The sequence below is a fragment of the Solanum dulcamara genome, chromosome 7 (genome assembly GCF_947179165.1).
Source record: "Solanum dulcamara chromosome 7, daSolDulc1.2, whole genome shotgun sequence".
Classification (NCBI taxonomy): Eukaryota; Viridiplantae; Streptophyta; class Magnoliopsida; order Solanales; family Solanaceae; genus Solanum; species Solanum dulcamara.
Genome location: NC_077243.1, coordinates 9,780,279 through 9,841,226, shown reverse-complemented (window position 1 = coordinate 9,841,226; position 60,948 = coordinate 9,780,279). Strand labels below are relative to the sequence as shown.

The following is a 60,948-nucleotide window of genomic DNA, read 5'->3' as shown; positions in this document are numbered from 1 at the left end:
ATAAATAAAGAAAGATTACTCAGTAAAACCTCACTAAATTAATATAGGTGAGATCATGAAATATTATTATTTTGTAGATGTATTATTTAATCGATAAATTAATATTTATTAATTTAAAGAGAGTTTTGAGATTTAAAAAAGGTTAATCATGGAGACAAAATTGGAATCCATAAGATTTTTTTTAATGAACTCACTTATGAAAATATCATTTATGAACTTGAGATTATGATTAATGATCTCGATTACCACAATAAAATGGACGCCAATAGCCTGCTGGATTACCCGGGTGAAAATGATACATGTTCAGAAGTTCAGAGCTTAGAAGAAATTGTGGATACCATTGAAAAAAAATAATGTTGATGATGAAGTTGAAGATGATACAATACCGCTGGAACCATTTCCGCGTGAAAAACACTTATCGCATCTAAAACTCTTCACAATTTTATGATCCAGTTCGAACAATCAATACTGAAACTTTGGATGCAATAAGAAAAGTTATAGATGAGCTTCAACTAGATTTCAATTTAAATAAAATACAATAGAATCATATTTCACTAAATTGTCTTAGATATATTTGTAGTTTTGTAGAATTATTAATTTATAATATTAATGGGAACATATATTTATAAAGGGTTCTTATGAAAATATATTATCTTATTATCTTATCGAAATGGGTGATTTTTTCTATTGGTCCAAGTTGGGATCAAATAGAAATATTATCTTAGAGAGATTATTAATTTATTGAATATTAATTTAGTGAGGTTTTACTGTATTTCTCGAAGTCATTTATCTATACTATCTTAAAAGCATTAACTCAAAAACTTAAAAGTTAAATTACCTAAATTTCCTTTATATTAATTGTCTAAATACTTTAATTTTAAAACCTAAAAATAGATATATACTTACATGATATACATATTTACCTTTTTCGAATAGATGCTACCGTTTAGTGACCACCGTTTGGTAGATTGAAGTCAACCAGTTGAAACATGAAAAACACCAAAGAAAGAAATGATCGGGATGAATTACACTATATATTTTAATTAAAGTTATTGCACAATCGAAAGGGATATACAAAAAATTGATAACGAAAATGACTACAATTTGGGAGATGTAGAGTGCTTGAAAAACAAAAGTACTGGGAAGAATTTTTCAACCAACATAAGTTCTTCAAAATAATGATGAATGATTTCAAATAATTATAATTTGGAGATAATTACATTTTAAGTGAGAACTGAGATGCATTTTAAATGATTATAATTTGGAGATAATTACATTTTAAGTGAGTGTGCATTATTTTGAACTTAGCTTTTTCTATTTCAATGCAGCTTGCTGTAATTTGTGAACGTAACCTCTAGAGAATGCTTCATTATCTATGTACATGATCAATATTGACAGAGAAAAAAGATTCATTTATGCAGGTGCAGTTTCTATAAATTGCATATTTTAATGTGTAATAGTTGATTAAATTATAATGTATCTAAAAATTATTTGGCTATAATATTTTTTGAAATGGGTTTACAAATTCTTGTAGTATCATCCTTTAAACATCCTATTGTGAGCATTGTCTCATTATATTATTGATTTTACTGCTATGAATGAATTTATTTTGTGGTAAATACTTAAAATTCACTTAACAAAATATGCACAATAACATTAAGGATAAGTTTTACGTTGTTATTTTTTTGGTTTAATATTGCACCCGAAGTAACTTGTCTTGTACTATTTTAACATGTTACTTGGATTTCTTTCATCACATATTTGGTAATACTCTGATTTTTACTAATTAGAATTAGAGTTATTTCAACATACTAACTAAAAGAAAAGTTATTACCAAGAATATCATATATAAGTAAATAGTAGGTAAGATACATTTAACTATATATTTCTATGTAATAATAAAAAAATAGTAGAAGTAACAAAATGTCACATAAATCTAATTAAACTTTAATTTGTTTGTTCATCTGCATTGTTGGATATCTTTATTTGATTCATTAAAAATGAGTCGGACTAGTCAATATTATCGGTTCAAACGACACCCAATCATCTTGATTTCAATAAAGAAATCATAGTAGTGATTCACGTAAATTTCTAAATTACTTTTTTAGCTCTATAATTATATATTCAAAATTTTACTTTACTTCATAACTTGACAAATATGTGCAACGCACATGTTGAGAAACTAGTATATATATAGCTCATTTTTTGTTCCCTTTTTTTGGTAGTATTTCTTGGAGATGACTTTTACCATTAGAAGGAAGACCTGTATACAATTGCATTCTTAGATCATTTAATCTACACTCACGTGTAAAGAGAAAGAAGGAAAAAGGCAACAAGGCATCAAGCTATACATCAACTCTTTTTCCCTTAAGAAAATAGATACTACTAAAACAATCACTATTTTTTCATTGAAATTTCTCACTAAAAAATTCATGTTCAGTGATTATTTTCACACAAAGAAAAATATTTAGTAAGCTAATTTGATAAGAATAAGATGGATAAATTATATTTTTAATATAAATTTTTCATTAATTTGCGATGAAAAAACCCTAAAAAAAGGAAATACACACATACAAATATAATTGCCCAAACAAAATATATACTAGTACTAGAAGAAATGACACATAGGAAGGCACTTCCTCAGCCCATGGAGTTGGACCACAATTATATTCTTTAATGTCATTGGTGACATCAAATATGCTTCCATGGATGGGAACTACAACGAAGCCAATAAATCCACTGGCACTATCTGTTAGGCTAAGCTGACCCAAATATGTAATTAATAGTATATATTAAGTGACATTATTCGTTATGGATTAAAATCATATAGTTTTTCCCGAAATTCATGTATATCGTTAAGAGTATCCTAACACATTATATAACTTCTTAAGATGATCATAAAACAAAAATAAGAAGATAAGAAGACTTAAAAGAGAAAAAAAAGTATCCTTGGAAACAACAAATTAAAGAGTACCCCAGAAACATCAAATTTTCCACCTCTCACGAAAAGTAAAGTAAACATGATTTGAAAAGAGAGGAAAAATAAAGGAGCACAAAACTAATAAGGGCAGACAATAATAATTAGAAGTAAGAAAGGAAAACTTTCACATAATTACGTGCGTGTGCTATGCAATAAAGCTTCACAAAAAACATCATTACCAAATATTTTTTCTATCTAAATTATCTGTAGTGTTTCTCTTTTGCGCATTCTTAAAAAATATTAATTTAAAGAATTTTAATGATCTTACTCTTATTTATATCATAAAATATAATTTCTCTTCATTTAATATTAATTTACTTTACGTATGCATGTGTCATTATTCTATAATTTACTTTTTATTAATTTTTTAAAAAATAAATATTTTGAGACGGATGGAGTAATCAACGACACCACCTAACTTTTTTTTAATTTTTGGTCTCATCCTGACAATATAGTCTACACAATAGGGATCTGTTGTAATTGGTTGTAGTCAAAAGATCTGTGCACCCTCAATATCCAATATTATTATTATTATTATTTAATAAAAGACAATATCCAATATTAATAATTAAGGGGTAGATAGTGTGTATATATATGGACTTCCATAAGCTTTCATAGAACATAATTATATATACGTGGTTTTCCAATATTGCAGTCCAAAAATTCCAAGTTTTTCTCTAATGAAGGCAACTCTCAAATATTTGGCTGGCATTGCTGGCCCAAGTGGTTATGGTTCTAAAACAACTGCTGAACAGGCCACTAGAGATTTCTCTAATTACTCTAATTCTCAACTCACTGCAATTATCACCGGTAATTACTCTTAAATTATGTTTCTTTTCATCTCAATTTGCCATGTTCTTGACTTTTCGAGACGGTTGTAAGGATAGACAATTTACTTCTGCGTCAGTCAGAGAATTAACTAATAAGCCGGCAATTCAAGAACAAAAGCGAATCTTGATAGGGCAATTATCAGTATTTGCTAATTCGTGCATGTTTGGAAGAATTCTTTAGAAAAACATAATTGTTTCTTTGATATTCTCCCTTTTCTTGAAACTTTTGTTTCTTTCCTTTTAGTTGATGTTGTTATTGTTAGAGAAACTGGGAAATTAAATGGATTTAATTTCTTTCAAGATTTTGGGTGGTTAATTCTTGAATAATCAAATATTGTGAGATGTGTGACTTAAACAATTTAAAATTCATCATGGTTTTGGTCGACATGCATTAACTCTTCTTCTTCTTTTTTTTTGTGGAGAATTTTGAACAAACTTTTATATATACCAAACTTATTAAGGAATATTCTTGGATTTGATTTTTCCAGTATGAGACTTTTGATTTGTCTTGAATTATAGATGTTTTATAAAAAAAATAACGTCTCATAAATGATAAATCCTTAAATAGTTAAATTGTAAAGAGGCATGGAAGAGGGAGTATAATACTTTCTTAGACACTTTTTTTCTTCCAAAAATTAAGAAGCATCTTTTCTTAAATAAACATTGTGTACTTTTCATGGCCCATGTTTCAGTGTTTATTCCTAAGTTTTTTCAGATGTAGGGTATTCAAAATCCATCATACACTATCTAATTTGTACCTCACTTTTTTCAATGTCACACATTTTAAGAAAGTCTTTCAATTAATTTTCCAAAAAAAAAAAAGTAATAGTGAGGGCTAAGGGTTAATTAATTTATTAATTATTCAATTTGTTCTTCTTTTTAGTGGCTCTTTTTGTTTGAAGGAAGATATAGTTTTGTCTCTAGCTATCTACTTAGTTAATTGTTGGTCAGATGTATAAGATTTCCCATCTGGGACAATACTGAATACTAATCATATGCCATGATCTTTAATTAATTAACATAGAAAAGTTCCTACATTTAAAATACTTGAATAACAACCCCCACTACAATTCTTAATATTTTAATCACCATGCATAAGTGCAGGATCCAATATAGAAACCTAATTTAGTAGTATGTCATAAAAAGATTAGACAAATCATCATGACATTAATTAATTTTATTTTTACTTAATTAATTTTTGTAAAAATTACAGGCGCAACATCAGGGATTGGGGCAGAAACAGCAAGAGTACTAGCAAAAAGGGGTGTAAGAATAGTTATACCAGCAAGAGACTTAAAAAAAGCAGAAATTGTGAAGGAATTTATAAAAAAAGAGACTCCCATGGCACAAATTATATTATTAGAGATTGATTTAAGTTCTTTTGCTTCTATTCAAAGATTTTGTGCTGAGTTCTTGTCATTACAACTCCCTCTTCACATTCTCATGTATGTAGTTTATTTATTTAACTTCCTTTTTGTGCCTTTTTTAGAAAAAAATTTAATTAATTTAATAATGATTGGTTTGAATGTTTGTCATGTAGAAATAATGCAGGGAAATTTTCACAGAAATTGGAGTTTTCTGAAGACAAAATTGAGATGACTTTTGCTACAAACTACTTAGGTAACTATCTCTACCCATACTTTGGGACCATATATATTCTTTTTGAGTTCACGGAGTGAAAAACTGCTTTATATTAGGTCGTCTTAGGATAACTATATGTGTATAGTGAAATTAAAAGGAAAAAAAAGTTATTGAATCTATTGGAAACAACCTCTTTACCTTTCAAGGTAGGGGTAGTTCAAAGTACACACCACACTGAGTACGTTGTTGTAAAAGCTTTCGGAAAATAATACGAGTAACATACACCAATCTACAACAGATTAAATTACTATGATAATATAAAAGTTTGTGTAAAAACGATCATAAACGGCGAATGTACTTTTTAAATTAGATACATAGTATAGATATCTACGAGAATAATTGGAGAACTAAAAAATGTAAATAAATATCGAATTCTAAACCCATATATAGTTTCGAAAGTGCAACAAGTTTATTAATAAGAATCCTAAAGGTTTAATCCATTAAATTTTGAATCCGACAGTAATAGCTAGCGCCTAGCTAGTGTATATAATATGAAAGGGGCATTAGAAATAAAAGTTAAACAAAGTAGCTACATACTCGGTTAATCTCTAAAGTTGTATGACACAGAAACAAATCCACTATCCGTTTTACGTCAAACAATATGTAGAGTATGTAACTCTTGATATAACGATAAAAAGCAAGACGTGTAGGTGGATTGACTCATCAAGTTCAAGAAATTAAATGAATGTTATATTGTTTGTCAGGTCATTTTCTATTGACAGAGTTGTTATTAGAGAAAATGGTGGAGACAGCAGAAGTCACTGGGATTCAAGGAAGAATAGTGAATGTTACTTCAGTAGTTCATAATTGGGTTAAAAAAGATCAACTCCGCTTCTCTAAATTGCTCAATCCTAAGAAATAGTAAGTATTATAATCCTCCTACCATTTATCAAATATTTCATCACTTGTTATACAAGATTTTCCAGATCCCTACTTATGAGATTATACTGAGTAAGTTGTTGTCGTCGTTATACAAGAGTCATTACTTATTCTAACTTGGTATATAATGTCTTCCACACAGTTATAATGGTACTCGTGCATATGCTCAGTCAAAATTAGCCAACATTTTACATGCCAAGGAATTGTCAAGACAGCTAAAGGTAATTAATTATATAGTGGAGTACGATACAAAAAACGAGATAGAATCCACAATCAACTTCTTAAAATTGCTTGATTTTTTATTTATTTAGACATTTGAATCAAGAAATGTACCTAATGGAACATTTTTGATGTATGCTGAGAATGTGAACATTGTGCGTTACACTTAAAATAGGTACAACCCTTAGTTCAGGCATGTAACAAAAATTCCAACTAATTAAATTTAAGGGCAGCTTATGTATTCTGCCAATGTAAGATTATTATGTCCAATTAGTTAAGCAATCAAAACATAATCAGTTTTAAAAGTGGTTAGCCCTCTAGTTAAGCAATCAAAACATAGTCAATTAAGGAATAATTTTTTTGTGCGTGGTAATTAGGCAGATCTAATCATGTAAATGGATTTTAATTTGTACTAAGCTGTTTTTCTTAACATCTCAGTTATATCATTGATTAGACAACTCACATATAAATTATATGCCAAAATTCAAAGACATGTAAGAAACTAGGGAATTGGATTTAGAAACATGCCAACTTTATTTGCACTATTAGTACTGTAGACAAAATGTACTCTTTTTCCTTCATTGGTCACCATAAAAAAATTTAAAAAATATTGTATTTTGTCTTTATATAGTTGTATAGTTGCAATACTGAAAATGTAATTACTTGGGATGGAACAGGCAAGAAATGCAAATGTAACTATCAATGCAGTCCATCCTGGAATTGTAAAAACTGGAATTATTAGAGATCACAAAGGCTTTATCACTGGTATGTCTTTTTGTCTTCCCTTTTTCATTTAGCGTAGAAAAATATTTTTTAATTTTTTCATGTTCAAAAATATGGTTCCATGTTTGAAAAATACTAATGGTTTCCACCCTCCTACACACAGTGGCTCCACACACCCCACTTGCCAAAGTTCGTTAATTTGTCACGTTATATTTTCTAAAGGAAATTTCTTTATTTACTTACTAAACATGAGAAAATTTATGAGAAAATCACTTATTTTTCCATGGAAACATTTTCCATTCATACCAAACACTGATAACTATATTTACTGACTTCCATTTTACAAAACATAAACAGATTCTCTCTATTTTATGGCATCAAAGCTTCTAAAGTCAACATCACAGGTTTGTCCATATATATTTGTCTCTTCTACTCTTATTGAATATATCCTTTACCATTACATTCCCCATCTACTTTTTTTTTCAAATAATGAGAAGATAAATCATCCCACTACCCTCCATAAGTACCAACAAAAATTCAAAATTAATAATAATTTATTTTATAGTAAAAAACAATGATGAGGTCAATTTTTGTTTTTTTTTGGGTATGGCAGGGTGCAGCAACCACATGTTATGTAGCATTGAGCCCACAAACAGAAGGGATGAGTGGGAAGTACTTTGCAGACTGTAATGAAAGTCACTCTTCTGTTTTAGCAAATGATGAAACTGAAGCTCATAAACTTTGGAAGGGTACTCGTGTTCTCATCCATAGAAGATTTCTTCCGCATGTAAATTGATTTTTAAAAAAAAATGTTTTGGGAAGAAGGGAGAATGTACATATAAATAAATAGACAATTTTTGCTGTATATCCAAAATATGATGATAGAAGAAAATATGATACAAGTAGTAGTCCCTCCAATTGTTAGCTAACTGATGGAGTACAAATGTTAGTGGAATAATGAAGATTCTTCTTTTAGTGGCCCATTACTCTATATGGGCTACGACACATTTTCACCTTTTCTAGTCAATATCCAAGTACCACAAATTCCCCCTTAATTCTTTGTACGCGGGATATGATACGATTAAATTTGAGATAAAATTTATATCGCATTTGATTGGATGATACAAATTTGTCCTGTGTATTATGTCTCATTTAACTTAGATTTTTTTTTCATCTCACTTCCTGAATGGGATAAATTAGTTCAAAAATTATAATCTCAGGATAGTTAAGTCAGTGAAACAAGCGACCAACATGTATACAACTACCTTAAAAGGGTATCAAATGCATCTCCTTTCTTTTGCATTGTCCACAATTAGACAATCCATCCAATTTTATTACTCCTTCCGTCTCATTTTAGTTGTTATGTTTTCTTTTTGAGAGTCAAACTATATAAACTTTGACTAACATTTTAAGATATATTTTTTTATCATTTTGATATGAAAAAAATTGTAACTTATAGTACTTTTCGTATAGTTTTTGAATATCTAATTTTTTACTTTATAATATTGAGTTAAAGTAATATAATTTAACTTTAAAAATTAGTCAAATTAACTTTTGAAAAGTACAACATGACAACTAAAATGAGACGTATTAGACAATTATTCCTTTTTTTTTAATGGAGCACTGGACATATGTATGCCTATAAATCACAAGGGAGGTTAATTTTAGAGACTTTCCTACACATTTCGCTACTTAACACTAATCCCAATGTTCTAAGTTAAATTAGTTCTGAATATCGAAAGAAATTATTCTTTTTTGAACATACTAAAAAGATAAAATGTGCTGCCTAAATTAAAATAGATGAAGTAATTCCTGTTCCTAAAGTTCATTAGAGATTGCCTTGTCATCAACATTGCAAAGAACAGCAATCCCAAATTGATATTAAAGAGATAATTAACATCACACCGAAAAAGCAAAATCCAGAATATGTGTTGGCTGCACACCTGCAAAAACTGTTCCAATGAAAGTAATTCATATTCCAAAGCCTACCAAACCAAGTCCGATGAAATAAGAGATCAAAGGAAACGTGTAAAAAGAATGCAGAATCTACAATACAAACATTTGATGATACATTACAATGTACAAAAAGAAAAAAGGATCTGTCTTCTGTGGGGAGAAAAAAAGAAAAGTGAAGACCGTAAATAGCTACCAAGCATAATAAAATGACTAACTCGAAAGTCAAATGACGGATCGTGGAGAAAAATCAACAGAGCTTGAAGTCAGCCACGAGAAATGTTTTGCAAAGACAGCAAGGCATTGAACATCTGGTCAGGTATTCATCTGACTTGACTGGTTACTGATCCTAACCTTCACGTAGAAGCAAATCAAGTTTTTGCTTATCACGACTAGAGAACTTGTTGGCTAAGCAGTAAGCAACTTCAAACGAAAAGGTAACTGCATAACCATTATCATCTTTTGACCTGCCAAAAAGTAAATTTTGCTTATTAGAAACCCATGCAGTGTGAGGTACTTGCTCAAAATTAATCCTAATTCAATTTATGCAATGATTGTTGAAACGAAGATATTGCACACCAGGTATTTCCTGCCAAAAGAACACATTCACATGAAAGTATAATGATTGAATTTTTCATGAACAGTCCTGTTCAGAAAATTTAGTCATCCAAAGTTGTAAATTAGAGAATCTTTCCGTAAAAATGCCCTCTGCCTGTGATGTTAGGTCTTTTCCAAGGGGCACACTGAAATCATCTCAGGCATATGCATTTATGCTGGTTTATAGGTGAGTCTATCCAGACAAGACAGTGAGAAAAGGTTATCAAGTACAAAAGCTTGTGAACCTTTTAAACAACCCAGTACATAGACCAACAGGATATAATCAGTCTCAATTATTTATTCATGTTAACCATGATTTTTTCTTGTTTGGCTTGGTATCATCTAACAATAACTTAGCATGTTAATGAGGGATTAAACATTTCTACATTGTATCATAGGAAAGAATGTATTCGACGATATGCTTAAACCTGAAATGTAACAACAACAACAACCCAGTGAAATCCCACAACGTGGGGTCTGGGGAGGGTAAATTGTATGCAGACCTTACACCTACCAAAGTAGGACGGCTGTTTTCGGGAGACCTTCGGCTCAATAAAGCATAAAAAGACGTTAGATAAGGCTAAGAAGTTAAGAGATTAATAAGTTCAAAGCGATATGATAAGGCAAATAACGGGGGCGCTACAAATAAAATAGAGTAATCAAAGTACGGAAAGTAATAGATAATAACAGACATCAGAGAACAAGAAATTATAGTGTGCTAAAACGTCTACTAATACGATAGAATACCGTGATTATATACTAGCCTTCTACCCTAATGTGGGTCCTCCACACCCTCCTATCTAAGGTCATGTCCTCGGTCAGCTGTAGCTGCGCCATGTCCTGTCTAATCACCTCTCCCCAATATTTCTTCGGCCTACCCCTACCTCTTCTGAAACCATCCACGACCAACCTCTCACACCTCCGCACTGGGGCATCTGGGTCTCTCCTCTTCACATGCCCAAACCATCTTAGTCGCATTTCCCGCATCATGTCTTCCACCGAGGCCACTCCTACCTTGTCCCGAATAGCCTCGTTCCTAATTCTCTCGCTCCTGGTATGCCCACACATCCATCTCAACATTCTCATCTCGACAACTTTCATCTTTTGAACGTGGGAGACCTTAACTGGCCAACACTCCCCCCATATAACATAGCCGGTCTAACCACCACTTTGTAGAACTTGTCCTTAAGTTGTGGTGGCACCCTCTTGTCACATAGCACACCGGAAGCGAGCCTCCATTTCATCCACCCTGCCCCAATACGGTGTGTGACATCCTCGTCAATCTCCCCACTGCCTTGCATGATAGACCTAAGGTACTTGAAAAGGCAATGAAATTCCCCAGAATTGCTTATCAAATTTTCTATGCGTCCCCCCTCTTGACAGTTAATGATAAAGTTCCTATTTCAACTTTTATATGCAACATCAGTATCCCACACTTCACTCATCATTAGGAGTGTCAACTTTGACTCATAAAATGGTAACAAGGTCCCACCATATAGCTCCAATCAACTCATCCAAAAGATTGGGTCGACTTGCATTACATTACCAGCAAATTTTACCCAAATTAACCTGTAAGAGAAATTTTCTGCACATAGAAAGAGGAAAAAAAAGAGAGCAGAAAAACATTTTTTTACCACAGGGTAATATCACTTTCTTGCACAATAATTCTTTTGTTATAAACTCAATTGGACAGCACCAAATTCGAAGAAAAAAATGAACAAAAAATTGGTTTTGAGTTGAGTAGGTTGGCCTATGACCCGTTGATCCACTTATCTGGACCCAAGAGTATTTGGGACTGGTTGGGTCAATCGCATGTTCTTTGACTCGACATTGTAACCCGTCAGAACTTGACCAAACATTTCCATATCCATTTGACACCCCTAATTCATCAGATATGCTAACTGGCTTCCTTCAAGCACGTGTGCATTTAATTTTTTTCACCCCTATTCTCTGTAGCAAAAGAATAGGAACTAAACCATAAATATTATTTAAGCATAGGTAAATTTTGAAACTGAACTGAACCTTGCCAGATGGCGGCAAAGTGGAAAATGATGTTGCTCAAGTGTCTACGAGGGTGTGACCATTCAATTTGAGTGTTTCTTTACTGTCCCATTTGCTTTTTCTCTTTCTTCTCCTGGTAACAAGTCCCATATAATTTGAGTTAAATTAGTCAAGTAAAATTTCTATCCACAGCAAGTCTCAAAGATATTAAGAATATTAGAGAGACCACTCAGGGTAAACCGCTACTGGAATTCAACGCTAACATTTCTAAGAAAAGATAATGTCTATATAAAGAACAAGGAAAGAAACACAGAAATCAGTTAGAGCTTGTTGTCCTAGTCCAAGTTCTCAAAATTAATAAATGCTACCTTAAAACGAGGAGAACGACGGAGGGATGATGCAGATCCAGGAGATAGGACTGCTGCCCTACTCCCTTTGGCATGGTCAAGTTTCTTGGAATTTCTGTTATGTTCATCAGATTGATGCTCCTGTTGCTGGGATAAAAACTCACTTCTACTATCAGTTGAATTGAAAGAAACGGGGGCAGACACAGAGATCATGAAAGTGTCTTGATCATGAGATGCTATGTCAGGAAATGTCCCTGGATGCATATGAAACATAAAAATATTCAGAACCATTATACAGCAATCATTGACATTCCCTACATATTTATTAATCTACTTATCTATCTAGAGTATATTTATACACTTGCTCATGATCATAGTTTAGATATAAATAGGTCGATCTTGTAGGAAAATCCAGGTTCTAACAAAAAAAATTAATTTCCTATTTGTGAAACATTTAATTACTTGGATGCATTAACAAAATTATTTTCTTATTTCTACTAATGATTCTAACAAAAAATGCATTCCGGGGTGCAACAAGAGTTTGTTTTCTGAAATGATATCAGAGGGATTTGCATTTATTGTGGAAATTCCTTGCAAGAACATGCAGTACTCAGGGGGCTTGCTAGCAGCCAATACTCTATGATTTCCTGCACAATTAGCAGTATATGGGTCTAGTGTAACCAAATAAAGCTCAGAGGATAACATAACGTAGAAAATGAAACACAGGGCATACCATGTGTTATGGCTGCTTGAAACTTTTCTCTCATAGTCCTGACAAACTTGAACAGTCCATTGCTCGTATTTAACTCTCTGAGCAGCTCTTTTGCATCATTTAGTTGTGGATCACAATCAATCACTAAAAATCCAAGCGAAGCAAAGAATTAAAGTTCAGATCCATTTTCACTTATGTATAGTTGATGAAGGCTCCACACTTACGAGTATATACATCATTCTCATGACGTACAGTAAAAATGTACTCCTTATCCTGATTATTGGCATCAATATTGGTAAATATGAATTTCACTCCTGTGGAAGACAAAGGAAATGAATGCTCAGTGGACAAATTGTATTTCTTTTACTGGAAAAATCCATAATTAATAATTAGAGCCTTTGGCAGGGTTATATTGTTCAGAAAGTGAAGTCTGCTTTTCTAGAATCATAAATGTGTACAGAAGTTGAAGGATAAACATACCATGGCCACATTCAATATGTAATCCGAGCACCTTATTGTACCACACAATAGCCTCTTCTATTTCCTCTCTCTGTTCAGCAGTCTGATTATGCTTTTCTTCGCATGCTTTGAGTTCTTTTACCCAAACAAACAAAAACAGAAGAAGAAATGCACAGATCAACTACCAACAGGATATGGTGTCTCTTGGTAGAAACCGCAGAAACAGTCACAAAAAATAGCAACTTTCACAATGAAGTACAGGGGAGAGTTTGAAAAGGAGGGCACAATTTAAAAAATAAATAAAAATGAAACATTATAACATCCAACATCTAACAGTAGAATACAGCTTGAGGAATTTCAAAGGAAGAAGAGACAAAGAATCACTATTCCTTAATGCCATCTTCCCACCAAATTAGGTGTCTTCATTTGACCAGGCACAATCATTTAAGCTAGCGTTTCTATTTTACTACTACATTAAACTGGAGGTTAATCAACATATAAAGATAAACTACACTTCTGATGAATTTCAAATATAATTGGGTCTCATGTTACTTTAGTTGCTTTGGAGGGTGTAAAGAAGAAAGATGAAAGTCGACAAACACCTCTAATCTGAGACAAGGCCAAGTGATAAGACTAGAGCCTAGGGTCACATAGAACTTCTTGATAAATCTGTTTTTTCTCTCCCCTTCCCTAAAATCAATCCAATGAATTGCTTTGCTTACCACACAGAAAAGTTGGCAAACTGAGGATGTAGAGATTAACTTTTTAGGATAACTTTTGTCTTGAAATTTATTTACTAGCAGCACACAGAAGCAATAAATACTGCAATTGGATTCATGATCGTAAAACCAGTTGGATATAAACATAAATCATTTCAGCAGTCATCTCGTGCTATAACTAAATGGAATATTAGAAAATTGAAATTAAGCATAAATGATTCTTGAAGCATCTCTCTATGCTATTTCTTTCATAGAAAAACTCTACATGAAGCATGTATGACTGTCAAATGCGTGAAAAGAGGGAAAACTTTTGTAGGGATAGATTTTACCATCAGTTTGTTTAGATATTATGGCTGCATATTCATCTTTACTGGCCCTTTGGTTTTTCACAACCACTCTAAGTTCTTCAACTCTATCTTTTGCAGCAGATATTGAGTCTGCTACTGCTATCTGCTTTGCCTCTTTTCGAGTCTTAACTGAAGATGGCATACATGTTAGAATTTTAAAGTAACAACAGAGAAAAATAATAATAATCCAATTTTTATAGAGAAAATGATCATTCAAAATCAGTAGTATACACAAAAAAATAAAGGAGGAGGAGTAATTCAATTTTTTTCCAAGGAAATTAGTAAAACAACAACATAACTAGTGTAATCCCACAAGTGGGCTTGGAGAGGGTAGGACCTCTACCTTTGTAAGGTAGAAAGGCTATTTCTGAAAGACCCTAGGCTCAAAAGGGCAGTGTTCGATGGGATTCCAAGGAAATTAGTAGTATACAGAAATTGTAGGATATTCAGACTGGATATATGTAATTAGTGGCTGAAATTATTCCTCTTAAGTCTTAATTATGAAAAACAAATGAACTTGAGAGTAAGAAGAAGAGATTCTTGGAAAATACTATGGGTGAGAACCAGCAGAATAAGTAAATATAACCTCAAGAATTTTGTAGTGAGTACCATACTGCAGCTACTTTGGATGTGAATCTTCTACACATACTTCCCATTTTCCGTCAACAAAACAAGAAAGCTAGAAACAATAATATCTCGAATAACAGAAACCATGCTACAATAAATCCTTTAAACTTTGGAAGCGCTGTTACTCAGAACTTCAGACTGTCAGTGTTTATTGCCTCTTATTGTCACTACTATAAGGATCTTAAGAGTTTGAAAAACAGTTTATTCGCATACTTAGTACTTAGATCATCACACATGCAAGTTAACTTTTGGAAAAAAAGGCAATGAGAAGTTAACAAGACACTTCAATGAGAATTGAATAACAATCTAACTTCAAAAGTCACAATAACTGTGATATGAAGGCAAGTTCCACTGCCAATAACAGAATGATGCTGTTTTGATCAAGAAGTTTATTGTATACAAAATATTTACTCTCTTCATATCAACAATGTTATAAACCATGACATTCTGTTCTAACTGAAAATAAATTCTTCATAGTTGCCTCTCATCAAAATCTTCCTCTCTTTGGTACAACTGTACATATTGTAGAGCATAACCATCATTTCAGCTATAAGTATGCTTCATTAGAAAATCCACAAGCAAGCATTATATCCATCCTCTTTTCTCAATGTGATAACTATTATGATGAAGCAACAGCAAAATGCACCACCCTCTGAATTCATTATCAGAAATGGCAAGCACCTAGATAAACAATAACGGCTCAAGCTAAGACATGGTATACCCTGAAGGAATTCATACCTAATACCATCCAGCAGTGGCGGATGTAGAGTTCAGTCCGCGAGTTCATCAGAACCCAATACTTCAAATCCGGAACATAAATAAACATGTAAAAAAAATCAACTAAAATTGCAATAAATAGTAGGTCTGAACACATTATTTCAAAAATACAATGGGCTCATTGCTAAGAACTGAAATATTGAACCCATAAAGTTTAAATCTTTAATCTGCCCCTACCATCCAGGGGTTTCACTGTCAACGAAGAATAGAAGCATACATAAAGACCAGTATACCAAAGAATGGAAAAAGAGTGGCACACCTGCAAGTGCTTTCACCAATTTGTCTTCCAACTCCCTCAGCTCAACTTTTAATTTGCCAAGTTTTGCTGCCGAAACCAATCAATTAAATCAAATAATCCAATCAATAAGATCCCATATGAAGAAAAAAATTAATCTTCAAGATATAATTCTTGAGAAATGATGTGTAGGTGAAAACCCTAAGTTTAGAAGACTGGAAATTCGAGTAAATATCGTACAAAAGTCTCAGAATTTAGCATGTGGAGAAAAACATACCGTGGAATTGAAGAGTTTCTTGTGCTTGGACCTTGGTTGAATCGAGGGATTTTTTGAAGGAGCGAGTGGCAGCATCGATTTTCTGCTGCTGAATTGGAATCTCCCTGTCACAAACCAATCTAAGTTCCTCCATTTTCTTCCTCGTAATTTCTCCTACGCTGTTCTTCATCCCAATCTCAAACGCTCTCTGCTTGCTTTTCTTTGTGCAAGTGCGAGTGCTTGTGAGATTTGAACACACAGAGACTATATGCTTAGCCCGCCATTTTCATTTCTATTTTGAAAATAGATGATGGAATACTGTACACTTTTCTATAAAATTTAATCATGATAATAGTTTGTTGTTTTTATGTGCAATATAATATCAAATTGTGTTTAAAGCTTTTGAAAATATTTACTACTGCTTCCACTTTTCTTTTTAGGTTCTACGCGTATCCGATAGTGGCTTCAGATATATTCAAATTATAAGATTTTTTTTTTATATTTAGAACTCAGACTCAAAATGTTAATTAAGGAAGGAGCAATCTTATTATCACATCATTTGATGGTATAGTAAAACCTTGATAAAGTAATAATCTCGCTAAATGAATATTTTTCTCCAATTTCGATTTGGGTCAATTATATTAAGGGAAACTTACATAAATATACAATATTAAGAAAATATTTACCATTTATAGCAATAAAAAAATAATTTCACTGAACACTTATAATACATTTATAATACAGTTTTAATACATATTGCAGAGAACTATTTATAAAACATATATAATACAAGTTTTATAGATGGATAATACATTTATCACATATTTTAATAGACTTATAATACATTACGTTAGTTTTTTACTACACAAACATAATATATATTTTAAAACACTTATAATACATTTATATTGTATGCATAATTCACTTTTAATACAAGTGTAGATTTATCATAATATTGCTATATATTGCTATAAATGGTAATAAATAAAAAATATCGCTAAAATCAGTAATTAATTTTTAAAAAGCACTCAATCAAGTAATTTTTTCTTATATTAAAGTAATATTCTCGCTAAATGCATTAGATGATAATTAAAAATAAAGTATTAAAAGCCCCCCAAAAATATAAGTAATAATTACTAGAATACATCAAAAATTTATATATATTTAATCAGCCATTAATACTAAATTAATAACTATTTAAAAAAAAATATGATTCTATAGTTGATTGTTTTTTTCTTCCCACCAAAATCAAAATTAATCTCATCTAGCTTTTTTCTTTTCTAGTTAACATAAAATCTCTTTATATTCTATATACATGAATACAATCAGAAACATTAAACTTACTAAATTCATTTAGCTTTCTTAGATTTAAACAATAAATATGCAAAGACTACACTATTTAGTTTTCTAGAGTTAAACTTTTCAAATTCTTAATTCAATTTTTTTTCTTTCCTATGGCACATACTGCAAAATACCCTCTAAAACAATAAATATTTATTTATCTATAAATAAATATTTTAAGCATTTATCGATAAACTAATAATCTCGATAAATAAATATTTTTTTCCGATCGAAAGCATATGCATTTATAGAGATTTTACTATACTGCTTCCTCTTTTCAATTTATTTATCATGAAAATGTATATTTGTTATTGTTTTCTTTTTCTTCTGCAACTATTTTTTGAATAAGTTCTCTTTATGAGTTGAGACTCTATTAAAAATAATTCTTCTATCATATAAGTTAAATATAATATATGTATTTTTTTTAATCTTTTTTAAATATACTTATGAAATTATATTGAATATATCATTGTTGTTGCCTTGATAAATAGTTGAAGAAAATTAGTTTTCATTGTTTTGTAAGAAAATGAAAAGTTAGGGTGCTAATGACTAGAAACAAAAGAATAGGGAGCAAATAGTTAAAAGTATATGTCGGGGGTACAAAATACAAAAAACTTGATAGATTAATAGTAGCAGAAATAGAGTACTCAAAGAAAACAACCCTCTTCTTCATTGAATAATAGCTTCAGTTTACTGAGGAATCTGTTGGGAGACTAATAGCTTCTCCTCGATTTGGGGCTCAACGGTATTCTTCTATTATGAGATAAAGACTTGATCTTGCCGTTTATTTTTTTTTATTTTTTTTTGTTGTTGGCGGGCACCAGTAATTCATCTCTCGTTTAATTGAAAGAAGAGATGATACCTTAACAAATTAAAATGTAATATTTCTTGATTTTACCTGTAAATTTTGTGAAAAGAATTAGGTTTGTTTCCTGATAAATGCATAATTGATTGAATGCAAATGTTCTATTCATACCTTCAAATGATTTGAACAGTCCAAGAATGAATTTTGGGGGTTCTTTTTTCAGATTCTTGCTTATTCTGATTGATTGTTTGCTGTTCAAGGACCATAGCCTATTCACACTAGTCTTTTCCTCCGCACACTGCACCCTTTTTTTGTTTACCCCTCCTAGGGAGCTGCCACCCTTTTTGCTCAAAACCTTTGGGTTGAAAGTGAGGGGTTTTTACTATCCTAGCAACTCCCTCTTGTCCGAGCACCACCTCTCTCTTTGTATTCAGCAGTGTAATAACTTTTTTGCCTAACATCTCGACTTTCCCCATGGTATTATTGGGGCAACAAAACATTGCCATGACCACGGCTAGAGACAAGGTGGAACTCCATGTTATTTAGTTTTACTTATGTATAACCTGCATAATATTTTTGTTATGCCTTACCTATTTGAGCTATTTACGAACCAATCTTTTTGGTTCTAAATTTAGTTCTGTGTGCATTCTAAAGAAGAGGTTGCAGCTCATCGTATCCATAAGATGTGCTGATTAATATGTCTTCATCCATGATGCCAAAAACACATGTTTTGTGGTAAAATTTCACGTTTTCAGTTGGGAAACAGAATGCTGTGATCTTGGAAAGGATTGAGACTTTGAACCATTGGCCATTATGCCTCTAATATAACTATTTATTCAGTTACCTCTACTTGAGCCTGGAAACTCATGTATGTATACTGTTACAACTGAAAAACGAAACTAGTTTACATGTTTATAAATGGACTCCATACACGTTTTTGCTTCCAAAGCTGAGTAGTTGATTTTCTGTTTTAAAAAAATATCCTGTAGAATACTGGCTTTCAATTAATATCGTCCATACATGTTTTTGCTTTAATTTTCCCAAATATATTAGGTTATGATAACCGAGTTGACATCTTGTTTGAGAAAAAAACCGATTTGACATCTTTAAAGAAGTGACAGGTGAATGGAGCTCCATTATGGTGTTAAAAGTTCCTAACTTTTTTTGAACCGGTAGGTTTCATAAAAATTCCCAACTTAAGAAATTAGTTAGGAATGAATTATCCATGCTAAACTTGGTTGTTCTTTAAGCTCTTCAATATGTTGACAAATTATCACAAGATCAATAGTTAAGTTGGTTTGGTAAATTGAATTAGGAAATTCCCTTTGCTTCTGTGGTTGGCATTGTCAATGGATTGAGGCTTATTTTACTTTGCAAAAGCCCCATAACCCTAACTGGCTGGGGTCTAGTAGCTGCAATTACTTCTGCATTGTTGTCCATCAATTTAACTTGGTAAGTTCTCCTTTAATCCTAAAATCAAATTATCATAACTTGCAGTATTTCAAAAGGGATGTGAAATGTGTTATGGAATAGTTTTTATGTGACCGTGAATGATTTCTGATTTGTGAATTGAGTTGAGATTACGATGAATTCAGTTGAATTTTTGTTTTGCTGAAAATTGTGTTATTCTATAGTTATGAATTCAAGTATTTACTAGTTTACGTGTTGAAAAATGTAAAACTACATCAAACAAATGTCTTAGTTCAGATGCGTTCGAAGAATTTTGAGGAAATAATTGAAAAACTTATATTGCTATAGATATAATAACATAAAAGCAGGAAATAAAAGGCGTTAACTAACTTACGTTAAAAATATAAGAAAGACAACATATAAACAATGAGATTTTGATTACATCACTACATTACCCATTACACGTATTCATAGAAAAACTCCAATAATAAGTCTTAAGAGCAAACAAATATTTGCCAATATACAATCTTCCATTATAGAATACTGTAAAAATGCAAAAAATGTTTAATTTTTAGATAATTCTTTCTGTGGTAGTACTAAACAAACATAACATTTTTGATTATTGTGATTTACTCTGCAGAACAATCATTAATTCCCGCAGTCGTGTGAACCAGACAGTTATTTAGCAGATTATATTTGAAAACTAGTTCCTAATCTTCTAGAATGCTTTCATCAGCGATTTCTCGATATTCAACTTTCTTACCTTCTTCTTTGCATCTCGCCCAATTCGAAACCTTGCTTCATCATCACGGTTATCACTCCACTCCCTCCAAACCCCCAAAATCCACTTCCTTTCCCAACTATGATGACCCAAATTCATCCCCAAGTTCAACAGGTGCTTCCTCTGACCCTCTAAATCCCGCCATCATGCTGGAAACCCTCTCTTGTTACAACAATGACTGGAGAAGAGCTTTAGAGTTCTTCAATTGGGCCGAGACGCAGTGTGGCTTCTATCACACCAGCCAAACTTGCAACCAGCTTATTGACATTCTGGGCAAGTTCTTTGAATTTGATGCAGCTTGGAATTTGATTGAGAGGATGAAAAGTGTATCCTCCATGCCTGACCACACCACTTTTCGAGTCTTGTTCAAACGTTATGTGTCTGCTCACATGGTAAAAGAAGCAATTGATATGTTTGATAAGGCGGAGGAATTTAATTTAAAAGATGAAGTTTCATTTTCAAATCTAATTGATGCTTTATGTGAGTATAAGCATGTGATAGAGGCCGAGGACTTGTGCTTCCCTAAGAACAAGAATGATGTGAAGTATTCATGTTTTAAGGTGGACACAAAAATATGTAATATGCTTCTTCGTGGGTGGTTCAAGATGAGTTGGTGGGGTAAATGTAGACAGTTTTGGGAAGAGATGGATACAAGGGGTGTGCAGAAGGATCTATATTCGTACTCTATTTACATGGATGTACAGTGCAAGAGTGGAAAGCCATGGAAAGCTGTAAAATTGTACAAAGAAATGAAGAAGAAAGGAATTGGCTTGGATGTAATTGCGTATAACACTGTCATCCGTTCCATTGGGATTTCAGATGGCGTTGATGTTGCAGCTAAGCTCTGTCAAGAGATGATTGAGTTGGGGTGCAAACCAAATGTCTCTACATACAACACACTCATCAAGCTTATGTGTGAAAATGGGAGGTACAAAGAAGCATATAAAGTGCTTAGTCAAATGCCTCACAAGGGTTGCGAGCCTAATGTCATTACATACAACAGCTTCTTTGGTTGCCTTGAAAAGCCGAGAGAGATTCTCAAGTTGTTTGATAGAATGATTGAAAGCGGAGTGCGACCTAGGATGGACACCTATGTTATGCTTATGAGGAAATTCGGAAGATGGGGATTTCTTCGACCGGTCTTTATTCTTTGGGAAAAGATGGAAAAACAGGGGTTGAGTCCAGATGCGTCTGCTTACAATGCATTAATTGATGCCTTGGTGCAAAAGGGTATGGTTGACATGGCACGTAAATATAATGAAGAGATGTTAGCAAAGGGCCTTTCAGCTAAGCCAAGGGTAGAACTGGGGACAAGGTTGACTAGTGCTGACTGTGAAGGTAGCTGATGTTTTATGGTTGCACTTGAGACAGCGCAGTTAAGATGTAAAAAAAACCTTGTTAAACTTCAACTGTTCTTTGTCATCCTTGTGCTTGGTGGCAGCAGGTGATCCGTCTTTTGGATGTGTCTACAAAGTACAGAAGTGATGCCTCATGAATTGGCATTCTTTGAAGATTACCAGTATGCGTTTCAGTCGGCTACATGTTTGTGACTGGATTCCATCAGGTCTTCTGCTTATAAATCTGACAAGCCCTCTATTGACCTCAAGTCATTTTGCACTATGCTGGATGAAAGTTGAAGAAAGAACATGCGAAAACCAAATTAAAATGCTTATTTGACCTTGCCGGAAAGAAAGAATCAAACCGTGGTCTTTATCCTTTGGGATTCTTTTCTATGTATACACCTATCTCAAAAGATGGTGAGTAGTAGCCAAACAGGACTTGTTTCACATCACCTTTGTTGATTGGAACCTTGAAAGTGTTGTATCAATTTCAGCCCCAATGTGAGATTCTATCGTAAAGATAACAATAAGTTTAACTTTTTTTCCTTCAAACAAGAGGTGATCTTTTGATCTCAACAAACTTGTATTGTGGGTGTATTCTAGGTTGTTTGTTACTGATCTGTTTCAAGAAACATGTCCAGCTAGAGTACATGCTATACTTCAAATGAGTGACATCGGACAGGTTAAAGCTTGAAATGTTGTTAGTAAATGCTACTGCTGCTACTTATCAGTAAGCATGACTGTATACGTCAAACCAATGATAGCATGATATGTGTTTTGTGCATTTTCATGAGCTGTACTTCTCAGTTTGATATACATAAAACAAACTTATTAAAAAGAAAACAAAAAAGTAAACACACAAACGAGTTTCAACTTATCGTATATATACATGATTTTTTTAATTACCTGATTATATGGTATAATTTTCGGGCAATTTGACACCCCTTGGCCAAATTGGCCTCTGCCACTGCGATAAATACTACCAAATATTTGCTTTACTTTTTTTAAGTGGCAAATTTTATGATGAAATATGTACAATTTTAGAGAATGGTGGAGAAGTTTTATAGGTAGGAAACAATAAACTTGCCTCTTTTTTTCTTCCTATTTTCCCCTTTGCAATCTTACCCCTCGGCAGTCAAAGTAGATACAACGGAAAGGGATCAAATTTGTTCCTCTACTGTTGAAAAATTAATCATATTTATCCCTTAGTATACTTTTAAAATAAAATTATCCTTGTCATCTGATTTTGAACACATATTTATCCCGTCCCCCAATTATTAATGTTCCTTGTCTCCACCTTTAGTTTGCTATGTGGCGTCCACATGATTTTTTTAATTTAAATTATTTTTACTCGATCCATCATTAAATCTTTCTTAGTTTGTAAAATAAATCCATCCCAAATGTTCCCAAACCTTATTCTTTCCAAGTCGTAGGAAACATCGACTAAGCTAGGGTTTTTTGACGATTCTTTATGTGCTGATCAAGGCTTCAAAATTTGCTCAAAAAAGTAATTTTTTTTATTACTTTATCATGTTTTGCTTCTTAATTTACATGTAACATTACATGTTGGAACGAAGGAATTGAATTCTACAACAATCTAATAGATGCCTTACTAGAAAAAAAAAGTTTTATTAAGGAACACGCTATCTAAAAATTTAACTTTACACGAAGTTAATCAATTTATTTCAACATTAAAAATGCAATTTTATACAACTTTATTTTACTAAGATCTACCACAAAAGTTCGAAGAGTTGTACTGTGGATACCGTCTCCCATAAGTGAAGTATAATTTTTCAGCTATTAAAATTTTATTCTATCGCATATATTTATTCGAACTATATGCTATTACTTGTAACAGAATAGAATTGGAAGTTTGCGAATTTTTGGGATGAATTTATTTTACAAATTGAATCGGGAAAAGATAATTTAAATAGGAAATAAAAATAAAAATTCAGGAGATATTCAAAAATAAATACGTATTTCAAAATTGGATGCAAGGCAATTTAATTAAAGAAAATATAACGAGACGTAAATATGACTAAATATGACTTATTTGTGATAGTAACGGGTTAATCCGACCTTTTTCCATAGATGCAATAACACAAGAGCAGAATAGAGTGCTCTGTGCTTCGTTTACGATTCTTGTTTCACTTTTGCAGTTTGCTGAGGAATTTGGCAGGTGGCTCTATTATCATAATACGCCTAAGGAGGCGAACGACTTCTCCTCGATTTGAGGCACAATGGTATATTCTTTTAATGTCAATAAAGATTCCATCTTGCTGTTGTAGGTTCTTCCATTTGTGCAATTTTTTTGTTTCCCCTTTTCTGTTGTTGGTTTGCACTTGGATTTTGGAGTCGTCGCTAAGTTTAATGAGGATTGAAATTAAATATGTATTGCTACTGTAGCTCGGTCGTGGATATTGAAATCTTCTTTCACTTGCTTTGATACCTTTTGTTAATTCGTAAGCAAAGATGATACCTTTAGTTAAAAACACAATATTTATTGAATTTTACTTTTAGGTTTGTGCTTAATCCTTTTTCAACGACTGTCTTGCTATCTAATATGTTGTGAGCAAGGAACACCAGGAAAAGGTCCTTTTGTTTTCATAATCATGGTGTCCGGTCCAGTTTGTGCGTACCTCGACTAATTCCACAGATACCTGCCATCTCCCGCTAGCAATAGGTACATATCTCTGTCCACCAAGGCTAGAACATATGGAAAAAAATCACCTAATGTATAGTCTCTTGGGATTTGAACTTGAGACCTCATAGTGCTTATCCCACTTCATTGACCATTAGGCCGTACCCTTGGGTGTAGCAAAAAGTCTTTCCCTTTTGCATTGCTATGTATATAATCAAAGGAGTTTGGAATTTCACTGGAGAGTTATCACTTGGGATATATTCATTATCTTTTCTCAAAACATGTTGTGGATGCTCGCCTTGTTGAAATTACATCAACTTTCTCTTCTCCTTAATTGAATAGCCTTATAAATCCATCTTTAGCTCTTGTTTGTAAGAAATTGAATGCCATTTTTTTATGTATGGATCAAATGGCTTCGTGCACCTTTTCCTTATTGGAAGTATTTTAATTTTTGTGTGTCACTTCGTACCCTTGTGGTATCAATGCTAACCGACTAAAATCTAGTCCATGGTTTTAATATTTGTTCCTCTAAAAGTGGATTGCTGTGTAATCTTTTTGTGGTACCAAGAAACGGAAAAAGAAAAATTATCTCCTATTAATATTTATATTTTCTTTCACGGTCTTGATTTTGTTCCTTCTCAAAATCATGTTCATATTGTGCACACAAGGGTGTGACATAGTGGTCAATGAAGTTAGTTGAGAACCATGAGATTTTAGGTTCAATTTTCAACTGAGATAAAAACACTAGGTGATTTCTTTTCATCTGCCTAAGCCTTGATGAATAGAGTTACCTAGTACTTGTACCACTAGGAGGTGGCAGACACCTTATGGAATTAGTCAAGGTGCGCACAAACTTGGCTCGGATACCGCAGTTATCAAAAAGAAAATCATGTTCATATTTCAATGATCTAGATTATTTTCTAATTCTGATGTTGCTGCGCTCAAATAGTTAAATGATTGAATCAAAGCCGTTTTTAAATTTCTTAGATCAACATATATCTTTGGACTTTTATATCCTAGGCACTATCAAGGATCTTCTCCCAGAACACAAACCAATCCCTCCAAGTTGCTTTTTCTCATTGTCATGCCATAGTCCATATGAGGCTATGTCGAGCTTTAACATGCTTAAATGATAATTGAATCTCTCATGATCGTTATTTGATACCCTCATAATCTAACACTTTGGTATTGTGGCTTCACATTCTTTCTTTATCAAAAGATGTTTTTAAGGTGCCCAATATTTTTATCAATTTTCTGGTTAACAATAAATCTCTTTCAACTCTTTTTTCTTTGTTAATTTATTGCTTTGTTGATTGCTTTACATTTTACATCACATTGGTTAGGAGGCCTATCCCACTTAAGAAAATTTGATGAAATGATCCTATCAATTAGATTATGATTTGAATTGTAGGCTGAAGGTATTGGGGCTCATAAATCCTTGCTTCTTATTGAGAGGCTCTTGTTATGTCCTTAGTCTTCAACTAAGCACATGTGAGACATTGAACAACTCGTTTACGTTCTTGCACAACTTTCCCACAATCTCGCTATGCCAAGTCAGCCTAAGACACTAGAAATCACTAAGGGAATGATAGAAAGAACACAAGGGAATTGCAATGGAGATTTGTATTGGAGAAAACTTGAATTATTTGCTTAATGATATTACAAATGAATACACCTCTATTTATACTAGTCACTTAGGGGCTAATATGCAAATAATAATAATTACACAAGTCCTTTCGTATTACAAGTAGGTCCCTTCTCTAGAATTCTCTACATGCCTAGAATACTCTAAGGCCTTTCAAAAATTCTTCCTAAATGTTCTATAAGAATCTAAAGTCTTTCCAAGAGACTTTCCATGGTTCTGGAATCTTCCCACAAATGCTAGCATCTTTCTTATGTGAGCTTCCACATGGCAAAAAGGTGTGCCAAGTGGTGAGCAATAGACCACCCTACGCCCAAAAGCGCAACCATATCCCCAACTCTATTAGCGCCACTTGGAACACCTTTTTGCCATGTGGAAGCTTACATAAGAAAGGTGCTAGCATTTGTGGGAAGATTCTAGAATCATGGAGAGTCTCTTGGAAAGACTCTAAATTCTTATGGAATATCTAGGAAGAATCTTTTATAGACCTTAGAATATTTTAGACATGGAGAGAATTCTAGAAACGGGACCTACTTGTAAATATGAAAGGATTTGTGTAATAATTATTATTTGCATATTAGCCCTAAGTGTGTAGTATAAATACATGGGTATTCATTTGTTAAATCATCAAACAAATAATTCAAGTTCTCTCCAATACAAATCTACTTTACAATTCTCTTTCTATCATTCTCGCGATTCCTAGTCTCTTAGGATAACTTGCCATAGCGAGATCTTGAGCAAGTTATCAAGTGTCGCAAATGCATTTAATTGAAGACTAAAAAAACATGACAACATGGTATCAGAGCAAGGTTGTAATTAAGAGAATAACCACAAAGAAATCAACGCTGCTAACCCTCAAGCCAACGTCAACCAAGATGCCTCTGGCAAGAAAGGCTATAACAAAAAGAGGAATACACCAACAAGAACCAGGAGGTGCCACTTGAGGTTGAGTCTAACAAAGGGCTTACATCCCATGAACTTTTTGCCACTGAGGCGAGCGATGATGATGTGAAAGTCCTCTCTGAAGATGTATCGCTTGGTAGAGAGTGGATTACGAAGGTTAATGCAGGGATGGTCACAGTCGAAATATTTGGCCAATGCTTGGAGAAGGTAGAAGACACTCTAAACGTTCTTGAGGGGCACGCTCTTGAAGAGATAGAGAGCATCTGAAATGACTTGGATGGGCGTACACAGACCAACCATCGCTACGTTAGAGTGTAGACAAATGGAGGCATTGAGCACTATCGATGTCATGATTGCAAAGATGAAGGCACTCGAAGAGCAGGTCAACGCTGGCATGACTGAGACATCCAGAAATGTTGTTGTGATGAGGGAGGCTAAGATTGAACCTCCCAAGCCACCAGTGTTCAAAGGGGTTCGTGATGCATAAGAAATGGAGAACTTTATTTGGCACTTGGAGCATTATTTTCGGCATGGAAAGGTGTGGGATGATGAATCCAAGATCAACACTGTTGTGTTGTACTTGTCAGAGACTGTCATGTTATGGTGGAGACGAAAAGTGGTTGATGCTGAGAGGTTTGTGCGCTATTAGCACTTTTATGCATAGACTACCGGGCGCTTAACAAAGTCACAGTGAAGAACAAGTATCAAATCCCGCTAATAACTGACTTATTTAATAGACTTGGACAACCAAGTACTTTATCAAGTTAGATATTCGTAAAGGCTACTATCAGGTTCACATTGCGGAAGGGGATGAGCCAAAGACAATAAATGTGACGAGATATGGAGCTTTTAAGTGGTTGGTAATATCCTTCTGCTTAACCAACACATCTGCTACATTTTAGGCCCTCATGAACAAGATCTTTTATCCCTATCTTGATCAGTTTGTGGTAGTATACTTAGGTGATATAGCCATCTACAACAACACCTTGGAGGAGAATGTAGAGCACTTAAGGAAGGCTTTCCTTCCGGATCGTAGAAGCATTCGGAACGGGCTCCGCGTTCATTTCGTTGGCAGAAACGATCCATTCCATTCGGGGCTTCGGGGAACCAAAAAATAGATAGACTTGTTCATTGGTCTACGATCCGCTGCAACTTGTCTTTCTTGTGTGGTACCATACCTCATTGAATGATTCTGTTTTTACCGCTCCGTGGGGTAAAAACCGAGGAAAATAAAGAACGTCAAAAAGTACATACATATACTAACTACATTATATACGATATTCTGAAAAAAAAGGATTATACACATACAACGAATCTCTCTCTACCTTCACAAAACTTCTCGCGCCCTTCTCGTAGTTTTGACGAATGATATACTTTATTATTATTAAACTCTAATTATATATAATTATTATGAAAAAAAAATGTAGTAGACTCATAGTGGGCTAATTCATGAATTGAATCAAATGGGGCCTTTTCATTTTCCAAGTCTTGCGGGAGAATGAGCTATATATCAAGAGGGAGAAGTGCGAGTTTGCAAATCAAAGGTACACTTCTTGGGCCATGTCATCAACAATGGCGAGCTACGCATGGACGAGGCTAAGGTACGAGCTCTCCAAGAGTGGGAGGCACCTACAAAGGTAACTGAGTTGAGATCTTTCCTTGGCCTTGTTAACTACTATCACGGGTTCATCAGTGGATATTCAGCCAAGGCAACACCATTAACCGAGTTATTAAAGAAGAACAAGCCATGGGTCTAGACGGAACATTGTCAAAAGGCATTTGAAGGCCATAAGACAGTTGTGACAGAGGAGCCAGTCTTGGCGTTGTCCGACTTTACCAAGACATTCAAGGTACATACATATGCATCTGATTTTGCTATTAGGGGTGTCTTGATTCAGGATAAGCATCCTATAGCATTCGAGAGACACAAATTGAATGAGACAGAACAATGTTACACAGTGCAAGAACGTGAGCAAGTTGTCAAGTGCCGCACGTGCACTTAGTTGAAGACTAAGGTCGTGACACTCTGTTCAGTTACTTTTGTGGGCTGACACTGATAATCGGATTAACTTTCGGTCCATGATGCACAATATAAGATAGTCAACCTCACTGTTTTACTGCTTCTGCCATTTGGCGTATTTCCTAAGGTTATCACTCTTGTACGAGGTCCTCCTAACTTCATATGGATGTCTTTTGTTGACTGCACTTGCTGAAACCCATAATGTTCTACCTCATCAAGCCAGTAAATTCCTGAGCACCTGCCCTAGACTGAATTCAAGAACCAATTTAAACGCTGATCTCCATTTACTCAACAGCCTGAAGCCCCTTCAACATCCCTTCTTGTCTTAATCGTTTATAATCAAACTTATTGTTGATTATGCACACTCTTGGCCATGCCAGATAAGCGTCTATATATGTGGTTGCAAGTGGTCATATCTTCTTTGATTTTCGTGAAGTAGTTGTCATAATATATTCACGGTTTCTGTCTGTGTGCTTTCCAGATTGTTTTTTTGTATTATCCTGGGAAGATGCATGTATTTGTAGTTTATTAAGTTAAAAGAGATTCGCAGAAAACATATCATAGTTTGTAGCACCCCAAGTGTGTGGCCTAGTGGTCAATGAAGTGTTGGTGAGTACAGTTACCTGACACTTGCGCTAGTGGGAGGTAGCAGGTAAACGGTGGATAGTCAAGGTGCGCACAAACTGGCCCGGACACTACTATTATTAAAAAATATTAAAAAGTATATCTTATATACAATGACTAAAAGTTTCATGTAAAAAGATCTCCAGGAGCCATCAGTCAATGAGCATTTTACAAAATTGGCCTGTAATAATAATGCTATACTTTGCTATAATCGAAAAGAATGCTAAAAATTGCCTATTTTAGGAATTATTGCCATGTTTCGGTTGAAAATTTTAATTCAGTGTTACTGTAGTATTGATCTAATCTGTACAAGTTTAACTGTTACTTGAATATTTAGTGCATTCTTTGCATAGTTCTTGCCCAATGTTTGATTTAATTTTGCGCAAACCGATATCTTGCTTTGTGATAGATGACGAGCAATTTATTCCTAGAATCCTTTCATGACAGGAAAATTTTGATCATCGATTTCAACGAACTGATCAGTGGAAGCCTGTCTATTCCTGGTTAGAGACTTTAGACACAGATGAGGTGGTTAAATCAAAAGAAATTATAGACTGGCTTACTGAGAATTCTGATGTGAGAGAACAATTAAATTCAAGGCATTCCCGTTACCATTTGATGCATTACATTAAAAAATGCCACATGAAAATTCTGAAGAGAAAGGAGAAGAAGAAGGTATAATATCTGGTTTATCGGAAGTTGAGTAGGCTTTACTGCATTAATGTTATGTTTCCAGTATGTCAACTTCTTCTTCCTTGAATAAAAGAGGAATTCAGTAATTCGATATGTCTGATCATGCATGCTTTTGTGTCTGCATTGTCAACTTCTAATTCTCTAAGTATCATGCTTTATTCAGCATTAAACCTACTATTGACAATTTGTTCTGTTGGCAGGGACCAGGATTCACCAAAAATGTGTCTGTGTCAGAAGTCAAGAAAAGTGAAGGTGTGAAGAAATTTGTTCCAGTTCAAACTGCAGGTGAATTCTGTTGTTACATAGAATGTAGTGCATAACAAGAGTAAGCACGTTCTAAGTTGTCAGAATAATTAATCACTGCTAGACCTTTTTGTATACAATGAATAATTTTGTGCAAGGGAGAAAAGCTCATATGAATCTAATTCTGTGGTTTCCCGTCATATCTCTGCAGACAAAGAAAACTCATGAATCAGGACCGAGGACTTTGTAATATAGTTGGTCAGTGCTGGAAGAGTATTCCTATAGAATCGGAGATCCTGCTTAATACATGAACCAAACAACATCTTTGAATTACTTAAAAAACAGATCTATCCTAAATGATGAATCTGTGCTTAATTACCTTTGCAACTAGTTTGTACTTCTCCATGTTTGCATATACTCCAAACATCCATCTGCCCATTCTGACATTCATTTTATCACTCTCCATGATCCTTGTTGTTTAAGATATATGCTTAATAATTATTGCCATATTGAACGTCTCCCGCCGTGTCCTCTTGTCAGGAACTGGCTGTAGAATATTAGATTAGATTATTTTCTTTAAATCATAGTTTGCTTTATTTTATGGAAACTACAGTGTTCTTTGAGGACATGTATGATTAGATCTTTAGGTATTGAGAAAAAGTGTTGAATTGATAAAGTATTTCAAGGTGGGAGCTGTGGATGGTTTGGCATTCAGAATCAGAAGTGTTAATTGGTTTTAGGTCTTCTTGAGAGTTCTTTCCCTGCTATGGAGAACGGAAAGACATGGTAAAAGTAGTAAGTCATGGGGGTATGGCCTGTTTAGTCGATGGTTAGGTCGTTGGCAGTGGCAGACCATTGATGTTGTTCCAGACACCTGGAGAATGACTTAAGGTGGATATTGCTTGCTTAGGTGGCGGTTGACTCTTAAGGCACTTTTTTTTTCGGTGTTTAGATTATTTTAATTTTTTTTCTTTTTGGTTTAATTTAGATGCAAATTGCATTTTTGGGTTAGGACATTGCTTTGACCTTGTTAATTGCTATTGATGTTTTGACATAAGAGAGATGGTTGTCGGGATTCTCTTGGAGGGTGGTTACTGAGATATAGTACCGTGTATCTAGCACCTTTTTTCTTGGGGGTGTTGGGCAGAGGGGATGGTGAATAATTGAGCTAGCATTTGATGATGGGATGCTAATGTGCTATTTACTTCTCAGACATGGAGAAACTAACTTGATTTTCACAAATATGGAATGACATGTACCATTTAAGAGAGGGTACCAGCAGGAATGGGTTGTTTCATTATGTATGGGTTGGGGCATGGTGAAAGTTTTGTCCATTTTACAGGTCTACTGATTGTGCATGAATATGCTTATCATTCTTCTCCTGTTGAATATTTTTTGTAACTCACCTAAGGTTGCTTCCTTGAAAATGCCATATTAAGCCTTCTTGCCTTCTCCTTTACCATTTCTCTTGCTGATGGGTTTTATCGACCCAACTTTGTAGACTATAATTTGAGCACTGCCGTACCTAAGGACACTGAACTCTATAAAGCAAAGCAAACAGAAGCTTTGCAGAAATACGAGATGTAAGATAATTATTCCAATCTAAATTCGTTTCATTCAATCTTCAAATATATTTGTTTACTTTGACACAATCTTCCCTCTCATCTTTATGGTTTTTCAGTCTAGTGGAGTTGGAGAAACAACTTTCGATGCACTTGCCAAAGCCTGGAAACATAGGCAATAGAGGAAACTGACCACTGCATGGATTTCAAGTTGATTTTGCATCATCGATTATTTTAAATGCAGAATGATGCAGTTTTGCAGTGTATATAATTTCACGTTCAGTTTTGCTGGTCCGAATGCTTTGTTTCATAAATTCTGCAAAATCTCTACGATTGGCATATAGAAACTAATTCCTTTTGTAATTGTTGGCTTTTGCTCCCCGTTCTCCCCCACTCTCGATGCTCCTGTCCTTGTGAAATATCCTCGACTCTATCTATGGTAATGTAAGAAGTAAATTTATCTTCAATTAGCAAATAGTTTATATGTAATTCTCATTTGTATAAAATAAGTCTTTCTAGTTATGAAGAATGTCTTTAAAATAGTGGAATGAATGGTACTTGTTTCTTGTTCTATGTTAGGTAGGTTTGCTTATAAATAGTGTATGGTACAAGTTTATAAATGAATGTACCAAACATCTCCTGATTGTTCAGAGTCGTACACACTTTATGATATTTTGGGGGCATCTGATAATAACTTTTCCATGATTGGTCTATAAGTAGTATATTTTTTTTATTTTTTTTTTACCCCCCATTTTGGAGGATTTATAGTGTTTCCACACTTCCCCTCCAGTGTGACTCGAACCCAGGACCTATCAGTCGTGGATGGAGGTGCTTAACCAACTGAACAATCCTCACTTGTCTCTATAAGTAGTATATAGTTCATTATAAAGTGCTTTATTCGGTTTTAATGCACAAATTTTTTACGTTTAGTACTAAAAAATCAATGTAAGAAAATGACAGTTTCTCTTGGGGCTATATATTATGTTCGTGGACTTTTTTAAAAAAAAAATTAAATGGTTGAATGTATGACTAAGTTAATTTATCGTAAAAATAGAATTATGGGAACTTGTATGCGTGGAGGAGAAATCATTGTTGTATGAGGAAAGTTGTAAACATGGAGTAGTGAAAAAGAAATAAATTATAAATTAAAGAAAAAGATCATTAGACAAAATTGTTGCTTAATTAATTCAATTATTGTTTCTTTAGAGCCGAAAGTAAAAAAGTTAAGGAGGGCATTAACCTTGGAATTGAACAACATTCCGAGAAGCTAAGCTATTTTAAAAGAGAAAGTATTACATAAATCATTTGGTTTAACAAGTGCAATTAGAAGAAGCAAAGCATACATCAAAGTTGGAGGAAAGCACATTAAAGACCAAAAATAAGTTACATACCAAATGAAAAAGATATGTCCTCTTTTTTTCCTTTAGTCCTTTTCTCTGGTTTTTTATTGCGGATTGGGATTGTTTGCTAGCTAGATCAGATTAAAACAAAATTTTATGAGAACATATCTTTCATATTTGGAGACATGGGGTGAAACGATCTCTTTATCTACTTACTGCATTCCAGAAAGAAAAACGTTTCATGTTGCTCCAATCGAACTCCTATGTCGTCTAGGACATTGTCTGGGTCAAGAGCCATAGTTAGTTGTTGTTTCGGGTGATTTCTTCATCGTTGTTGATATCGGCAAGCCCCATCCAAGTGATGTCTATTGGTTGGTGGTGACAAAGGTGGTTGTAAAGTAAATAAGGGTGGTGCAATTTTAAATTAGATCGATTTATTTTAATAGAAAGAAGAACTAGAATTGATCCTTGGTTGTATTGTTTTTCAACTGTTAGCTGATAAATTTGATGAAATTTTGATAAATATAAAATAGTTAGACGATTTCTAGTTATTTAGTACCTATTCTACAAGAAAGTAGCTAGTATCTATGAATATAATGAATTAATTGAAATGCATGCAAGTTTACTTGTAAACACCTGAAATATATCACATTATCAAGCTTTCATTGATTAGTTCATATATGCATCGTCCAGGGTAATAAGCCATGCAGTAGACTAATATGGGTCAATCTTTGTTGAAAGAAAAAGAAGAGAGGCCAAAGTAAATAAAATTTGGACCATTCTATAGTAATTGAACTTTTCTAATTGGGATTTGTTTTATAATCCCCATCTAATCAAGAACATGCACAATCCTCCCACACAACACACACAAAGACAGAAGGTAGGTTAAAAATTAATTAAGTGAAGACCACCCTTTTCCACCCTAAATACCAACAAAATGAAGAGTTAAATTATTGCTAAAAATTAAAGTAGCACATCAACTATATATACCTTACTTTGATTCATTACTGTTTTTGACTTGATCCTCCAATTATTTTTTTAATTAAAAAATAATTAGTTTATTTGTTCCTCCTTACCTTGCTTCTGAAAAGAAAATACTAAGAGACAATACCTGAATATTGATTTAATTAGCTGAAGAATAAGTTCCGTCTCAATTTATATGATATGGTTTGAGTATTGGACACAAAGTTTACCTACTTATCTTTTCCACATATTTTGTTTTCGATCTAATTAGCTTTCCGACTTTCCCACTTGTTGACTTTAAAAATAAAGAAATAAAAAATTAACAATTTTAATTTCCCATCTATAATTGTTTCAAAACTAATGGTAGTCCAGTTTAAAAGTTGAGACAATCAAACAGACCTTTCCTTTATTCACTGTCGAGAAAATTGAAAATTTCACAAGACATTTTTTTTTATTTAATTAGTGTTTGTTCAAGTTTTTTTTACCTCTTAAAGATTAAAAAAGAAGAAGAAGAAGTTATAATTCTCTATACCAAATCAGACAAACCGAAATTGAACTGAGAAAAATTGAACCATACTAGATCTAATTATGTATGGTTTTGATATATCATTTTTAAAAATCGTATGCATAAACTGAAATATCTAAAAATCATATCAAATCGATGAACGAACATCCTTAGTACATTGTAGTGAACAATTATATATTGTTAAAATAAAAAATAATATTAAAAAACAATTATATATCGGAATACTTATTAATATTTTTAAAAAAATACACGAAAAAGTTAAGTTGGTATGATTTGACTGCTAAACTCGAGGGGAGCATAACACAACGTATTTGAGACATTTAAATTAATTAATTGGATAAAGAGGCTCTCCACTAACTGACAATTTTCAGATATGATTTTGGTGTCAAGGACGTTGCATACAAACATTCCTTGCAACAATCTTTTTGGGTTTCATATACATATATAGAGAGAGCGTGTGTTCGGTATTTATATTAGAATTCACATATTAACAAGAGCTATTTTTGGTAATGAGGCTTCGTAACAAAGAAAAATCATTTTAAAGCTCGAATTCAAGGCCTCTAATTAAAGATAAAAAAATTTAATTATTTTATCACGCAATTCAAATTGGTTTCCACACTAATATCTCTCTACGTACTTTGGTAGTCAAATTTCTCATAAAAATTAATTTTAAATGATGAAGTGGTGATCTAACAAACTCCAATTTTCCAATCATACCCAAAACTTCTAAGGAATTTATGACTAAAGCAACAGAAAAAAAAGTGCTTTATATCGAGCAATGACTATATATTACTAATTAAATACCTAATTGAACGGAAAATGATGTTAGTGCTTCTAATTTTTTTAAATATTAATGTTCTTTCCTGAATGACTTTTTGATTGATAATTTGTTATGGGGCAAAACATACGTTTGGGAGAAGATTCCACGAACCAAGAATGGATTTGCTTAACGAAAGCATCCAATAATCCAACTTAATTAATGAAACTTAATACTCCCTCTATTTCCTTTTACTTGTCAAAAATTTTCTAATTTGATTTTTTTTTACTTGTCAAATTTGACAAATCAAGAAAGTATAATCTTTTTTTACCTATTATACCTTCAATTTATTGAGAGAGTTAATATCTTTGAAATACGTAGAATTTCTTGAAATCTTAAATGATCAATCCATCTATAGACTTAGAGTACCAAAATGTTTTGGAATTTGGATCAACGCTTTAGTGATTAATACGGATAAAATGGTAAACTCATTATATCAATTATTGATTTCTTAATAAGTATGCCAAGGCAAAATTTGACAAGTATAAGGGAAAGGAGGGAGTAAAGTTTAGGAAACGATAAGAAAAACAATTAATGACACTTTCTTGGTCTAAAACTGTAATGTGATTTAGTGGTCTGTTCAACCAAATTGTAAATCTTATCTCAAAATTTAGTTGAACGATTTTAGGCTTTTTTTAGAAAAAAAGAAGAAGAAAAGCTTGCATTTACTTTAAATAATTTATAGAGTTTGAATAATAGGAATTGTCGAGCTCTAATACAGGCCGCTTTCATTTTAATTTAGGGAAAAGAATACTTATATCCCAAAAAGAAAAATATTTATTTTTAAATGTCTTATTATTTTTAAATTTCTTTTTATTTTAAAATGAAATATGATACTGATATGGTATTAATATACCAACAGAGCACCACAGATGATTAAACTTAGTCCTAGATGATATTGATATGACATCAATATATCGATGGAGTATCACATAGAATATATTTTCTATTAATTTAGAGTTTAATAAATAAGATTGTGACTTTAATAATTTTCTCTTAAATGTTTCATTTTCATTTCTTAATAAAAGAGTTCAATCCTATATGATATCAATAAGGTATCAATATAAGACGGAGTATCAAAGAGAATTAAACTTAGTTTTATATGATACCTATATGGTATCAATATACCGATGGAGTATCACAGAAGATTAATCCATAATTTGTATCGTGGGTCCATTAAGAGTAAATAGTTTAAATTCGATCCAATTTGAGTAAATAATTTCACAATTAAATCTATTTTGTGCAGTTTCCTTTTTAATCTAAGGACTCTCTCCGCAGTATGAATTATTTGATTTAATAAACCTGAATGATTAGAAGGAAAAAACCTCAAATAATTTATGCACAATGGTGAAATTAGAAAATCAACTAAAGCAAATGTATCACAAAAGTACAAAAGAACCATATATGAGGTACTTTCTGGGAAGTGCCCTGGATCGATCAAACAAAATGGGGTCCAAATTGGACCATTTTATAGTTTTAATGGAAGATAATGATAGTATATACATATTGTAATTTATTAGTAATAATTAATGTGATATCAACAAAGCATATATGGTAAGATAATATACAAATAAATATTTGAATTTGGCCTTAACTAGCATATAAACACTAAATTTCTGAATGTGCACATTTAGACATCTCAACTTGTCTTCATTGTGTCTGTCTATTGAACACTCCAACTTATAAAGGTATCATTTAGACACCTCCAATATTTATGTCTCACATCAGTATCAGGTGTCCAAGAGACACAATGAGGACGAGTTGAAGGATTTAGTTGTCAGTTGAGATCAAGCTAAAGTATCTAGATGTGCACTGTAAACTTTGAAATTTCTATTAATCAACTACGGTCAAATTTGAGTATATGGATGTATATTATGTCAATTGAGTTATAGCCATGAATAACTTCTTTCAAGGGAGATTTTTATCCCGTCAATATAGTGGGCCAATCTGATACGAATACAAATTAATCGAATCAATAAATTCTGAGTACCATATAATTGAACACACACAAAAGACATATTATATAAATGTGTCTTTTAGTTTGGCCTCGTTTGGTATTATGCTTTTCAATTTTGATTGTGCACAAGTAGACATTTAAATTTGTACAAAATTAAACAAATAGACGCGTACACATCCTATATGACATAATATGCGTTGTACATGACATAATACAAACCAGTTCAAGTGCATCTCACACAAATTTTCATATTAAAACACATTTATCTATTTATTTAAATTTAAATATATATTTGTATTCACCAAAAATTAAAGAATAGAAATATCAAAAACACTCCTACTTCATACTTCCGAAATCCTAGATTCGCTTTTGGTACCGTAAAGGCGTAAACCCATAGAAACATCTCGGCCTGCAGTAATAATGGTGATGGGCTTTTTAAAATGTACTTGCAAGGGTATTTACTTTCTATCTATTCATGTTTCTTGGAAATCATCATACAAGTCTAGAACTTCCACCTATACGTGCATGTGCTACTTTTTAACTCTTTTCCAATGTACAATCATTTTGCGTTTATAAACAAATCTGTTGTCTGGTTCTTAATTTATTAGACTTTGTCATCATGAAATTTAATTTGTAATGAATTTGAAGCTTAAAATTGCCGCAATGGATGAAAAAACTTGACTTGTAGGCTTATTGTGAACAGTTATAGTTGGCTTAATGATTCTTGTCTTTTTTGATCAATCCCTTCATGTAGGCCGACAATTCATTTATATATCTCCAATTAATCATTAAAGTTTAATAATCATGCACATTATAGATGTTAATTGTACAACCCTTAATAGCATTACACCATATTAAAAGGGATATGTAGTGATGATAAATTTTCCTTGCAAAAACATTTGGTCATTACATTCAGAGTTCTTAATTAAAATTTTTGCGATATTTATATAAAATGATAATTATAAATACTGATATTTAATATCGCTTTAATTTTTTTGTTTGTTATAGGGATAATTGTAAGGATGTTAAATTGTTAATTAATTAAATGACTGTTTACATGAAATGATAGAAATATCCAAAACAAAAATTGCCCCCCCCAAAACACACATGATGTGCCTATAGATGTGACACAGCAAATTCCCATAACTTAACAACAATGGATAGTAGGGATATAGTCCCCATCAAAGATTTTAAATATCTTCTTGGGATGGAACCTATTTATATTAATTCCCCCCTATATAAAAACTCATTAATCCACCCTATCTTTCTTTTCCTTTTGTAGTAACACAATTCACCCCACTTATCAAATCATCATCCATATATATATATATTTCTATTTGAAAATAATATAATGAAGAAAATCAAAAATGTCTCTTCCTCTCATTGTACTCATTCCGCATACAAATTTACTGATAAAGACTAATTCAAATTCGACCTTCTGATTAAATTGAAGATAAAAAGATATTAATCAGGCATAGATAAGAAGGTGTGGAGGACATGTAGTAAGGTATAGTAGGCAGAGTGTTGTCTTATTTTTTGAAGGCTTAGTTTTGTTGGTGTTTGTCATTGTGTATATGTATTATTGTAGTTCTTATCTATCATTGTATGTTGTTTACTATATTTTAATTATTGCGCTATTTTATTGTTCTTGTTCCTTTCTTGTAAGCTTTGTATTGCTTCTCTGGTTATGTTTTTTGTTATGTTTAGTTGTTATGTTTTTTTCTTCTTGAATTTGTTGTATTTGAGTTTAGGGTCTTTCAAAAACAATCTTTTTACCTCCTTGAGGTGACGCTTTGATTACGAAGATTACGACGTTCTAAGTTTATGAAAGGCGTCCACTTATGATATTTCATTCAATGAAATACTATCTAGCATGGGGTTCGGCTAGCTGAGAGCATAGCTTAATGTCCAAGGTAAGTTGTGGCGAATTATTACTTATTAGAACTAGTTAATTAATATTATTAATTAATTTTTGTCGTGAAACTTCTTTTTTTCATGCTTTTTCATTGGGGTTTGCTTGTCTTTTCTTCTTCTTCATCTTAGGCTCTTAGCTATAAAAATTCAGAAAAACCCTGTCCAAGAACATGATTAGATTCCTAAATAGACATACTTGTAAGATAGTTTACTCTTAAAATAATTTCATATTGTTGCCTTAGTCACGAGGCAACCAACACGCCACTAAACTACAATATTTCCCCCAAAACGAATCCAAAATTATAATTATGTAAAAGAAAATAATTACGTATTATTAATTTATTATTATGTATTGTACTGGTATTCTTTACTGTAGTCAGCTATCACGCGACACCACGTGATCACTTGTTTACGTTCATTAAAAGAAACAAACAAAAAAAGAAGCCAAAAATGAAATAAAAGAGATCTGTGCAGAAGTCTTTTTTTTTTCTTTTTAAATAAAGGGCGTTTGATTTTGTAGGTTCCTTGCATTAATTAAGTCAAATGGGATTTCTTTACTTCAAAATAATGGTTTTTAACAAAATAGTGGTATTATTATTTTGTGAAATTTACTTTTTTTACCCACCTCATTACAGTCAATTTTGGAATTTCACATGTATTTGTTACAGTAATGAATGCTTCAACTAATAAAGTGGGTGGAATTTTTCAACTCCTCTGCAAAAATTGACACTGCAACTGGCAATTTTTAGATAAAATTTGTAAGAATTTGGTGTAACAGATCTTTTATTAAGTTTGGAGCTTTTTGTAAAGAATATTAGCAGGACTCTGTTAATGTTCGAGCTTTGAAATTGATCTAGATCTAGATCTATAATCCTAGTCTTCCATTTAAATTCACATCTAATTAATTCTCTTCATCCAAATGTAAAAAGAATATTACCATTATTTTTCTTTTTCTTGCAACTTTGAATTGTTCACTCTATTTTATAAAGTAAAAGTAAGGTCTCCGTATAATCCACCATCCTAAGACTTTACTTGTATGAGATTTAAAAGTAAAGTCACATTATTGGTGCATGCATTTGTTCTTTCGGTTGTAACGTTTTTGTTTTCTTGTCCTGGATAAAAGTAAAAACAAAATTGTGGTTTTTATTTCTTCCCTTTTTGCGCAAAAGGTGTCAAATTAAATTGGATGAAAGGAAGAAGTGAGTTCCATTAAACAAGACAAAGAGTGAAGTGATGCCAATAATTCTGTAAATACCAATTGGCTGAAAATGATGGAACTGTCAAATTTTCATATATAATAATGTCCATTAAATTCTGCTACTACTCCACTATAGTATGTAAATGCAACAAAGTGATGCCAAAAGGATTAAAAAAAAGCAGCTCTAAAATATGACAGCACCCAAAAGGTCACATGTTAACTGATAATGAAGTTCAAGGCACCATGTTAAAATAATATTTTTTTAAAAATAAAATAAAATTGAAAGTACCATCTTTGGCATTTTTAAAGAAAGGAAAAAAAGAAGAAGAGTGATCTCCTTTCCCACTTACAAGTTTGATAAACAAATCCGAAAAAACACCCATCTAAAATTCCCCCCCACTCTCTCTTACTGAACAACACATAATGGCCTAGCTGTTGTTGGATCCGGAGATTCTGGCAACTTTTCCATATTTTTATATGTCACCTACATAAAATCCATTAGCCCCCAAGACATGATTTGGTTTTCCTCTCTTTGTCCCTCCTCCCTAGGCTTAAACCTCTACACCAAAACCAAGAACATCAATAACAAAGCTTCCTTTCTCTGCCTAATCTTGAAGTTTGTAGCAGCAGCCACATATTTGTTCTAATGCCTGTTTATCCATGGACCATCCTCTTTTTCCTTTTCTCCTTCTTCCTCTTTACTACCTCCACTGCTCTCAACCCTCAAGGTCAGGCTCTTCTCTCATGGAAGACAAGCCTAAATGGATCATTAGATGTATTGAGTAATTGGGATCCTACTGATGAAACTCCATGTGGCTGGTTTGGTCTTACTTGCAACTTCAATAAGGAAGTCGTTGCATTGGAATTGAAGTATGTGGACTTGCTTGGGATTGTTCCTTCTAATTTTAGTTCATTGTTGTCTTTGAACAAGCTTGTTTTGTCAGGGATTAATCTTACTGGTGTAATTCCAAAAGAGATTGGTATGCTTCAGGGACTCAAGTTCTTGGACTTGAGTGACAATGCATTGACAGGTGAAATTCCAAGTGAAATTTTTCACTTGCCAAAGCTGGAGCAACTTCATATCAATTCTAACCGGCTGGTCGGATCCATCCCAGAGGACATTGGCAACCTCACAAGCTTGGTGTGGTTTATATTCTATGATAATCAGCTTAGTGAAGGAATTCCAAGTAGTATTGGGAATTTGAAAAAGCTGGAGATCATTAGAGGAGGTGGAAACAAGAATCTTGAAGGTCCATTGCCTCAAGAAATTGGCAACTGTACTAATTTGGTCATGTTAGGCTTGGCAGAAACCAGCATTTCTGGCTTTCTACCTTCTTCCCTTGGCCAGCTGAAAAGACTCGAAACACTTGCGGTTTACACCTCCCTAATCTCCGGCCAAATCCCACCAGAGCTCGGGGATTGCTCCGAGCTTCAAAACATCTACCTTTATGAAAATTCACTCACTGGTTCAATCCCAGCTCGGCTTGGAAACCTTAAAAACCTTCAAAACCTCCTTTTATGGCAGAATAATTTGGTTGGAACAATCCCTCCTGAGCTTGGGAACTGTCAACAATTACAAGTCATTGACATTTCAATGAATTCATTAACCGGAAGCATTCCGGAATCATTTGGGAGATTGAATTCACTGCAAGAGTTACAGCTGAGTGTCAATCAGATTTCGGGTCGGATTCCAACACAAATTGGCAACTGCACTGCTCTTACTCACATTGAGCTCGACAACAATGAGATCACTGGTTCCATACCAACGGAATTCGGAAACTTGTCAAACTTAACTTTGCTATTCTTGTGGCAAAATCGTCTTGAAGGGGAAATCCCTTCTTCAATTTCCTCGTGCCATAATCTCGAGGCTGTTGACTTGTCGCAGAATGCATTGACTGGTTCGATTCCTAAAGGGATATTCGACCTTCAGAAGCTGAACAAGCTACTCCTATTGTCTAATAATCTCTCTGGTCCCATTCCACCGGAGATTGGAAACTGTTCATCGCTGATTCGACTTCGGGCAAGTGATAACAAGCTGACTGGATCAGTGCCGCCGGAGATTGGGAAATTGAAGAATTTGAATTTCCTTGATGTCGGATCCAATCACCTCACCGGAATCATTCCACCGGAGATCTCTGGATGCCGAAATCTGACATTTCTAGACTTGCATTCCAACTCAATCAGTGGCAATTTACCGGAGAATTTGAATCAGCTTGGAATCCTCCAGTTCATTGATGTTTCCAATAATATAATTGAAGGCACTTTGAGTCCGAGTTTCGGCTCACTGAGTTCACTCACCAAACTTATTCTGGGTAAAAACAGGTTTTCTGGTCCTATTCCAACTCAACTCGGTTCCTGCATGAAGCTTCAGTTGATTGACTTGAGTGGTAACCAACTCTCCGGCGATATTCCGGCGAGTGTTGGTAAAATCCCTGGTCTGGAAATTGCACTGAACCTCAGCTGGAATCAGCTTTCCGGTGAAATTCCGGCAGAGTTCGCCGCGTTGGACAAGCTTGGAATGCTTGATCTTTCTCACAATAAGCTCTCAGGGGACCTCCATTTTCTCGCGGACCTACAAAATCTTGTGGTTCTGAATGTCTCGCACAACAATTTGTCGGGGCACGTGCCTGACACTTCATTCTTCGCAAAGCTCCCACTCAGTGTACTTACTGGCAATCCAGATCTGTGCTTTCCCGGCAACCAGTGCTCCGCCGATAAGGGTGGCGGTGTCCGTCGTACCAAAGCGGCAAGGGTGGCGATGGCGGTGTTGCTTTGCACCGCTTGTGCTCTCCTTGTGGCAGCTCTCTACATCATCCTCGATGGCAAGATACGGAACCGCAAGGCCCACGATCTAGATGGCGACAATGACGTTGAACTTGGCCCACCATGGGAAGTCACATTGTACCAAAAACTCGACTTATCTATCGCTGACGTCGCAAAATGTTTAACCGTTGGTAACGTCCTCGGCCGTGGTCGGTCCGGAGTTGTGTACAAGGTGAATATTCCGTCAGGATTGACGATCGCCGTGAAAAGATTCCGAGCATCGGAGAAGCACTCAATGTCGGCATTCTCGTCGGAGATTGCCACGCTGGCACGAATTCGACATCGGAACATCGTTAGATTACTTGGTTGGGCAGCAAATAGGAAGACTAAGCTATTGTTCTACGATTATTTACCAAATGGTACATTAGGTGCATTTTTACATGAAGGTTTTGGAGGGTTAATTGAATGGGAAACCAGATTCAAGATTGCATTAGGGGTGGCTGAGGGCTTAGCTTACTTGCACCACGACTGCGTGCCGCCTATCCTCCACCGTGACGTCAAGGCTCAGAACATTTTGTTAGGTGATCGTTACGAGCCATGTTTAGCTGATTTTGGACTTGCTAGACTCATGGAGGAGGAAAATGCTTCAGTTACAGCAAATCCCCAATTTGCTGGATCTTATGGGTATTTTGCCCCAGGTAAATATTTCTCTTCTTCTTAGTTCAAGTTCATTTCTTTCGAAAACCGACTAATTATGATTCACTTATTACTTTAGTTATTAGAGGAATCCTCCTCTAATGCAACTATCTAAGGATTCATACATTACGTAGGGTTCAATATTGTATATATGGAAGAAAGTGGTCTCGCATTATGCTTGATATCAATACAGACTAAGTTAAAGATAAGACACACCCATATTGGTGATAACTATTAGCTAAGGATAGAAAAGAAAAAAATCATAATTAATGTCTATTCTAAGGTAAGAACTGAATGCGAGGGAGCATAAGAGGACAGATATAAAGTACTGCAAACGCAGAGCAAGAAGGAGTATTCAGTTTAAGTTGCTTCCATACGGATGGAATTGTGTCACTATTTTGACAATATATGCATGTGAAGCCATGTGCTAGCTTTAACTATGTGCAAAACCAAGTTTGTCACGACATACTTGGCAGCTACAGTGCTATTTCCCCATCTTTTTGCCTGTGTATGCCCCCCCCCACTAAAGATACTTAGGATGGGGAATAGTCTAAAAAAAACCATAACCAAAGTTAGTGGTCACACTTTCACAGCCAAGCATGGACACATTGCTGCTGTCTCCATACCCCTTTGGCCACTGCTTGTTGTCCGATTGCGATATGTGAAAAAAACCGCCCAACAAATGCCTTTGCTATGTTTTAAAAAACATCAAGATCAAATAGGTGATTAATATCTGGCATGAAAAGGACTAAACTGTGTTCTATTGTTTGTCTCTTGCAGAGTACGCTTGTATGCTAAAGATTACAGAGAAGAGTGATGTTTTTAGCTTCGGAGTCGTGTTGCTAGAAATCATTACTGGGAAAAAGCCAGCCGACCCGTCCTTCCCTGATGACCAACATGTTATACAATGGGTTCGCGACCACCTAAAAAGCAAGAAAGATCCAGTTGACGTAATTGATCCAAGGTTACAAGGACATCCTGATACACAAATTCAGGAAATGCTTCAGGCCCTTGGAATAGCCTTGTTGTGTACTAGTAATCGGGCTGAAGATCGGCCAACAATGAAAGATGTGGTGGCATTACTCAAGGAGATTATCCACGAGCATACAACAGGAAATGAAGCTAAAAAGACATTGAACAACTCCTCAAAAATGTCCGATGCTTCATCATATTCCTACTCATCTTCATCTGTGACTCCAGCCCAGTTGCTACGCCTCCAAGGGTCGTTTAATTGCTCTCTTACTCACTCATCTTCCTCTGTTAGCTATATCACCAGCAACCAATAATAAAGTAGTGATAGTCATGATAGATCTGTTATTCTTTTGAACTAGATAGTATTAGCAACCGTAAAGAGCTAGGTAGAGGAGCCTTCTTGTCAATTTAATTGTTAAGAAAATCAAATCCATTGTACAGCAAAGTCAAAATTTTCTTTATCTTCCTATTTTGCAGTGAAAACTAACACTATCAATTCAAACAGACTTCAAATAAAAACAAAGAGAAACGGAAAATTGCTAGCAGCCATTGATAAGCATTTTGAAGTGATTGACAATACAAAAGTCGGATAATTTAACAGGTTTTCGTAATGATAGAGATATAATTGTGCAGGAGCAAGTATACTGTAACATCCTGTCGAATAAGTTTATTGGCAAACCGTTTACATGTCATGTCCGTTGTGCATGAATGTGAGAAAATGAAGTCCTTATCAATATTTCATTGCACCAAAATGTTTTCTTGCCAAAGTTTATTACCGACTCACTTTACACTTTCAATATCTTTTAAACTTTGTAATGATAGAAAGAGTGAAAAAGAGAGCAAACCACACTATCTCTAGTTGGTGATATATCTCCTATCTTGTAATTGAAGGGCTAACAAATGAGGGTAGTAGAAAACGGTCAATGGTAGATTAATGATTTTCACTATGGAGATTCAAAATATAAAAAAACAAAAGTCAAGACTATATATACCTAAACTTAAAAATTATAACTTCGTTATACAATATATTTTTTTCGATAAATCAAACCTCTAGCTCCGGCCCCAGGGAGCATAGGAAGGTTGGGGCAATGATTGAAAGGGTGACCCTTATAGTGCTATTGTCCAAGAATTAGAATAGAAGAAGATATTTCCAATGCAATCAAGTGAAATGTTCTCATCTACTATAACTTAAGGACCCATTATGTGACAGAGATACATGTACGACACAACTTACAAACATTACCAATTTGGAAGACAAAAACAGAGTTTATGCGGAACCCACAAACTATATGACATTTTTCTCGAATCATTTTTTACTTTAAGAAGTTATTTTTCTGTTATTTGTAGGCAATAATATACAGTTCAAAGATTTGAATAATCAACGGATAATATGAATATTCATACTATTTATGGTTTCAGGAATAATCAAACTTAAACTTTCAAAAAGCAACAACTCAAGAAAAATAACAAGCAAACCATAACATAAATATTTATATTTGAACCATTTTAAAAGAGAAAATAGCCAAATGTACGCGTCACAGCAATTAGGAATTGAGAATCTATATCCCTCTCAATTTTACTTTGTCTTCTTCTTCATAGAAACTTTAGTTGAACATCCATGGCAGCCACCAAATTTCACTATCAGTCACCATCTTGAAATAACTGTTATCACTATGTTAATTTATACACCACAAATTGTACAGAGCAATTTCAAAATCAAGAACACTATGTACCCCAAATCTTTCAAATCAAAAAAAAAAATTGAGCTTGAATAAACTTAATATAGTGACACTCAACTAATTTTCTGCAATAAACTCTCAAAACTAGAAAAATTTTCGATCCTATATTCAATATCCAACAAATCCACGAAATTTTTTGTAATCACTTGTAAATGTTGTAAACTAATTTCTCTCAAGTTCAAAGCTCAAACTCCGTCAATGGAGTTTTACAGATATTATTTCAAGTTTCAGGCAATCAATTTAGAAGAGTAACTTAATCTCAGCTCCAAATAATATTTCTCAATGGATTTTAACAATTGATCATTTCTCTGAAAATCTGAAAATACAGCCATGTTCTCCGTCTCCTTCTTTGAAAATTTGATGCAAAACCACTTCAATTCTTTTCTAAATTGCCACAAAATTTAGATATAAATTTCTCTCAATATTGCGGTTCTTTTGATATATTACCTACTCAAGAGCTCATTTGTGGCACGTCAAAATTTGAACTTAAACTTTTAAACTAACTTTAATGGTGGTTTGGCCTTCACATTTTCAACTTTGAGCTTCCTTTTCAGCCATACAAAACTCTTCAAACCATCAACGAACTGAGCTGCTCCTAATTCAAAATTTTCATATAAATGTTCGTCGATTTTTATGAAATTTCGAGTGCTTCAGCTCCAAAAGTTTATGAACTCAGTCAACCCAATGTTTCAGATTCAAACAATTAGCAACCAACATTATTCAACAAGTTTTAAATATAGGATCCAAGATGAACATAAATAAATTTCAATACTTTAACCTTTAATGGAGTTTTGAAATAATAAACCAAAACGAGGAAAGAATAAAAAATAAATAAGATTTTCACGTGTCAAATGTGCGAGTCTCACCGATCAGCATAGCTGTGGTTATGACTTTTTAAGGGTGTAATAATTTCAGTTTTAAATAATTTAGATGATGATAGAACCCCATAAAATTAAAATATATAGTTAAAAATTTAAATATAGGTTAAAGGGGAATTTCACTATTTTCTCATTTCTAAATAATCATTAGTCCAACTCACAAATTGAATGATTACTTGTCATCTTTTTTTCGTGGTCACGTGAGGAAGCACACAAGACGAGCAGAAAGTGCAAATGTAAAAAACTATTGGGTCAGTGTAGAAAGTAGCACAAAATATGCAAGTGATTATAATCACTTGAGAGTGCAAGAGTTTCATTTCTAAATGAGAGGCCACAACCAAAGAGTAGTTCTCATGTTTGTGAAATATGTGGAAGAAGCCTTTTGGACATGTTTCCTTTTCTCTTCTCTTGGATGTAAGGTAAATTATCTAATTTTCTTATTAATTATTATTCATTACTTCATTTTACCTATTAATTTTTTATTTTTTTTTGGCCATGACATTGCATTATTTATACATCATGTCCCACATATTCATAATAATAATAAAGCTTCACATCTTGATCACCATCATTGATTGTAACTCCCTACCAAAGAATACATATATCATCTCCACCGTCATCCTATCAATTCAGAGGCAGACCTAGAGGTAATCGAAGGTTGAAAAAAAATACATTGTATATATAAGGTATTTTAATTTTTTTTTTTATGTCTATATATTAATTTTGAACCTTTTGAATATAAGATTAGTGATTGGTTTAGTTGTTGAGGGGTTCAAAACTAGCCTTAAGGTCCCAAGTTCACGCTTTAATTAAGCACTACATGTTTGAAGGGCATAGTGACTAACGTACTAAAGTACACCTAATATAAAATAGGATAAAAATATATGCTTCTGATATTTATACTAAATTAATAAATATAAAATATGTGTTTTTATAATTTGGTGAAAATATCAGGTACAAATAAGTATGCATATTTGTAGCATACACTTCTTTATATATTCAACATAGTTTGCTTAGGGTATGTATGGTATGTGGGGGGGGGGGGGGGGGAGGGGAATAAGTCATTTTTCCGCAATCAAACACTAAAGTTATTTTTTATTAAAAGGAAAATAGATTGATAAAATTTCTTCTGGAAAATAGTTTTTATTATACCAAACACACCCATAATGCAACTTTTTTTGTGTGTGTATTTTTTACATGGAAATAGTGGTTAGGAATTGAACTTAGGGAGAAACTAGTAGTACCTCTTTTGGAGGTTTGGGACCTATCATTAAACTAGTATCTTTAATTATAGAGTTCTTTGTATTACTTGAAGGACTATATCAAGAAAGTGGGGGAGAAAGTAGATAACATATAGCCTTTGTTAAAAAAGAAAATTATATTTATGCCAACAATGTGTTATATATATCTATCAAAAAAACAAAAATCAAAGTGAGGGGAATGATCTTTTTATGGTTATGCCAATGATGCTGAATTTGATAATGCTTAATTCTAATTTTTAATAGATGCATCTAACATGGTATTTTTAGATTAGATAATATGTCGTTTTGATTGTTGTCTTCAAATCTCTTGCTCCTATTAAGATTTTAAATGGATAGCAAAACTGAATGAGCATATATAGTTAAGATTTGCTTATCCTAACAAAAGAAAAATATACAAACTTTAATTAAATAATACAATAATTTATTTTTGAGAGAAAAAAACTCAAATTTATTCATAAGAAAAAGGAACACGTTTAAGATTGAGGTTAATGAGCTTTGATTATTTATAGTTAAACATGAATATATATTTTAAAGGTAGATAAAGAAGAAATTCTTTTTGGCATGGATTGCATATTTAACCTATTCTTACTCTTAATTACTCCTGAACTATGCTATAGGATAACACTTATCCCGGTAAGATCTCATCCTAAAAGAATGATATATATTTTCCTATCATATGAATTTATTTATTTTCCACATAGCGTTTTTTTAAAAAAATTAATAATATAGTTTTCACTTTCTTTGATTCATTAATTCATTAAATTTTTGGTCTATCTTCTTTGGTCAACCAATGATTTTTTTTTACTTAAAAAAAAGAGAGGACATAATTATGGGAGATTAATTGAATTGGGGGCACCTCCCAAACTTATATTAGGAAATAGCCATTTATTTATTTTTTTGGATTTATTTTTTAGGGTTAGGGTTAGAAAAGGTGAAAAAGTGGTGGAGTCCTAGGCCTATGTGATATTTTGCAAATTTAGGTTATGGAGTCAAAGTTTTTTTTTACAAGTTTATAAAAATATATTTTACTATTACTTAAAATATATTTCATTATAAAACTAATTTACAATCCCAAATTTCATATATTAATAATAAACCTTGGAATTCAAATAAACTTCTAGAAATTCTCTCTTTCTGATCAACAGGTTTTCAACTTTCCACTTCACTTCATTTTTCCTCTCCTGTTCTTCTCCGACGGCTTTTCATCTTCCAAACGATCCTCGCCTTATAGACCTCCATAAACTCACCTTTTTCATACAACAAATGTTTTAAAGATCCCATAAAAGGTTTCTCGAGTTCAAAGCTTCATCCTCATGTTCAAAGCTCTTATCGTTTTTCTCTCAGGTTAGTTTAATCGAGTTTAAATAGTTTCTTTTTATGTTTTTGAGTTTGCACTATTATGGGGTTTTGATTTGGGTATTACCCAGAAATTTTCAGAATATTAATGTTTATACCACTCCATTTTAAAATTTTTTACTGTATGAAAATCAATTTTAATGGTGTTTCTGGAGTTTACAATTATTGCATGATCGATTTTTGTTGAAAGCAATACCTTTTTTGAATTTTTTTATTTAAGCATTATTGTGATTGTTTTAATAGACCAGTGGTCGATAGTCTTACTCTGGTTGGTTGTGTTACTCTGTTTGGTTTTGTTTTTCTATTTGATTGTGTGCTTGTAGATAGGATAAAATGGCTAAAACTAGAGGTGGCAGCATCAAACGATCTACTCTCACTCCTTCTAAAAATATAAAACAAAAGGCTAAACAAGTTTCAAAGACTTCAAAAAAGAAAAAGATTGTAGTGAAAGAATCCGAGTCAGAATCTAAAACAATGGCTGACATTGACAACTACCAGGACAATAGTGTTCAAGCTAGTGATGATGTTAAGTCTAGTGAACCAAAAAATGATAGCGTAGATGAGGAGAGTAGTAGAGATGCCCTTAGTGGAGATGAGGTTGATGATCCTCTATCCTTGCCAGTTTGTGCAAAAGATATCTCTGATAAGTCATACGGCCTAGCGACGTGGATGGATGAGGTAGGATCGTTTCCAGCAAAGATATCTGTAAGAGCAAGAATGACTGTTTAACATGATTTTAGAAAAGTTTTAGTTGATAAAAAACTTTATTATGACTTTAAGGGTACTTGTTTTAGCCACTTGAGGCATATTCCAGATTATTTCAAATTTAATGGACAGATGGTCCATTATATATTATTGCGACGTGTCAAGAATGACAATAAATTAAATGAAATTTAATTCTGTGTAAATGATAAGCCTGCATGTTTTGGCTTAAGGGAATTTGCATTGATTACGGGGCTGAATTGCTCAGCGTAACCCCTGAATAAAAAATGAACAAAGTCCTTAAAAGAGGAAAGAATTTTTGTTTCAAGTTGATGAAAAACAAAAACATCACTGCTACAAAGTTGCTGAATTTTATCAAGGGTACTAAACTAAATAAAGAGCAGAAGTTGAAGTGCTTTTTAGTTTGGTTTGTCCATGCGATGTTGCTCGCTTATGATGCATCGAAGATTGTGGATTCAAACCACATCAAAATGGCTGATGATTTAGAGTTTTTCATGAATTATCCATGGGGGAAAGAGTGTTTTGATTTAACATTGACCTAATTGAAAAAGAGAATTAATTTGAAGAAGCAGCGGAAAGTGTATGATGAAAAGAAGAATACGTCACATGCTTTGTATGGATTTCCCTGGACATTTCTGATAATTATTATAAATCGTGCAGTTGATTTCTGATAGAATCTTATTTATTTGTGTACTTTATAGACTGATTTTATTTATTTATTCTTATACTAATTACAGGTTTGGATATATGAGGTTTTTCCTTATCTTGAAAAGTATTCTGGGAAGTACTTGGATTCTCTTCTGCTCATTCCTAGTTTACTTAGATGGCACACCACAAAAAGAGACAATATAATGGAAGGTAATCCATTTAAGTACAAAGAAAAAAGTACGAAGGTATAAATTTATATGTCATGATCTATATTTTTATAACTAGTGAATGTTATGTTATATTTATATTTTTCATTTTTTTAAAATTGTGCACCCATTTCTTACCCCTACTTTGCGTGAGATGAATCAAAAATAAATGGCAACATTTAAGCCATATACGGACGAATGTAAGGACATGGTCCTAGATGCCTTGAAGACTGATTTGCAAGGTGCGACCGTCTTCACTGATGCAGTAGTGGAGGATGAATATTTGAGTGATCATACTCCTATCCAAGTTTGTGAAAATTTTGTTTCAAGTGGACGACAAAAAAACATTCTTAGTACTTCTAATGATGCAAATTTGTGTGAGCGTATTAGATCCCTCGAGCAATCAGTGATGGAAGTTGTTGCTTATATGCGATATAAGAAATTAAGGAGAATTGAAAAGAACAAGAAGAAGCAAGGTAAATTACTTTATATATTGTTGTTAAATAGTTTATTTGCATGAATGCTTGACCACTGATCATGCAGAGATTGATGAAGAGTTATAAGCAGCAATTGATGAATACCTTGCAGCAGTCGATGAATTGAAAAGAAAGAGGAAAGATGAAGAAAAGGCGAAGCAGAAGGCAGTTGATGAAGTCGAAGAACAGAAGAAAGAAGAAGAAAAAGAGGTGGAGAATGCAGTTGATGAGTTTATTGAAAATGAGAAGGTATAAGAAAAAGAGAAGGATAGTAGGGTTGATGAAGAAAAAGGAAAGGAGAAGGCAACAGTTGATGAAGTAGTAGAAGAGAAGAAAGAAGAAGAACAAGAAGATGAGAGATGGAAGAAAAAGAAGAAGTTCAAGAACATGAGAAGTTAGAAGAAGAAGAAGGCTTAGCCATTGATGAGGCAGAAGAGGAGAAAAAAGAAGAAAAAAATGAAGAAGATACGTTTCTCTTCAACACCTATCACGGAGGGTTTCGTGAATTGCCTCAAAGCACTATGAGGGTCATTCATCTACTATCATTATATCAAACATCTTCATGTAAGCTTCTTCCTAGTTGTTAATCTCTTAGATCCCATAGTTTGCTTTGTTTTTATTGTTTGTTTTGCACGATTATCATTCAACAAAGGAGTCTTATCTCTTAATCGTCAAATATTATAGTACTCTTCATTACGGGTTACAATGTGTTAGCATGTTGGACAAATTGTAATAGGTGTACATATCTATGTAATTATAATGACCATTAGGTCATTTTGAGAAGAGTCCTCCTCTTTTCATAGAAGACACTTTTCGTAAATTTAAGTTGAAAATTTTGGACTTTTCGATAACTTTGATTAATTAGTTAAGGGATAATTTTAGAGAATTAATTTAACTGATGGGCTAAAGTGTTAATTTATTTAATACTTATACCATTTTTCTTATATTTAATAAAATAGGTTAGTAGGGTTTGTAAATTTTAATACATAATCAGTTTGGAAAAGGAAAAAAAATATAATAAAAGAAAAGAACAAAAATAATTATATATAGATACATAATCTCTTAATTAATGCCATCAGATGTACGCGACGCGAGAAAACCAGAAATAGAAACGGAAAGAAAAAAAATACGGAGGAAGAAAGAAAAGAAAGGGGAAAAGAAAAATAAAGGAAAAGAGAAAAATAAGGATTTTCATTCCAAAGCGTCAAGGTAATTATTCTTATCCTTTCCATTAAATTTTCATGTGATTATGAACATATTTTTAGGGTATATTAGTGGAGAAACAATGTTGAAATAAGAAAATATGACCCTAGGGTTCTTCATATAAAATCTTGATTTGGGGGGTCGAATAACGATCCGTTTTAGCTGAAATTTGACATGTGAGTTTATTGTATCACGAGTGAACATAATCGGAAAGAAAATTTCAGATTTGACTTCAATGACATAAAATGAGTTAGTTCCGAATTTTGATATATTGAGATAGATAATTAAATATTGGGTAATGTATTAGTGGCTTGTATACGTGACAACCAGTCTTGTGGGATTTTGAGATTATTTATTTATTTTTGAATAAGTTAAACCTCTCTTTATCTCAATTACTTCCGCATTTACTTTCCGTTGGTTATTAGGCTGACTTATCTCGGTGGGTTGAGATGAGTGTCATCACACCCGAATTCGGGTCGTGACAGTAATAGCTATAAATATTTGTGTAATTATGATGTCAATTGCATTCTGATATCAAGGATTAATGTAACATATTTTCAAAGATACTACATTTAGGAATAATAAATATTTAGGGATCTCAACCAAAATTATTTCTATTTAATGGAAGAACTCTTAATTTGAAAGTATCCCTTCAGCAAATTTGACCCTGGATAAAGACAATTTCTCATTCTCTTTAGGAAATGAAGTATTCGATTGACATAACATTGGTTTGTCATGGTTGACACAAAATCAGCTTCTTTTGCATAAGAGAAGGTGAAACATATAGGGGAGAAACGATCTCTCTGCGAGGCAATTTTATTATCGAATGGCTGGTGAAACAGTATAAGTAACAAAGCCATTTCATCATAAGCCGTTGACATGATATTCTTAGATGCAAGACAGATTTCATTTTGGTAAAAAAATTGACTTTCAACAGTATTTTCTTTAATTTTCATTGGTGCGTTTGAGGACGATGTGGAAAATTCTTGGATCTATCCTACGACTCATATGTTGTAGAAGTCCATATAAATTTATTAATAGACTCATAAATAATTCAATGTTTGTGTCTGGGATGTTGCCTTTCTTTTCATGCTAAGACACTAGTGGAACTATATCAATATATTTACGTCACACTTGACCCTTGGGATAATTGCTCTTCTCGTTAAAACCTTTGTGATTGAAGAATTTCAACAAAGAAAGTTACAAAAGACTGCTATTTCATGAATCTTATAGCAAAAAGCATCTCTTTGGCTCTTAAAATGTCTAGCAATATCGGATCATCTTAATTAATAGGTCTTTTTCTAGTGGTTGCTTGTGATAACCTGCGTCTCCATTCTCCAAAATGGAAATTCATTTGCATTTGGCTAGAACTGAAATTGAAATACTAGTTCTGTATGTGAAAAATTCTATACTAAGATCAATCAGCTGAGGCCTTTCTTGCACCGCGTACATGCTACACCTGCCTTTTCTTGAATATAGAGATTTTGTCTCCAGTAAACATTTTTTTGAAAGCCATCACCATGTCTGTAACATCCAAAAAGTTACAAAAGCAGAGGCAGACATGGACCGTTTATATCACTTAACTGTTGTACCATTGCCTAGTTGATAGCTTCTTTAATGTATCTCTGTTTTTCCTTTTTAAATTTATCTTGGCTTTTGTTATGATGGCTTAAATCTAAAACATATGTTTCAAATCAACAATTCCTTCTTATATCTATATATTGTTTTGAAAGGGGAAAGTTAGTTTTGAGTTTGTTTGTTTAACGTCCAACTTGTCATCATAGCCTAATATACCCAATGGGTATTAGAGCAAAATATGTGCAAATTTTAGTTTGAAATACAATTTTCGGTACATATTTAATAACGTGGAAGTTGTAAATTTATAGAGAAAATATACTTGAAAAATTAAAATCAATATTTAAATTTATTTAGGATCCAATCCACCCAAAAGTCGACCCAATTCTTAACCCAACCCAGGGATGCCCTCCATAACATTCTATAACATTCAACTGTGGGTTGTTCAATTTCTAACATTTAAATGTTAGAGATGTCCTTAAAAAGTATGGAATTGTATGTAGTCATAAACAATAAAATGTTGACTGCTCCATGTTTCTGTTTAAGAGATATTTGTATCATTTGGGGTCATGACTACCATTCATTTTTCTACTAGCTAAAGAAGACTTGTACTTTGTGAAGGAGCAACCACAACTACAATGGCCGATCCTGTTCAAGTTTTGCTTGAAAAGCTGCTTTCTCTCACTATTGATAGAGGAGGTCAAAAGTTTAAGCAACTGCAAGAAAGATGCTGAAATTCTGACACAAAATATATCCTTGATCCAAACTTTCATTCATGATGCTAAAAGACGACAAGTTGAGGATCAGGTTGTGGAACAATGGCTCAAGATGCGAAGAATGGTATATTGAATACTCTTCATCAAGAAAATATATTTGAAGTATTTATTATAATATTTTTGATGAAATTTATGAGAGATTGAAATCTTCTCTTTCAGGAAGATAAAGTAGTTAGCCCCAGCAGAACCAACTAAGGAAATCCATAAAGCTCACTTTACATTCTTGCTATTTCCATAAAATGGTCCTTGATGTATAGGGGTTAAATATATATCATCTTATCTAAATAGTTTTTAATGTATATAAAAAGATGATCATTTTGATCCTTAAACCTAAAGCTAACTGAAAAAATAAAAAACCATTAAATTTAGCTGCGAGCCCCACACCTGGTGGACTCGTTCTTCCTCCATCTTCTTTCTCCCGCCATTTTGCATACAAAACTAGAGTTTGTATGCAACCAATTCATGTTCTTCTTGACTTGCATATAGATGATTAAGCAATTAAAAGATCAATACAAGTTGAGAATAGCCTTCGCTACCTTTTTCAAATTTCAGCCGCAAACCTATCTTTAATGTTGTTTGTTCCAATTTGCGTGACACCTTTTAGATTTTGAGATTCAAACAAAGTTTTCTTTGACTGTAATTTTTTTCTTATATTTTTTAAACATTTTGAATTATTAATTATTGTGAGTTATAATACTTTTTATACATAATTTTTAAATATATAAAATTATTTTTAAAACAAAAAGATTCTATACCTCGAATTCAGGATAAAAGTCAAATTATTTGACTCTTAAAAATATTGTGCCGATCATTATCTGATCTCGAAGTATACATGGTTGTAGAAATAGCTTGTTCATTCATTATTCTACTTATGCCTGCCACAATTATTTGACTCTCATCTTGATACACCATTGCATAGACCTGATTAACAGTAGGAACTTGTGGCATCATCAAAATTTGACTTCTAGCTTGACTGTAACTGTCACTAAGTCCCATAAAAAATTGCAATACTTTTTGATACTGCAAATGTTCACTGAATTAACTCCCTTGATTTAGGACAGTTACATGCAGGAGGAGGCATAATTGAATCATATTCATCCCAAAAAGCTTTGAGCTTAGAATAGTAAACAGATACTAAGGATATGCCTTGAACAAAAGTAGAAATTTCTTTATGCAATTGAAAAGTTTTGGAACTGTTGATTCTGTCAAACCTTTCTCTCAAATCCTCTCGGATCAAATGACTATCTAAACAGAATAACACTCCACTAATTAGATCCTTGCTCACATTGCAAATAATCCAGGATACTATAATTGCACTACATCGATCCCAAAGTCTTTCCAAATCTCCTATATACTGATCACGCTTCACTGATCCATCAATGAAGCCCTGCTTATAGTGCTTAGCAATGCAAGCTTCATAGCTCTACTCCAACGTGTGTAGTTGTCTGATCCAGTCAACATAATTTCAATTGACAGTGAACCAGGTGCATCCGATGGATGTAGAAACAAAAGATGATGATAATCGATTGTAGTAGTAGTATTCGCGGAAGTATTTTCACCCCAAAATCCTAAGTTCGTCATGAAATCAAGCTGTAAAACTACTTACAGATAGATCAAAGATGGAGGTAAGCACACAATCCCTCGAATCCTCCACTGCTTGTGAAAGGAATTCCCTCGATCTGCACTCCTCAATGCTCTGATACCATGTGAAGTCACTGATCATGTAAAGCTCAGATTATGAAGCTAAGGAAGAAGATAACTTGGAAGAGAAGAAAATATGCTTCATTGATTACCAACTCACTGTACAAGCACATGTATTTATACAACCAACTACCTTTCTAACAAACTCTAACTAACAAACTAAGAATCACGTTACTGACTCACCTAATCAACTAACTAACTAAATAATTAGACTTGCATTATCAATCACACTTCAAGGTACATCAACACATGTGCTCAACTCCTTCACACATCAACTCCTTCACACATAATTGAGACATGAAAATAATATAAATATCATATGAGAGACTTCTTCATATCAATTTATTGTGTCGCTAATTTTTGGGGATAAACGAGGCCGAATATCAATTTATATCATGAGATCAATCTACACACATCTCAATTATTGTTATATTACATTACATCCACAGGGGAAAAGGCATTAGCTGCAGAGTCACTAACATTTCTTTAATACAACAGTCTCAACATGCTAACATACCTAGTTATTCTACTTGCACTAACATTCCATTTTTCCAGCACCTTAGCATCCTTGTGCACAAGGTTAACTTATTAACTGTACAAGTCGTCGTCGTCTCCAGCAGCATTAACAGAAGTGAATGGGTCGGCTGCTGCCCCTGTTTCTGTAGCATTAGCTGCGTGCTCTGCAAATTTGAACTCAGTTCCAAGTCCGCGTGATTGCTGTAATGTTTGAGCAAAAATCTGGTACTTCCTAATGTCAGCATCACTCACACTTCTTCGAGCATATTTCATGGACTCCTCAAAGTGTGCAGCCTTTATTTCAGCCACTTCATCAGTGTCATCTTCATCCATGGCTTCAGGATTCTCGCTCCTCTTCCTCTCTCTCTCAATATCCTGACATTTACCAATCAAAGAGGAGTAAAATTCATCTATTACAAAATCGGGAAAAAAGGAAATGACCGATGGAGCAGCAATTTACATATTAAAAGATACCATATTAAGGTGCAAAAGGAGCATCTCTTACCTTTTCAATGTTTTCCCTAATGGCATATTTGCATGCTCGCTGACAAATCTCAGTTATGTCTGCACCACTAAAACCATGTGTATACCGTGCTAGAGCTGACAGATCCACGTCCTTTGCGACAGGGGACTTCCGCAAACATGCTTTGAAGATTTGAAGACGGGAAGCTTCATCCGGGAGGGGGATGTAAATTAGTTGGTCTAGACGACCTGGTCTGAGCAATGCAGGGTCAATAATGTCTGGCCTATTTGTTGCCCCAATAATGAAAACTGTTTTCTTTGCTGTCATTCCATCCATCTCGGTCAACAATTGATTGAGTACTCTATCAGCAGCACCACCAGCATCTCCCACGGAATTCCCCCTCTGAAAGAGGGACATATGCAACAAGAGTGAGCTCAAGAAAATATAAAACTGTGACAGAAATGAAGAGATAACTTCACATCAGGCTCGAGTTTACCTGTGTAGCAATGGAATCAAGTTCATCAAAGAACAGTACACATGGAGCAGACTGCCGTGCCTTGTCAAATATTTCCCGAACATTTGCTTCACTTTCTCCAAACCACATTGTAAGTAACTCCGGTCCTTTCACACTTATAAAATTAGCCTGACACTCATTTGCAATAGCTTTGGCAAGTAAAGTTTTGCCACAACCAGGTGGTCCATAGAAAAGTACCCCTTTAGAAGGTGACATTCCAAACTTTTCAAACTTCTCAGGATGCTCAACCGGATACTGAACAGTCTGCAGCAAGCAAAGTGGATTTCCAAGTAAGATCAGTAGAAGACGCAAATGAGAGAATTCAAACACCACCTCCACCCCCAACGAAAAGAGTCTTCTTTTTCTTTCCTTTGGAGGTGAAATGAATTGTTAGCTCTTATCAATAGGAACAATTATCAAGTCGTTCCTTTTTGTCCAAGTTTTGGCAAAAAAATATACAGATGACGCTGAAACCATCAACAACACCTAAGAAGTCCTTAATGGAACCAAAAATTTCAATTGCATGCCTCTTAATTTCGTGATCACATACCTCTTGAAGTTCCCGCTTGACATTTTCCAGCCCCCCAATATCCGCCCAAGAGGTGTTGGGAACCTCCACAACCTGTAAACCAGGAGATCCAGTTACCGAGAAGTGGCAAAAGGAAAAATATACATTGAAAGACAACGAACAGTTAACTCCTACTTGAAGGAAGGCTTTAAATAAGAATAGATAAACTAACTGTTTCTCGTAATGCTGATGGATTTGAAGCACCAAGAGCAGTTTGAAAATGCTCATTAGTCACAGACATTGAATTTAACACTTCAGCATCAATGGTCTCATCCTCCAAGTCAATAACATCCATTTTCTCCCTGATACACTGCAGCGCAGCCTCAGTGCACAAGGCAGCAAGATCAGATCCGACATAACCATGTGTGTCTCTTGCAACCCTCTCTAGATCAACCTGTGACAGAATCAACAAAAAATTGATGAAACTACTCATGGAACAACTAGGTAAACATAGCAAGCAATAAGAACAGGCAGAAAAGCAGCTCACATTATCATCGAGCTTCATATTTTTAGTATGAATCCGTAGGATCTCCAGCCGCCCTACTTCATCGGGTACGCCAATGTCAATCTCCCGATCAAATCTTCCAAATCTTCTGAGAGCAGGATCAATACTGTTTGGTCTGTTAGTAGCCCCCATGACAATCACATGAGATCGAGACTTGAGCCCATCCATTAATGTCAGAAGTTGGGAAACTATTCGCCGCTCAACTTCACCGTGTGTCTTTTCTCTCTTTGGAGCAATTGAATCTAACTCATCAATAAATATGATAGACGGCGCATTCTTTTCGGCTTCCTCAAATGCCTTCCTCAAGTTACCCTCACTCTCACCAGCCAATTTGGACATAATTTCAGGCCCATTAATCAAAAAGAAAAAAGCACCAGTTTCATTTG

At 33.7% G+C, this 60,948-nt stretch overlaps 7 protein-coding genes across 11 annotated transcripts in view; 5 read left to right on the top strand and 2 right to left on the bottom strand.

The window, feature by feature from the left end:
* Nucleotides 1-3,602: 3,602 nt before the first annotated feature.
* LOC129896837 (short-chain dehydrogenase TIC 32 B, chloroplastic-like) lies at nt 3,603-8,279 on the top strand. Its single transcript, XM_055972817.1, has 8 exons — nt 3,603-3,790; nt 5,024-5,255; nt 5,351-5,430; nt 6,156-6,312; nt 6,473-6,551; nt 7,227-7,314; nt 7,630-7,676; nt 7,886-8,279. Exons 1-8 carry the CDS (start codon nt 3,661-3,663, stop codon nt 8,066-8,068), a joined length of 996 nt encoding a protein of 331 aa, XP_055828792.1. The 5' UTR covers nt 3,603-3,660; the 3' UTR covers nt 8,069-8,279.
* A 1,001-nt stretch (nt 8,280-9,280) lies between these two features.
* Nucleotides 9,281-16,654, bottom strand: LOC129896527 (kinetochore protein SPC25 homolog). Of its 2 annotated transcripts, XM_055972451.1 has the most exons (9): nt 16,324-16,654; nt 16,071-16,136; nt 14,390-14,536; nt 13,363-13,476; nt 13,107-13,196; nt 12,904-13,026; nt 12,192-12,424; nt 11,845-11,956; nt 9,281-9,692 (listed from the first exon to the last, which is right to left on the bottom strand). In XM_055972451.1, exons 1-8 carry the CDS (start codon nt 16,490-16,492, stop codon nt 11,924-11,926), a joined length of 975 nt encoding a protein of 324 aa, XP_055828426.1. In that variant the 5' UTR covers nt 16,493-16,654; the 3' UTR covers nt 9,281-9,692; nt 11,845-11,923. The 2 variants fall into 2 exon arrangements, with proteins under 2 accessions (XP_055828426.1, XP_055828427.1); XM_055972452.1 differs by lacking the exon at nt 11,845-11,956 and having other exon boundaries at nt 16,324-16,653.
* A 1,618-nt stretch (nt 16,655-18,272) lies between these two features.
* Nucleotides 18,273-22,763, top strand: LOC129895845 (pentatricopeptide repeat-containing protein At1g80550, mitochondrial-like). 3 transcript variants are annotated; one of them, XM_055971616.1, is made up of 3 exons: nt 18,273-18,388; nt 19,764-19,900; nt 20,499-22,763. In XM_055971616.1, exon 3 carries the CDS (start codon nt 20,582-20,584, stop codon nt 21,983-21,985), a length of 1,404 nt encoding a protein of 467 aa, XP_055827591.1. In that variant the 5' UTR covers nt 18,273-18,388; nt 19,764-19,900; nt 20,499-20,581; the 3' UTR covers nt 21,986-22,763. The 3 variants fall into 3 exon arrangements, with proteins under 3 accessions (XP_055827591.1, XP_055827590.1, XP_055827593.1); XM_055971615.1 differs by having other exon boundaries at nt 18,273-19,620; XM_055971618.1 differs by lacking the exon at nt 19,764-19,900.
* A 1,277-nt stretch (nt 22,764-24,040) lies between these two features.
* Nucleotides 24,041-32,813, top strand: LOC129896367 (uncharacterized). Its single transcript, XM_055972242.1, has 5 exons — nt 24,041-24,222; nt 30,257-30,484; nt 30,703-30,787; nt 32,247-32,328; nt 32,427-32,813. Exons 1-5 carry the CDS (start codon nt 24,220-24,222, stop codon nt 32,497-32,499), a joined length of 471 nt encoding a protein of 156 aa, XP_055828217.1. The 5' UTR covers nt 24,041-24,219; the 3' UTR covers nt 32,500-32,813.
* An 8,449-nt stretch (nt 32,814-41,262) lies between these two features.
* LOC129895269 (LRR receptor-like serine/threonine-protein kinase RGI3) lies at nt 41,263-45,977 on the top strand. Its single transcript, XM_055970953.1, has 2 exons — nt 41,263-44,483; nt 45,262-45,977. The coding sequence occupies exons 1-2, from the start codon at nt 41,669-41,671 to the stop codon at nt 45,765-45,767; spliced, it is 3,321 nt and encodes a 1,106-aa protein (XP_055826928.1). The 5' UTR covers nt 41,263-41,668; the 3' UTR covers nt 45,768-45,977.
* Nucleotides 45,978-50,470: 4,493 nt separating this feature from the next.
* Nucleotides 50,471-53,459, top strand: LOC129896091 (uncharacterized). Of its 2 annotated transcripts, none has more exons than XM_055971914.1 (3): nt 50,471-50,676; nt 52,149-52,741; nt 52,857-53,459. In XM_055971914.1, the coding sequence occupies exons 2-3, from the start codon at nt 52,435-52,437 to the stop codon at nt 52,994-52,996; spliced, it is 447 nt and encodes a 148-aa protein (XP_055827889.1). In that variant the 5' UTR covers nt 50,471-50,676; nt 52,149-52,434; the 3' UTR covers nt 52,997-53,459. The 2 variants fall into 2 exon arrangements, with proteins under 2 accessions (XP_055827889.1, XP_055827888.1); XM_055971913.1 differs by having other exon boundaries at nt 52,854-53,459.
* Nucleotides 53,460-58,517: 5,058 nt separating this feature from the next.
* The window catches only part of LOC129895501 (cell division cycle protein 48 homolog), a 4,146-nt gene continuing 1,715 nt past the window's right edge, over nt 58,518-60,948 (bottom strand). The window contains exons 4-9 of the mRNA XM_055971224.1: nt 60,545-60,948; nt 60,230-60,451; nt 60,040-60,111; nt 59,472-59,753; nt 59,018-59,377; nt 58,518-58,887 (exon numbers count right to left, since the gene is read on the bottom strand). The exon at nt 60,545-60,948 is cut by the window's right edge and continues 363 nt beyond it. Coding sequence (XP_055827199.1) covers nt 58,585-58,887; nt 59,018-59,377; nt 59,472-59,753; nt 60,040-60,111; nt 60,230-60,451; nt 60,545-60,948 — 1,643 coding nt within the window. The 3' untranslated portion in view covers nt 58,518-58,584. The remainder of the gene's footprint in view (nt 58,888-59,017; nt 59,378-59,471; nt 59,754-60,039; nt 60,112-60,229; nt 60,452-60,544) is intronic.

Coding starts and splice junctions, on each gene's coding strand:
- LOC129895845 (XM_055971618.1), top strand. CDS start 20,582: ATGCTTTCATCAGCGATTTCTCGATATTCAACTTTCTTACCTTCTTCT.
- LOC129896837 (XM_055972817.1), top strand. CDS start 3,661: ATGAAGGCAACTCTCAAATATTTGGCTGGCATTGCTGGCCCAAGTGGT. Junction 5,256..5,350: donor CTCCCTCTTCACATTCTCAT/GTATGTAGTTTA, acceptor TTTGTCATGTAG/AAATAATGCAGGGAAATTTT. Junction 7,315..7,629: donor TCACAAAGGCTTTATCACTG/GTATGTCTTTTT, acceptor AAACATAAACAG/ATTCTCTCTATTTTATGGCA.
- LOC129896527 (XM_055972451.1), bottom strand. CDS start 16,492: ATGAAGAACAGCGTAGGAGAAATTACGAGGAAGAAAATGGAGGAACTT. Junction 13,477..14,389: donor AATATCTAAACAAACTGATG/GTAAAATCTATC, acceptor TTTGGGTAAAAG/AACTCAAAGCATGCGAAGAA. Junction 11,957..12,191: donor GTCGTTCTCCTCGTTTTAAG/GTAGCATTTATT, acceptor ACTTGTTACCAG/GAGAAGAAAGAGAAAAAGCA.
- LOC129895269 (XM_055970953.1), top strand. CDS start 41,669: ATGCCTGTTTATCCATGGACCATCCTCTTTTTCCTTTTCTCCTTCTTC. Junction 44,484..45,261: donor TTATGGGTATTTTGCCCCAG/GTAAATATTTCT, acceptor TGTCTCTTGCAG/AGTACGCTTGTATGCTAAAG.
- LOC129896367 (XM_055972242.1), top strand. Junction 30,485..30,702: donor AGAGAAAGGAGAAGAAGAAG/GTATAATATCTG, acceptor TTCTGTTGGCAG/GGACCAGGATTCACCAAAAA. Junction 30,788..32,246: donor TGTTCCAGTTCAAACTGCAG/GTGAATTCTGTT, acceptor CCAACTTTGTAG/ACTATAATTTGAGCACTGCC.
- LOC129896091 (XM_055971913.1), top strand. CDS start 52,435: ATGGCAACATTTAAGCCATATACGGACGAATGTAAGGACATGGTCCTA. Junction 52,742..52,853: donor AAAGAACAAGAAGAAGCAAG/GTAAATTACTTT, acceptor AATACCTTGCAG/CAGTCGATGAATTGAAAAGA.